Source organism: Hevea brasiliensis, chromosome 2 (genome assembly GCF_030052815.1).
Source record: "Hevea brasiliensis isolate MT/VB/25A 57/8 chromosome 2, ASM3005281v1, whole genome shotgun sequence".
Lineage (NCBI taxonomy): Eukaryota > Viridiplantae > Streptophyta > Magnoliopsida > Malpighiales > Euphorbiaceae > Hevea > Hevea brasiliensis.
This window is the reverse complement of record NC_079494.1, coordinates 106,343,425-106,415,513: the sequence shown is the minus strand read 5'-3', so window position 1 is coordinate 106,415,513 and position 72,089 is coordinate 106,343,425. Positions and strand designations below refer to the sequence as shown.

At 32.3% G+C, this 72,089-nt stretch overlaps 5 protein-coding genes, 1 long non-coding RNA gene and 1 pseudogene across 8 annotated transcripts; 2 read left to right on the top strand and 5 right to left on the bottom strand.

Annotated features, from left to right (window-relative positions):
• The first annotated feature begins 4,201 nt into the window (after window positions 1-4,201).
• LOC110643716 (UDP-galactose/UDP-glucose transporter 3) lies at window positions 4,202-7,651 on the top strand. The gene is made up of 7 exons (XM_021796186.2): window positions 4,202-4,502; window positions 5,025-5,122; window positions 5,208-5,338; window positions 5,521-5,551; window positions 6,306-6,409; window positions 6,514-6,635; window positions 6,911-7,651. The coding sequence occupies exons 1-7, from the start codon at window positions 4,399-4,401 to the stop codon at window positions 7,317-7,319; spliced, it is 999 nt and encodes a 332-aa protein (XP_021651878.2). The 5' UTR covers window positions 4,202-4,398; the 3' UTR covers window positions 7,320-7,651.
• A 2,849-nt stretch (window positions 7,652-10,500) lies between these two features.
• LOC131174429 (uncharacterized) lies at window positions 10,501-14,824 on the top strand. Its single transcript, XR_009144733.1, has 2 exons — window positions 10,501-10,713; window positions 14,386-14,824. It is a non-coding gene; the product is annotated as an uncharacterized LOC131174429 (long non-coding RNA).
• On the bottom strand, window positions 11,056-17,944 carry LOC110643715 (transcription factor MYB88). Of its 2 annotated transcripts, XM_021796184.2 has the most exons (12): window positions 17,004-17,939; window positions 16,850-16,896; window positions 16,676-16,732; window positions 16,432-16,504; window positions 15,963-16,018; window positions 15,694-15,873; window positions 15,449-15,621; window positions 15,104-15,252; window positions 14,549-14,688; window positions 14,242-14,462; window positions 13,670-13,818; window positions 11,056-11,774 (listed from the first exon to the last, which is right to left on the bottom strand). In XM_021796184.2, exons 1-12 carry the CDS (start codon window positions 17,085-17,087, stop codon window positions 11,664-11,666), a joined length of 1,440 nt encoding a protein of 479 aa, XP_021651876.1. In that variant the 5' UTR covers window positions 17,088-17,939; the 3' UTR covers window positions 11,056-11,663. The 2 variants fall into 2 exon arrangements, with proteins under 2 accessions (XP_021651876.1, XP_021651877.1); XM_021796185.2 differs by lacking the exons at window positions 11,056-11,774; window positions 13,670-13,818; window positions 14,242-14,462 and having other exon boundaries at window positions 14,545-14,688; window positions 17,004-17,944.
• An 11,296-nt stretch (window positions 17,945-29,240) lies between these two features.
• Window positions 29,241-30,042, bottom strand: LOC110643714 (uncharacterized). Its single transcript, XM_021796183.2, has one exon. The coding sequence runs from the start codon at window positions 29,975-29,977 to the stop codon at window positions 29,375-29,377; it is 603 nt and encodes a 200-aa protein (XP_021651875.2). The 5' UTR covers window positions 29,978-30,042; the 3' UTR covers window positions 29,241-29,374.
• A 6,387-nt stretch (window positions 30,043-36,429) lies between these two features.
• Window positions 36,430-39,062, bottom strand: LOC110643711 (homeobox-leucine zipper protein ATHB-13). The gene is made up of 3 exons (XM_058137679.1): window positions 38,446-39,062; window positions 37,947-38,329; window positions 36,430-37,272 (listed from the first exon to the last, which is right to left on the bottom strand). Exons 1-3 carry the CDS (start codon window positions 38,573-38,575, stop codon window positions 36,913-36,915), a joined length of 873 nt encoding a protein of 290 aa, XP_057993662.1. The 5' UTR covers window positions 38,576-39,062; the 3' UTR covers window positions 36,430-36,912.
• Window positions 39,063-49,161: 10,099 nt separating this feature from the next.
• Window positions 49,162-62,328, bottom strand: LOC110643709 (sucrose transport protein SUC3). 2 transcript variants are annotated; one of them, XR_009144732.1, is made up of 16 exons: window positions 61,662-62,328; window positions 56,192-56,257; window positions 55,113-55,211; window positions 54,948-55,012; window positions 54,783-54,867; window positions 54,616-54,649; window positions 54,394-54,493; window positions 54,077-54,152; window positions 52,612-52,968; window positions 51,920-52,063; window positions 51,125-51,358; window positions 50,978-51,041; window positions 50,838-50,881; window positions 50,264-50,538; window positions 49,663-49,800; window positions 49,162-49,397 (listed from the first exon to the last, which is right to left on the bottom strand). XR_009144732.1 is itself a non-coding variant. In XM_021796170.2 (14 exons), exons 1-14 carry the CDS (start codon window positions 61,956-61,958, stop codon window positions 50,368-50,370), a joined length of 1,836 nt encoding a protein of 611 aa, XP_021651862.1. In that variant the 5' UTR covers window positions 61,959-62,327; the 3' UTR covers window positions 49,162-50,367. The 2 variants fall into 2 exon arrangements, 1 of the variants encoding a protein (XP_021651862.1); XM_021796170.2 differs by having other exon boundaries at window positions 49,162-50,538; window positions 61,662-62,327.
• Window positions 62,329-63,088: 760 nt separating this feature from the next.
• LOC110643706 (uncharacterized) lies at window positions 63,089-63,958 on the bottom strand (annotated as a pseudogene).
• Window positions 63,959-72,089: the final 8,131 nt, after the last annotated feature.

Here is a 72,089-nt window from a genome sequence, read left to right as displayed (position 1 = left end):
GTCTATGATTTACATGATTAAACCACCTTAATCACTATTCTCTCAACTTATCCTCAATTGGCACAACTTCTACGTTTTCTCTAATGTTCTCATTACAGACTTTATATAGTATAGTATGACCACTCATCCACCTTAACATTCTCATCTCTGCAACTCTTATCTTCGACACATACGACTCCTTCATTGCCCAATATTCACTACTATATAATATAACCGATCGTATGACTGTACGGTAAAATTTTTCTTTTAACTTATTGGGAATCTTGTGATCATATAAAACTCCCATGGCACGTCCCTACTTTAACCATCCGGCTTTAATCCTATGACTAACATTCTCCTCATATCCCTCATCTACTTGAAGGATTGAGCTGAGATATTTAAAGTGATTACTTTGGGGCAATACTATTCCATCAAAACTAACCCCTTCCCTATCACCAGTTTGGCATTCACTGAAATTGCAATGCATGTATTATGTCTTTGTTCTACTTAACTTAAAACCATTTAATTCTAGAATACTTTTTCAAAACTTTAGCTTTCTATTGACTAATTCTTACGTCTCATCTATCAAAATTATATCATCCACAAAATATTATGTACCAAGGGATACTCTCTTGTATGTGTTTCGTCAGTTCATCTAGAACTAATGTAAAAAGATAAGGACTTATAGTTGAATCTTGGTGTAATCCAACTGAGATAGAAAAATCTCTTCTATCCCCTACCACTTCACTTTTGTTTCCCATTATTTCATAAGGAAAGAGAAAATAAATAAATAAATAAATAAATAAATAAATACTTTAGGTCAATAGCATGTAGACAACATTTAACAAATAAAACACAAAAGCACATACAAGAGAAATGCAAGTTTTAGTGCAAAAATGTGGCAACATTTATTTTCAAAAATAAAATTGCAAGAACTCGATAATAAAATTACAAGAATTACTGAAATTTCTATCTAAACAGACATAATATGACATCATTAATATACAAAAAAAATACAAATCAAAACTTTAAATAAAAAAGAAAACATTTAGCAATCAAAATAATTTAGTATGACTTGGTCTAATAATTAAAAACATATAATTCACTTAATAGACATAGATTAATCACAATTTCACATAACACATTAGGACCCCGAGGATGAAGAGCCGCAATCACTGAACATAGAAGATTGTGAGTGAGACTGCAAGACTAGAGGCAACCATTTAGATGATTTGTGGTAGCCAAGATCGAGAGTTAAGCATTAAGAGGCGATCACCGATGAAATTAGTGGCGGTGACAATGAGTGGGTTCATAGGGAAAAGATTTGTGTTACTGATTTAGAGCAGGGACAAGGGCCCCAAAAAAAAATAAAAGAAGAGCAAGGGCAAGTGAGATTTGAGAAGCCTTGCAAAGATGGACAGAGTTGTAGAAGGTGCAATGTAAATTGAGAGGACTAGAACCCATTGAATAAGGAAATGCATGGTTTAGGAAAAAGAATTCAATTAGGGACTTACTCTTTGAATGGATTGATGGAATAGGGGAATAGAAAATAAAAGAAATTTATTTTTTTTTAATTTTTTATTTGAAAATTAAATAAGAAAGAGAAATGAGAAAAATATAAGAGAAATTTTATTTTTCAAATCATTCTAATTGATTCAAAATATTTTCCTTTAAATTGAAATGAAATAAAGGGAATGTGATAATAAATGTGCTACTTATATTAAAATTTTTTCAATGAAAAAATCATATTTTTTCAATGAAAAAATCATATTTTTTCAATGAAAAAATCATTTTTTTTCAATATTCTAATAATCTATTTAAATAATATAAAGAAAATTAAATTTATTTTATTTTTCTTTTCATTTATTTTTCTCTTTATTTTTCCTATTTAAGCTTTATTTTTTTTATGAAAAATTACTTGTATATAAAAAATATTTTTTTATAAAAATTATTTTTAAATAAAATATTTTTTTATAAAAATATTTTTTATTATTTGATTGTAATATTAAATTAATAGCATATGTTTATGTATATATAAGTGTTTTAATATTTTAATAAGATTAAAATGACTTCACAAGAAAAATAATTTTTTTTTTTTAAAAAGAAATCACTTTTTCTTAAAAGAAAAATTAATTTTTTTATTAGAAAAATATTTTTTATTAACTAATTTTTTAAATGACTTAAATACTAAAAAAATAGAAAATATTTTTTAAAAAAATTTTCTCAAAACAAATGAAGAATTAATTATTCTACAATTAAGAATCCTAATAAAGTGTTAGGATTATTGATATAGAGTTTAAGCTTTTTAGTGAATATGGACCGGACTAAAGGGGAAAGGATGATGGCCATTGAACCTCAGTTAGAAACAAAAAAAGAAAGCCCATTTATTGAAACATCAGGCCTCTATAATAAGTCCCCAAAAAAAAAATATATATATGCCGAATCAAAAATCAAAATTTCTATAGAATAATAATTGGATTTTTAAACTGTTTAAATTAAAAATTAAAAAATGATTCAATTTAATTTTTTGATTATAATAAAAGATTTTAAGAATACATATATTTAATAAAGGCACAAGATTGTCCAATATACAACAAGCATTTGACCTTTTCCAAATAATAATAATAATAATAATGAGCTTTAGAATTAAAAATCAATCCAATTAAATAAATAGGTAGATTTTTGGAGTGGAACAGAACCTTACTGGGCCCCAAACAAAGCCCTAAAGAATTGGACTTGTTTAACTTGGCAAGTTCGGTCTTAAATTTAAGGATTAACAATAAAAAAATATAAATATTTTCTCAAATTCTATTGTATCTAAGTTTTTAAATATTATGAATTAATCCTTTAATGTATATCTATTCATATTATTTCATTAAAATTAAATAATTTATGTTATTTCATCCATCTCACAAAAATATAATTAATTTTATTTTTATATAATATAAAAAATATAATTAATATAGTTAAAATAATAAATTTTATTTAATCTTTTCTTAATATACCATTCATTCAAATTATTTCATTCAAAATTAAATAATTCATGTTATTAATTTTTTTAAATTAATAAATTTTATTTTCTCAATACATATTAAATAGGGAAATATTAAAAAAAATAACACAATTGCAAAATAGAAAGTGGTTTATAATATATGATAGATGAAAAAGAAAAAGAAAAGTGAATTTATTTTCGTGGGATTAAAGTAGCATTAAATTATTCCTAAAACTAATGAATTTTATTTTTTAATGTATATTAAATGTGGATATGTTAATTAATAAATAAATTATTTAATATTTTAAAATAAAAAGTAAGGGATAAATAAAAAAGAAAGTAAGTATATTTTTATAGAATGAAGCGGGTAATTTTTTTTAAAAAATGTATTAGTAATATGATATATATATATTTAATATTAATTATATTAAATATATTTAAATTAATAGAAAAGGATAGGAAAAAAAAAGGGATAAATAATTTAAAAAAAACACTAATAAGATAAATGTCTACCAGTTTAATATATTTTTGCTAAAATTTAACTATAAAAGGTTCAAACTTTTCATTTATTAATCTACTAACTTTGTTAATTTAATGGCAACGAGGCAGGATCCCTCATCCCACCATTTTGCTTCATAGGAATTTTTTTTTCTTATTTTAATTTATTAGTATATAATATAAATTTATTTATTAAAAAGTAAAATATAGTTTGAAATATAAATTTTAGACATCATTTTAATAATATATTAATATATATATTTTTAATTATAATATTTAAATATATAAATATATAAAAATAAATTAATTTTTAATAAAAATAACAATATATTATTATACAAGATAAATTTCAAGAATTTAAATATTATTATTAGTATTAATAAAAAATAATAATATGTTATTGAATTAAAGAACTTTTCTAATTTACTTGAAGGTCAAAGATAAAAATGTTTTACTATTCTAAAAAAAAATAAAAATATTTTACTATCTATTTATTAAAAAAAAAAAAGTCTACTTCTGAGTTCTGAAAATGGAGGATCCACTACAGTTGCATCGAAGGGGCCCATGTTACGAAAGAAGAAGCCCGGAAGAAGTTTCCACGTTTCAACAGCCAATTAGAAACGCGAGGTGAAGTCATTGATCCAATAACGAACATCCACGTGGAAAAACCACGTTGCTTCGCGCTGGTAGCATTTCCTACCGCTTTATAGCACGAAGAAAATCGTAGCTTGGCCGTTATAACTTGAAAACACACTATTACTTTCCGAGTTTCCATTTCATCGCATTTCGGTCCTAGCTGCTATCGCCCTTTGGATCTATTTCTTTTTTACTTTGTTTTTCTTGTTCCCGTTATTTTTTAAAAAAAAAAAACAGAGAGAGAGAGAGAAAACCCCGCCAAAAATTTTGTAATCGGGACTTCCGGCGGCGAAATGGAAGCACACGGCGCCGGTCTCCGGCGAGTGTTAGTGTTGGCCTTTTGCGTTGCCGGAATCTGGTCGGCTTACATTTACCAAGGCGTTCTCCAAGAAACTCTGTATGTAACCTCTCTCTCTCTCTCTCTACCTTTTTGTCTGTTTTCGATATATTATTTGATGATGCTTCTTTTAAGCTATTGGTGTCGGTTTGATTTCTTATTTGGAAATAAAGCTGCATTTATTGTAAACGGATAGATTAATCGGGCGTTTTGTGAAGGGATGGATCTGAGAATCGGATTTTAGTCGAGAATTTGAATTTGGTGAAAAAAAATTAGGGTATGGAAAATGAGCAATGTAGCGGGTTATATTAGGGATCCAAGTTGATAGTTTATTAGTCTTCTAATTTTAGGGTTCCAGTTTTGGATTTTAATGGCAAATGGACGCTTGGTTTTCAATTGAGTACCTGGAGGGATGACTTTTGCAATTGAAATGAATACTGCGAACATCGTATGCTTTTTTGTTTTTGAAAAACATCGTATGTATTTAATTCCATTCAGGTGCATTTAAGCAATCACTCGTCTTTAAACTAGTGCACTTTGTGAGGTTGGATTGGTTTAATGGATAGTCATTTTTCTCTTTAGATCAACAAAACGATTTGGTCCGGATGGGAAGAGGTTTGAGCATCTGGCATTCCTAAATCTGGCGCAAAATGTTGTCTGCTTAGTTTGGTCTTATATGAGTGAGTTCCTTTATACCCTTTCTTATATATTCATTGCTGTGGGTAAATGTGTTAATTGATGCTAAAATTACTTGTTATTCAACAGTGATAAAGATTTGGTCCAGAAGCAGTGCAGGTGGCGCCCCCTGGTGGACATACTGGAGCGCAGGCATTACAAACACAATTGGCCCCGCCATGGGGATCGAAGCATTAAAATATATTAGCTATCCTGCCCAGGTATGTTGAGTTTTCTTTGTACCTTATAAATATTCTCTGTTGTTATCACCAGTTTGCCCCTGTATTATTAAGGTACGATAGTGAAGAGTGAGTTCATAATGATATTATCTTAAAAATGTGTGTTATTGATGATGAGTTGTTGTTAATTTCATTTGATAATAATGATGTTCTGGTGTGTGCAGGTCCTGGCAAAATCCTCAAAAATGATTCCTGGTATAATATTTGTGTTTTTGTAGTTTCTTAATTACTTGGCTTAAAGAATCTTACTTTCTATTTTGCACGATTGATTAATCTTCTGAATCTTTATCGACTTTGGTCTTAAATCAGTAGTTTTGTTGTTAAATTTGCATGTTCTGTTGCCTTTAAGGCCTTTGCAATATTATGAGAAGGAAAAATTCTTGCTTCTTAATTGTGTTTGTTAGAATATCTTTGCTGCAGCTGGTGCATTCTGATGCAAGAAGTTTCTTTAGTTAATATTCTAGTTATGTTATTTTGTCATAGTGGATTTGTGCCTTTTTATTGCTAAGTCTATTTGAAGAACGATCAAATGGAAATTTGGTGATGGTTATCACGGAGATATTATTAGAGGAATGTCTTCATACGTTAAATGTTTCATAGCTAATAAATAATAGTGCGTCAAGTCTAGAACAATTTGGGTATCTGAGTATGTTACTATGGCTGAACTTAGCAAGTTTTTTTTTTAATTATTATTATTATTATTATTTGTTTTTCTGTTGGTCTTAAATAGATATTTAGTACAAGTAGCAGAATAATGATCAAGTCATGAGAGCTAAACATGTGGGGTAATGGTGGATTTATTGCGGGAAGTTGCAGGAAGATGCATGCACTTATTTGAAAGATATGGGAAATTGCTTGTAGCTGAATTTATTTATATATCTTGATTAAGCATTGTCTATTCTAATAGTTGTTATTAATAACTAATGGACTGTGTTATCTTCTTCTGCAGTTATGTTGATGGGCACTTTAGTTTATGGTATCAGATACACCTTTCCAGAGTATATATGTACTTTCCTTGTTGCTGGAGGGGTATCTATTTTTGCATTATTGAAGGTCAGGAATGCATTTTAAGAATTTCTTCAGAAAACTTATCTTGAATCAATAAAATCTTAATATTGACTCTTTACTTTTTCTCTGATTGCTGTCACTGATTTCAGACTAGCTCAAAGACCATTAGCAAGCTGGCGCATCCAAATGCGCCCCTTGGATACGGCCTTTGCTTTTTGAACCTTGCATTTGATGGATTTACAAATGCAACTCAGGATTCACTGACTGCAAGGTATATGCTTGAAAATTTTTATTCTATTTGCATTTATATCTGTTTTAATTCAAAGCTGACTGTATAACATTATGATATTATAGTATTTTTTTTCTTTTCTTGGTTCTATGATGAAAGTTAACTGAATTTGTCAGTTATTCTCAGTTGGCAGTGAATGGATAATTCAGTAGGTTTTTTTTTCAGTTATTATTATTATTATTATTAGAGATTAATGCACTTGTACTCTCTTTCATTTGCATCTCCATTTCTCATTCATATCAATCTGTCTTTTTCAGGTATCCGAAGACAACTGCCTGGGACATAATGCTGGGAATGAATTTATGGGGTACTATATATAATATGCTCTACATGTTTGGGTGGCCACAGGGCATTGGATTTGAGGCAGTTCGATTCTGTAAGCAGCACCCTGAGGCAGCTTGGGACATTTTTCTCTATTGCCTCTGTGGTGCAGTGGGGCAGAATTTCATATTTTTAACTATAAGCCGATTTGGCTCTCTCGCTAACACGACCATCACTACGACCCGCAAATTTGTAAGCATCGTGGTGTCTTCACTGTTGAGCGGCAATCCTTTGTCAACTAAACAATGGGGCTGTGTAGTCATGGTCTTTTCAGGGTTGTCATACCAAATCTATCTCAAGTGGAAGAAGTTGCAGAAACTGCAAAAGAAGAGAAAGGCTGCATGAAGAGGGTTTTCTAACAATTTTGAACTTCATATTCATATTTTCTCATATTTTCTCCCCCTCTTCGCTCTCCCCCCTCTTCTCTCTCTCTCTCTCTCTCTCTCTCTCTCTCTCTCTCTCTCTTATTATAATCTTTTTATATGGTCATTGTAGCCAGAAGGTGCAATGGTTTCAAATTTAGACAACGGTACGAATCGGTAAATGTAAACTAAATTCGAAATAGATCCTATATTGAAATAGCAAGTTCGGATGGCCTTTACATCATAATATGTTCGATGTATGGATGGTTTAACAAATAGGAGTAAATAGATTTCTGGGTTCTAGTTTTCCTCCAATTTGGCTGTGATCATGGTGTTAAAGCTTGGAAATTTCATTCTATTCGGTATTTTTGAATTGACTCTTAATGTCTTCGTAGAAAATCAAGCAATTGATAACCTGTACTATAGGATAGTATATGATGAGGCAATCTCACAATCATACGGACTCAATAAGGTGGGACTCACTGGTTAGCCATGATCCATGTGAGAGACGTTGACTTGAATAATTTTCACCGTCCGATGTTTAGTATTGGCTGGCCACGACACCGTTGCAGTTAGGATATCTAATCAATAGCCACCCTGCCTATCAATTGCTGTAGTCTGCTTGGTGATGAAATAATGATAACTTTTTTTCTTTTTGGCCAAATGTTGACTTTTTAGACTAATCAATTGAATTCTTAAAATTTTTAAAATGAAAATATGAAGACTTTATATTATTAAAATAAAATAGAATGGAAGTGACCATTAACCTCCGTTTGGTGGGCCTCTGCTTAATTCCTTTGATTTCTCTCACTCATCTTCATGACCATCATTTGACCTGCCCCATATTGAACCAAGATTAGTTACAACAACCAAATTCTTTTATAGAGTCATCGCAAGAACCCACATGAATGATACATTAGAGAACACGCAGAGAGCCCATTCTATTAGAAGGCTGAAACAATCAACTTCAAAGACACTTTAACCAAAGTTTCAAGAGTATTTAACTGAATACGTCTATAGAATCATCCCATTTTTTTTTTTTTTTGAATCTTTAATCTTCTTTCTGCAAGGCTTTAGTGAAACCCAGTCAAGTTTTTTTGGATTTGAGTATAGCACATGATATAATACGTGGCAAAATTCGAATCAATTCTCAAAAGAGTCGAATCCTTTTAAGTCTGATCCAAATTATAAGGGATTTGAATTCATAACTTATATGGACAAAAAATAAGGAATTCAGACAAGATTAAGTATAAGAAAGTTGAAAAAGAGAGCTCAATTTAAGTACGAATAAATAAATCTTATAAATCGAATAAAAGCTGTTGAAATATATTAAATTACAAACGAAAATATCACTCAAATAATATGTTACATTTTTGTAATATATAAAGGAATATAGCTAAATATGAATTATCAAAATCCCAAAAATTGTACAAATACACTATCTCGTACCTTATAAATAAGTTATTAACATCTGTCAAAGCATGCAATTCATTACTCTCATTTTTCGTCGACCTTTTATTCTCAGTTTTTTACAATTCATTACTCTTATTTTTCATACTTTCATTTTTTATTGAAACATTTACTGACTGCCTTTATTTTTTGTTAAAACATATTGATTTGAGCATGTCCGTATTAAGCCACTGACCTCACATCTCTTTCTTTTCCTTACTTGCAAGCATCTGAAATCCGTTCACTAACCTGATAATCACATACAGCATCAGCACACAAGGCCAACTAATTTCCTCCATTTGGCTATGGATAGACCAGACCAAAAAGATTTAGCAGTCATGAACAAATTGGCATTGCTGCGCAGGAAAGAATACAAAATGCATACTCCATTTTGTTGCAACTAGGGCATGCAACTTCATTGCTGATAATCCCAGCATGAACATTCCTCATATGCTGTAGGGGCCGAGGAACTTGCTTGCCTTTTTGGCTAAGTTGAAGGGTTCTTGAGTCAAATGGTTCATCTCTTCACTTGAAGAGGTATCTATCTTTCTTTGAATGGTCCTTCATTTTCACAGGTTTTTTTGGAGCTCCTCCCACTACCCAGAGCTTTAGATTCATCTGCATCTTGATCCTCAGGGGCTAGGTGAGGTTCAGAGCCAGAATTTTAGTTTAAGGGTGCAATTAAAATACATGATTTATTAATAAATTACTTACTTGGGTGTTGATTGAATGATTGATTAACTAATGATGATAACTATTTCATAATTGTAAAATAAAATTTATATAAAATTACTATTAAACTTACTTAAAACTTTTAAAACCTTCATGTTTCCATACTCATCAAAATTTAATATAAAAATAGAATTATTTTTTAAATTATCATTAAATCTTTAAAAATTTTCAAAATTTCAGGGGGCATTGCCCACACCCCTGGCTCCGTCCTTGGTGAGGTCATTTCAATTGATTCAGGTAAAATGGTAAGTGGACTCGCGTAGGTCAAGTTAACAGGAGTTTATGTTCTGTAACTAATTGGTTCTATTTTAAAGATTTTAAGGGTTCAATTGAGTATTCTAAAAAGTCATGGCTCAATTGATTATCAAACTAAAATTTAAGAGCTTATTTGGGGGCTTTTTCTTTTTGAATTGTGTATAGTTGTAGGTTTGCTCCTATAGAAACTTGCATGGTTAGTGGGATAGCGTGTCAGAAAAGAGTTGTATCAGAAAGGGACTGTGGATCTATTTAGGGAATTGTCTAGACACCACTTTTTTGAGGACGGTGGGATTTGAATTTCACACCTCTCTACCATTTGATCTTATTTAGTCTTAAGATTAAGGTGTAGTCACTGGGCTACCCTTGTTAGTGTTATGGTTTCACTGAAGAGGTAGCCCTTGTCTTTGATTAATGCTTAGCTAAAATGCATTACTGAGTAGAATAAAAGCAGTTTAATTTCCTCCCATTCATTATAAGAATGAGTTCTATTACAACAGGTCGATTTGTGAGCCACTGAAAACATGCTTTCATCCCTCGTAATAATTTTTTAAAAAATATTTCATAATTTTACACTTAATTTAGAAGCTTCATTTGCATTTCTTTAAAAAAAAATGTTATTTTGCATTTGAATTTAGATGGTCAAAATAGTCAACTATAACTTCTCTCGAGAAAGTTGTGTCCAGTGATAGTGAATGCACTTTATTTTGTATGAGGTTCCCTTTACCCTTAACTTTTGCTTTGGTCGTTATTATGCTTGTCCCCCACTAGCATTCTACTAATATGAGTCCACCATCCTAAGCAACAGAGAGTTCCCAGGACCCTTCTTCCCCCACAACATTTTCCACAGAAGCAAACAAACTCTGAAAGAGGGAGCAAGGAGAGTTGGATGGTTTCTTGGATGCCACATCAAGACAAGTAGTAGTTTTTCCCTTCCGTAGGTAAGCCCATTTCTACCTCTCTTTTATTTTCTTTAATTTTTTTTACAGCAGATAAGCAGAATTCTGGTTCTTGAAAGCAATGAGAGAGAATGGAAGAAAATGCAGCAATATAGTCACAATGGGTTTCCTGATTCCCTTACAAGCAATCCTTGGAGGAATTTCCTTTTCATTTTCCCTCTTGTTTCCAAGAACCGCAGAGCAAGTGAGAAGAACAATTTCATTTTCAAGCTTGTCTCTGCATCTCCAATGTTGCACTTTCTGCTGCAGAATTCTTATATTATCTTAGTAGTATAAATATAAATGAGGTAAATGCATGAGCTGCAATAGATAAAATGAAGTATATGCACACCAACACCAAAACACATTTTCATTCCAATCACAAGAGTTCTATTACATTAGAAATCTGAAAAGGAAAAGGGGAGAAACTTATTCTATGCCCTATGCACACTCAAAAACACCAAAAAGGAATCCAATCAGCTGGTTAATCCTCTAATTTTTTTTTTCCTTTTTCCTCTGCTTCTTTAATTATATATAGGCGAGTTGCCAAAGTATAATTACATTCTAAATACTAAATCATATAGTAGGTTCTGTACAGATGACGAATCAAAGGCCAAAAACTGGATCGGAAGATGGAACACCCGAAACCAAATCAAGACAAACAAAAGAATGACACACATTAACAAGCACACTGGTTTTAAATGTGAGTATTAGGGTCTTACTTTCTAATAAGGGAAAAGAAAAATGAACTCAGATCACATCGTTAGATGTGTCTCAGATGCTAGAATGCACCATTGCATTCTAGACAATGAGTCTTGGAATGCAGATCTAATATGCCTCCTAATAAAACTTTGGGCCATGATGGCTGCAATCCTAGGAAACTGACATTAAACAAGAGAAGAAAAGAAAGGGCTAGACCATTTTCTGTAGGTGAGATGGTTCAGAGAGGTTTGTTATAGACTTTGGAGGAGGGCTCTTCTGCAAAGGGGCGGTTGAGAAGGATTGATGCTTGGATTGGGACAAGGAGACTCCACTCCAAGTGTTTTTAATAGGAAGTTCCTTTCCTGAAAAAAGGCCAAAGAAAAATAAAAGGAGAGGTTAGTCTGGCATCAAAATGTCAGAAATATTTGGTGTCATGTACGTATATATGCGTGTGTGTGCGTGTGTGTGTGTGTGTGTGTGTGTGTGTAAGAAGCCCACAAAAACACTAATGCAGCGACTTATGAAAGACAGCCATTATTGGAGTTGGCTTTTAGCTCCATGTGATCTGTAATTCTGTATGTTAATGGCAGAACTTTATTAACATTGAAAACTGAGAGACATTACATCAAGAAGGGCAGCACATCCAGATACCTTATTAGGATTTGAGACAGAACATTGTTTTTATTTTTTTCAAAATTTAATTCAATCTAGATTCACTAGCAGAAGGAATTAAATTAACGCAATCAAGTAATCTTTAGTATCCATCATTAACAATTTGATAGGGAACATATAGAAACTAGATTTCACTTGAGCTACCTAGAAGGTTTAAATAGAGCTAGACAGATAGGCTATTCTTGTGAATGGTTGCTTTTGATGGCAGTTATGACTTATGACACAGAAGAACCAATTCTTAAGGTGGTTTGCTGGTTGTTCACGTATAACACCTTAAAAAAAGTTTGGCAAACTCTTGACTTTGTTGATCTTGATCCACTTCTTACAAGCAATGTCATATTCTTATTCTATGTGGATAAGTGTTTGTTTAATTGCTTGGTTAATTAAAAGTAAGAATTGGATGATTGGGCTTAAAGAAAAGAAAAATTGAATGAAAGATACAAAAAACGAGTTAATGGCAAAATTGAATATAAGATCCAAAAAATGAGTTAATGGCTACAAATGGTGTGTTATGTAATTATCTAAAAATTTGTATCAGCCATGCTTGTTCTTTGCCTCCTATCTGGTCTACATGAAGTGTTGAGATTTGGATCACAAAATTATTCAGCTTCCTAAGTTGAATATTTGCATACATACATATGGAGTATAATTATAGCTTCTTTTGCCCTTGGCTCTGATAACATTTTTGGCCACTTTGATTTGAGTTAATCTTGGCAAGTTTATAGGGGATGACAGATGTAGACATGGAACACAAATTTATTCTGTAACTTCTTAGAGTTTGACTTCAGGTTGAAGTTAGGTGACTTCAAAAGTGGAATTGATAACCATATATTGTAGGTTAGTAATGTTTAGGATAAAGTTTATAGATTACAATGTAACTTGAATTTAATTCTTTTAGACCGAAATGGCTGTAAAAGCAGCAGCTAATGCTGTTACGTTTCAACTGCACGATAAAAAATGTAGACTACATATGTAGCTCTACTAACACAACTCCTAATGGCTTAATTACAACTAATTCAAAGTCATGATGATGGCTTGATTATCAGTACAAAAAGCCATCTAATGGATTGACAGGTAGCAGACTTAACTACTATTTTCCTTATCACCATTACTGTATCATCTATGCCACTCATCAATGGAGCAAATTCAGAAGTCTGTCAATGCAGTTGATTGTTAACATTCCTACATACTTAGTGAGACGATTGTTAACCTAATAAAGGCCTGATAATAAGCAAGTACTAATACTGCTGATGACTTGATAATCAATGGTTCACTTCCTGGTACTGTAATCATTACAGTTATGACCCAGGAAGGAGCAAGTAGTAGTATTTCTATGACTTTCTTCTACTGGTGAAATGGCATTTAATAAGCACAGCACTGCTATATATTTCAAAGTTGCTTACTTGATGTGGAAAGTCCAGAAATTCTACTAGTATAATTAAGAGCTTTACTACTACCACCAATGCTGCTGCTACTACTGCTACCATTATGACCACTAATACTAATAAGGTGAAAGTTCACAAGCCTTATCAACTATGGCCAATGTTTTTGTATCTAGTATGATAAATGGTTTGAGTGAACTTACACTTTCTGAAAATTTTGGGCTGGGAATCCCTGCTGCTAATGATCTGAAAAGTGGAGTAACTTGAATGGGTGAACTGAACTCTGTACTTGATGAGGCAGAAACAACTGTGTCATCGTGGGCTTGCTGATCAAAAGATGGAAATATCACCCCTGCAATGCATTTAGAGTCATCAGCTAATTGATGCAGTATTGGAAGTTTAGGAATTATAGAATTAAGAAGTTTAAGATTTTTTTTAGGAATCTAATTATTATTAGGCTGTTATTATTTACCTAGTTTAAGTTTGTTTAGAATTCTTAATTAGTATTGGCTTAGTATTTTATTGTTTTAGGGTTTCTAATCCTAACGTAATTCAGGTTACAAAACTCTATAAATAAAATTCAGTAATTCTGATTATTACTGAGAATTAACAAGAATTATTGAGAATTTGTTTTTACTTAAATCTTGAGAATTTGTTTCTCTTGATTTTTGTTCTTCTTGTTTTATATCAGTAATTTTATGGGAATACCTTCTATTCTACATGGTAAGAAAACTGTCCAGTTTAGGCCATTGTTTGAGATAAGAAAATTTATTACCTTGAGTTATGTTTGCACACGAAATAGATTCTTTCTCGCATTCATCCACATCTCTTTGCTCTTTCACATGAACTGATTGTAATTCAATTGGAAAGTCCTCATGCAGTGCACCAATCTCAACCTGAGTTTGTTCTGTTTTGTCAGGAGCTGTGCAAGGCATTAGAGTTGATCCTGTACTGTATTCGGAGCTGGCTGGAGACTCCTCATATAGATCAGGTTGCCTACAATGTTTTAACCAGCAATTAGACACTCTATGATGTGCAGAACTTGCTTAAACCAGAATATCAAACCACGCAGTTTTTATTACCTCCAAGATGGTCGACTCCCATCATTACTACTCCTTAAATCCTCTATAAAGTCTTTAAAGTCTTCAAGTTGAAAATCGATGTCAGTGAATCTGTATCTGAGGATATCATTTTCTTTCTGATTCAAGAAGTCTTGAAGGACCTGAAATCATATATATTGAAAAATATGAGGACATACTAAATCTGCATGCACAGCATCCATTCCACTCAAATAAGAAGTTTAGGGTCCTCTTCTTAAGTTTGTGAGGAACAGTGTAATCAATTCAACCTTTTCTTAATGCCTGAGCATACTTGGTCTGACAAGAAGGCAAAACTAATTTAGAAAACGATTAAATCTATTGTCTGTAAGAATGAATATGCATTTAGGGCATTCAATCCACTTGAATTCCCATTTTGCACCACGCATGTGCTTTGCTCACGTCTGGACCCCATAACTCTAAAGACCTTGCCCATGCCCTCTTCCGCCAAAACCTCTGTTCTCCAGGGTAGAGATTCAGCTCTGTACTGAATATGCTAGTTAAAGACTGTTCCTATACAAATGCATTAGATGGACTCACCTTCCATGCATTTTCTAGACTCTGGTCTGTATTCTCTGTGTTAATTTTCAATGCAAGTGAACTGAGAAGTTCTGCTTGTTGCATCAAAACTGTTATCTTTGGGTCATCCTTTCTGAGATACGTTCCTTGAATCTTACTGTTTTGAGATGCTGAACAAACAGGAAGAAAGAAAAATATTAAGTTTCTAAGAGTTTAGATTAAGATTAAAACAAACTAAATTGATCAAGACGAAAATTCGTGGAACTTGTTTTTGTCTTTTGCGAAACTCCAAATGTGTTTCACAGTTTTTGTAGGGCAATTTAATCACATCATAATTCAGAAATCCTTTTTTTTAAGGTTATTTACCATCAATGGAGACCTCCTTGGTATTTATGGCATGATGCTGCCCAGTCACATTAACATTGTGTAAATTTTGAGCCAACACTGAAAATGGAGGCCTAGACTGCTGATTTCCACATTGCAGGTGTGATCTATCCGCCAATTTTCTATGCTCTGAATGAACAGGGATGTGGGACCTCCTGAATAACATCAAAAATGAGTTTTACTGTGTGAAGTCCTTTGGTATTGAACACTAAACCCATCCATTGTACCTCGTTTTCTTAGCAGGTGCTGCATTTTCTGGTGTTCCATCTGCATTGAACCCATTATGGAAAAGGATTCTTTTGTTGTTGGAGTTGATAGATGCGTTTTTATTCTCTTTTGCTAAAGCCTCATATTTCGCTCTCTTTTTGCACAGAGTGGAGAACCGATTCTTCACAGCGTTATCCGTTCTGCATGAGCAGCACATTTAAACAAAGATAGGATAAGCATAAAAGCAAAAAGAAATTTCTGATTACATTGGGCCAAAGATATTTTATACCTGCCAGAAACAACTTTGGCTATTTCCGTCCATCTGTTACCGAATATTTTCTGGGCCTGCAGATCATCTCAAGTTATCAGATAGAGCAACCACATCGAATGGGATAAACCCAATCTAGACTGAAGTGTAATAGCTGTTTCTGCTCAACCTTTTGAACTGGAAGAACAGCAATCATTTCTCAGTCCAGCCCACTTTCAAATAGTTTTTGCCATTTCATAAACTTGAGATCTAATTATAGCAGCTACAGATAGAGGAACCAAATACATAACGAAAGAAAATGAAAAAAAAAAAAAAAAGGATAACACATGCTCAAAAAGAGCATGGTTGGGGGACAGATAGCTTGTACAAGTTATGAAAGGTTAAGTTTCTATAGAATGAACCTTGTGCCATCACTATGAAACCATTAGAGAACAAATCAACGGTACAGGTTTATGAAGTCTACAAAATGCACAAAAAATGCATTGATTACCTCACACAAGAGCATGTCTTCCTCTGGCGACCATCCCCCCTTCTTGAAATCAGAATTCAAATATGTGTACCATCTACAATAATCACATTACCAACATTAAATATCAAATGATGCTGATAATTAAAGTAAAAAAAAATAAAAGTTCTTTTCTTTCTTTCACTGGTTAAATAAGCATCTACATCCACCAAACAAAGGATCATTGGATGACTTTTCGATTTCAACACCGCCATGATCGTTAACTAACCTTCTTCTACATTGTCTTGTTGTTTTGTCCTTGAATTTAGAAGCAATGATCGCCCAACTGCAATGGAAAAGTTAACAAACTCCTCAAATTTTATCGTGCTAAACTCTAAATAATACAGGTAAAACCCAGATAACCAGAAAATAGAAGAAAAGCAAAACAAAGTAATATTCTCACTTTTCAGTTCCATGCAAGCTAATTTGCTGGCGGAGAATATCATCCTCCTGCACGCACGCGATTCAGGTCAAAAAAAAAAAAAAACCCTTCAACTCTCCAATGCAGAAGAAACAGAATAGAAACAGAGAAGAAACGCAGAAGAGAAAGAGAGAACCTGTTGAGTCCAGGTAACTATATGCCTTTCCTTCTTCTTGGAATCTTCATTACCACCATTGCTCTTGGTCTTTGGTTCTTGCATTTTTTATTCACTCACTTACTGACTATTGTCTCCTCTCCTTCACTATCCCGATCCCTCTCTCTGTTCCCCCTTGACGCTCCCTCCTTTATTAAAAACAACTCGCATGCTATAAAGCCAACCCTTTATCCAACCCAGCTAGAACCCAAAAAAAAAAAAAAAAAAAGAGTAAAAAAATGTAGCCTCCCCCAAAAAGGACCCAACTCTTCCCTCTCCCTTTTCAATCTTTACGCAGATACTGTTGGGTTCAAACGGAGCTCTCAATCAATACCCAGTTCTCCCTTTCGGTTTATACCCGATAGATTAGAGCAATTACGAATTTGCCTCGGATTCTAACTATCTGTAGTTGTAATCCAATACACAACAAAAAAGGAAACGCGAAACCGAAACTCTAATAGCAGCCAGCAAAATGGAAAGGATGGCTTGAATCGGTTAAGTGGTGTGCTCGAGAATCGAGGATTAGGATATTGAAATTAAGAGTATGTATGTATGTATGCGTTAGATCAACAAGGCGTATAATGGATCAAAAAGAAAATGGAAAGGAAGGATTAATATGATATTGAAGATGGAGAGAAGGAGAAAATGAAACCAATGAGAGAAATTGCGGAGATTGGAACTTGTGGAGATGGTGACTGAATAATCATCTCTCTGATTATTTTCATTCCCTCTCTCTCTACTACCTTTTTTTGAAATGTATTCATTCTCTCTCTCCTACAAGTTACAATAGAATAGACAATATGGAGTAGAGAGAGGAATTTTTCCTTTTTAAATTGATATTTAAAAGTGGACCAGAAATATAGTATTAATTTAGATCAACGGATTCTTGCTTTAGTGCGCGGACTTGAAGGTGAGTTTGAAAATAAATAAAAATACTGAAATTCAAGATATTAAAGACCACAATGGTCATTTTAAAGGAGTGGAGGTTTGAATATAATTATAATTATTAAATTAAATAAAATGTGTAAATTTTTATAATTAATTTAAAATTAGATTGTTCATATTAAAATGTAAAATTTATAAATAAAAGAAGTTGACAAGTTTTATATAGATTATAAATCAATTATTTCAATACAATTAAAAATTAAAACAATTCTAATAAAATTAAAAAATTATAAATAAGTTATTTATGATTTATTTAAAATTTTGACGTGTTTAAAATGGGCATGAGCATGTTCGTGACCTACCCACGCACAAATCACAGCTCCGTATTTCCGTTTCAATTCAATGCTATGCTCGTTTTCTTCCATTTTCTTTTGATCTTCATTTTTTTCCTCCAAATCATGGAAATTCAGCAACTCCCATTTTTCTCATTTTCCACCCTGTTAATTTGTGGTTTTCCACGCGCCTCTTCAATCCGTGAGTAGAACTTTGAACTCCATTGGATGGAAACTCGGCCACTCATTTGATCTCAATGGATCGTGCTATGTACGAGTGATTTGTGAGGTAGTTAGGGTTCTGGCGTACTGACATTTCTAACGAATTCATGTGGGTAGCGGTACGGTTGCCGGGAACAATTTGTGAGAGGGAGAAATTGATTTTTGAAAATTGAAAATTTCTTTTTTTTTTTTTTTTATTATTTGTTGGGGAGTGGATGGTCTCACCTCTACGGTGGCATCGAAGAATTCAACCCAATTATAGAGATTGGTTTGAAAATGAAATCGTTTTTGTTTGATTCATATTGAAATAACTCAATTATTGAAGTTTTCTTTATAAAAAAAAAAAAAAAAAAACTGGATTAGACTTGTCAAATCCAACCGTCTATTCTCATGTAATTTGATTTATTATTTCAAAGGAGGAAAATTAAATCTGATTTTCAGTTGGTTTAAAATTATGAACCCATGAATAATCTTACATCTGAATTTAATTAATCTAATTTCAGTTTATAATTGATTTTACATGAATTATTAACCGTATGTTTCTACCAATATCTTATGGATTGTAAAAAGCTTTACTCTTAGGGATAATAACGGATCAAATATTTAATGGTATTTGAAATATTTGACCTAATTAAATTTTAATAAATAAATTTGAGTTTAAAAAAAAATACTTGATAAATTTAGATTTTATACGTTGAATATTCATTACTTGAAATCATTTATAGAAATAATTTTTTAAAATGATTTATATAAGGAATAAATTAAATTAAAATATATTTTTTATATAATATATTTTAAGTAAATAATATTTAAATATTTTATAAAATTATTAAAATTTTAAAATATAAATTATTAATTAAAAATATTTTTTTAGAAAAATTTAATAAATGTTTTTATATTCATATAAAGATAAGAGATGACGTGGTTGATTGTCATATATTAATTTATTTAGGGAAAACGTTTTCATACCTGATAATCTCTATCTACTTGTGAATTTTCAATGTAAAACCCAACATTCACAACTATTTGTGCCATTTCACACACACAAAAAATATAAAAAATTGATAATGCATACAATATATCCTTTTATAGGTCAAAAAAAAGATTTAATTCTATAAAAATGATTTAAACTTGCATATTCATGAAAAATAATTTTCTTTCTGTAATAGCTGACTTGAAAAATCAAATTATTTAATTTGATTTCAAAATGTTTTCGTTTTCCCTACTTTGAAAATTTTAATTTTATAAAAATTCAATTCAATTAATTTCTTTTTTTCACATTTTCATGTTTGAAAACTCATTTGGAATAGATCATTTGTAAGAAAATAATTCATTAAATTCTCATGCAATCATATTTAATTTTTATTTTTTTGAAAATTATATTTTTTAAGGTAAGAAATAATTGAAATTTTCTTTTATTCCAAATATGAAAAATTAGTGAAAAAGAAATTAATTAAATTGAATTATTGTAAAATTTTATATTCTAAACAGGAGGAATAAATGAAATTAAGAATGCAATTCTTTTTTAACTTAAAATAAAATTCATTTTAAAAGAAATAGAAATCACACACAAAAAATATGATTGTGTGAGAATTGATTTGAATTTTTTTCACAAGTATTTTTTTTTTCCAAATAAAGCTTTTAAGGGTTTAATGAATTTTACTCCTACTTTACAAAATAGGTTTCAATTTTAGAATAATGTCACAATAAGAGTATTAACTTTAATTTCATTGATTCCTTGTTTTTTTTTTAAAAAATTTAATTATGAATGAAATTTCTAAACTCATGATATTATTTTATTGAAATATTTAAAAAAAAATTATAATAGTAGAGAGTTTCTAAAGAAAGAAATTATAATAGTAAACATTCAAATTCAATCCTTTTTCTAGAAGTCAATTTTTCTGCCTAGGAGAGATTGGGTGTAAACCATAGTAGAAATTAATATCAATATTTTGAAGTCTGATTGCTCAGTGAACCTAACTAATCTGACTAATTAAATCAATTTAATTTGATTTAAAAATTTTATATATTTTTTAAAAAAGTATGATTTTAAATTAAATTAAAAATTCAATTGAAAACTAATTGTTATTTTTTTTTTAATTTTAACCATCTGAGTTTTAAAAATTGAAATTAATTAGAGATCCCTTCATAAAAATGTCTTTATTTCAAGATGCGTTTACCTATCATTTTGATTTTTTTTTATTTATATTTGATTAAAGATAAATTCAAAATTCAATATGTATAATAAGATTTATTTATTAAATATATAAATTTTATATATTTATATTTTAGATCAATAATAAATTAAATCGAGGCAAAAATTTTTCTTATCATTTATAAATATTTTTTTTTATCAAATAGACATTTATTATGGTAAAAAAAATTAAAAAAAGGAAAAAAATTTAAAATTTTCCAAAATTCTTTCAATGCATGAAATGACCCAAACCTAACTCACTGGTACATATTATGTCCAATTTGAACTTTAGTTGAATTGAAATTAGAAATTCAAGTGGGCCTCAAATAGCCGGCCACCCAATGCTATAGTTTTAAAAATTCAAAGCAATGAATATAATTAATTAAAATAAAATAATTAAACAGTTTTTCTTCTCTTTAGCACTAATGTCATTATCCTATGAAATAAAAGGTCTTAGTAGAAAATAATTAACCTCTCTTACCTAAACTTAGTGCTTCGTGGGCTTCACAACCTATCTTCTACTACAAGTATTTACAGTATATGACTTTCACTTTGTGTGATACATTAGGCAAACGGTTTTACCTACCAAAGTGCAATTCCACGTGGACAAGACAGTTGTTTGCCACGTGGATGGGGAAAAGAGAAATGGGTTTTCTCTTTTTATCCTCTTGGCTTGAGCAATAGTGATTTTAAAATTTGGCAATGGTGGAGGCCTACCAATGCTAGAAAACTTCAAATGGCCATCTCATGCATTAGTCTCTTTCTTGACAATGAAATCTCCCGCCAAAAAAAAAGAGTAGTAGAATGAAGTTGATTCTTTATTTTTTTTTATAAGAGAAAAAAGGAAGCTGATTCTTGATTTATGATTATGGTGATGGTGATGATGAAACAGAGGAATTACAAATTACATTACATAAGAAAGCGTCCAAGAAAAAGAAAGAAAGAAAATGAAATGATAAAATGGGAGATGGAGAATAATATGGGAAATGAGATGTAGAAAGACATGCTTTTTGAAGAAGGGAATCTTACAAGAAAAATGTTCATGTAAAAGTGGGAAATGGCAAACACACATTAGCTAAGAGGGGGGTCGGTGGATATTTGTCCCACAAGCAGCCATCAAAGAGCAAGAAAACCCCTCAAAAGACCGACCCAGTGGAACCCTATGTAAAAGCTCCATTTCTCTCGCTACTATATTTCAAAAAAAAAAAAAAAGAACCCTAATTTTCAAAAAGAGAAAAAAAAAAAAAAAAAACCTCCCCCCATTGTGCCTTAATTTTGTAATATTTCGGCTTTTGATTGATGAACATGAACCTATAAGGTCATTTTCTGTTTGTCTTGGCTTTACCCTAGATATAGGCACTAGCTCATCAACTTTCTTTTGCTATTGCTTATTGCTGTTGCTGAGAGTGATATATGCATATATATATACAAAGGATAATGCTAAATTGCTATTCTTCAAGATCTTATTATTTTTATCATAAGCTTTGACAAAATGGTATATATGTAACGCGGAATTGGCCTAGGGTCCCATTGTTTGAAATTGATACAATTTTTTACTAGCTAGAGACCCTCATCATGAACTTGAAGGAGGATGGATGGATCATATATGGTTCTCTCTCTCTCTCTCTCTCTCTCTCTCTCTCTTTATATATATATATATATATACGGCATCCCTAGATTTTGTACCCCAGCTTATAATTTTTGTTCATGGCAACATATGGGTTTCTACAGAGGTGACGGAAATGATATGGTTATGGTTGGTACTTATTACTGTGAGCAAAATGGTTGCACAAAAGGAACTTTTGAGAGGGTTTCATAATATGAGGCGCATTGATTTGAATAGAATGATAAGAAAGAAACTTAGTCAGGAGGAAACTATTGTGAGAGACCCATCCAAAGCCACAGCACAAGGGGTCCCTAACAATGGAGATCTAGAGCTAGACTGCCTGCCTCATATCTTGATATCCACAATGAAATTAAAAATAAAAGGAAAACCCATCATTAATTAATCCTTATTAATTAATTACTTGGTATAATTAAGATGTAGAAGCATGGCCAAATTGCTAGTTAATTGATTGATTTTTGGTGAGAAAAGCTACAACAGTAAGTTGTGTGGCCACCCAAAACCATGCAATATTATTATGTCCATGACCATTAGCAATAATGAAAAATAATCCAAACTAAAAATACAAGGCATGATTTTGTTAGTGGAGCTTTGGTATGGAGAGGCCCAAGTTCCCAAAGAGATTGATATTTGATTAGATGGGGTGGGGCTTAATGCATCAATCTTTTTTTTGTGAACTCCTCATCAAAACAGGAAGAGCGGCCAATTCTCCAATCACATCATGCCAAGTGTGACCACTCTCTCAGGCTTTATTTCCTATCAAAAAAATAAATTACAGGGAAAATTAAAGAAAATAACACGTGGGCCTTTTTAGGGCTCCCATTCTCAGCAAAAAAGGAAAATGGAAATGATTAGGTACTAAATATTCAATAAGCTTATCATAACTTACGTTAACTTTGGTTTATGATTAGACTGCTTAAAACGGGGCTCTAGGCCATTCCACTCCAACCATCCAAGCTTATTAAGCTTTTCCTGTAATTTAGCTCCGTTTATTAATCTTGAAATTATTGCTCTTTGTTTTTAAATCATCTTTAAATGATGATGTTTGATCATGATCATGTACAATCCTTATTATAATCTTATGAGTATGATCAAGAAAATGAAGAAAGAACCAACATGAACCCACTTTTAATTAATAGCTTAATTTGTGAATTAATTTAATTTGAATTCTCTCCTAATGAATTCTTTTTTTGGGTCCTTATGTGGGTGCAAAAGTTTTATTTTTGATTGGAATTTCCATTGTCTTGTTCTTGTAAAGGGCCCGTGATCGATCCCTTTAGTCCTTAACTTTCAAAGAGCCATCGGTGACAAGCAATATAAAGATCAAAGAAAAAGAAGTGTCAAGAAAAGAAAGAAAAAGATTGTCTAGAAATATAAAGAATTCAATTGAATTTCTCCTTAATCTTTGAATTAGAAAATAATAAATCATTCTTTAACAATGCAATACACATTTCATTGTCAAACCATAGGCAAAGGTATATATTCAAACTCACTCTCTCTATGTTTCTCACTATTTTTGGGAAAGGTAAAACCATTTGTGGAGGATCACTTTATTCTGGTGAACTGCCTTTTCAATAGAATACAATGCAAATCCATGTTTAAAGACATTTTTGGCCCATGTACGTGTTAATTTGTCTTGTTGTTTGTGCATTATCCCATAATATTCCAATTGATAAGTTGCTTAGCAAAGATTACATTTACTTTTCTTTTCAAGGGTCCCAATTTGGGATTTGTTTGGGCTCTTCCTAATTGTTTTCTTTTTCACTAAATCAAGTTGAGCTTATCACAAAAGGAAGAAAAGAAAGTCGAAAATGAAGGCTGAAAAAGTGTGTATTTTAACCTAAATAAAGCTTCATTGTTTTATGATTAATCAACATAACTTAAACCAAGAATACAATATAATTACTTTATACACTCTTTCTTAAAGATTTTCCATGGTATACTTATAAGTATAATTACTCTATCAAGATATACATTTTTCTTCCTAACTAAACATGAAGCATGAGACAAGTGGAAAAAAAATTTATATAGAGAAAATGAATCAGACCTAACTTCACTCCACTTCACTCCAATAGTTAGCTAAAGAGGAAAATGTTTGCTCAAATCTTATACGTAGTATAAAGTCTTTATCCCAAATCAATGTGAGACAATAGTTCAAGTAAGTGGAGGTTTTTCTAGTTTAGGGTCAGAGCATACTATCAATTTTATTAAAAGATTACAGTGAAATTTACAGATCATCTATAAAAAGAACGATTTATAGAATTCAAACTTACAGCCTAATGAAAGCACTAATTGAATATTGCCAACAACTCTCGTTGGCAGAGAGGTATTTGTTGTTTTTGTTTTTTCTACTTTACTTTATATCCGAAATGACAAAGCTTGTTTTTAGTAGAGTATTGTTAATTCACGAGTTGCAAAAATATTGTTCCTTGATCCCATGTAAGAAAAAAAAGAAGAATAGAGGAGTAGTAAAAGGCCCCATGTGTGGAACCAAAAAATTTGTTGCACTTGCACATATGCAAAAGCTTTATTACTATTACTATTATTATTATTATTATTATTATTATTATTATTATTATTTTCTTTTAATCCATATTTAGCTTTATGTGAATGTTGGGGTTGAATTGCTTGGGATTCCTACATCTATGTGGGCACCATCTTTTGATATTAGAGCCCCCTTTTCAAGGGCTGGGTTTTGGATCTTCCCCTGCGCTCACTTTCTCTCCTCTTTCTTTTCCACAAAGGACGCTCTTGTTAAAGAGAATAGCTTGGGAATCCTATGCCTCTCTTCGTACTTATATACATTCCAATAACTTGGCTCTCTCATAGCCCATTTTATAGTTTCAAAATCTTAGTGTTGGAGATGATGATACTTTTAGTGGGTTTAATTAAAAGTATGGAAGCTTCTCTGTAGCTTAGTAATGGGACAATGTTAGTGACTTAGTGGCATCTTTGCCTAAATTAAGGGTGGTCAAATCTACCTAGTTGACTTAATTAATTACGGATTAACACTTAATTAAAAAAAAAGATGAAATGCTAAGAATTTGAACACTAGATTTCTTGCATCAATCACTACACTCTATCAATTTGATTAATTTGTTTAAATTTGTTCAAAGACCAGAATTTTTTTTGCACATTATAATATGTACCCACTATACTTAATGGTAGGATTTATCATAAATATAAGGTCCTATAGGGCCATAGAAATATAGTCATTAAGGCAGGGGGGGTCCTTGTAATTTTGTCATGACAGGATGATACAAAAGATATGTCCTATTATAGCTGCACCTTGCTCCACCTCTCTTTTCTTTCCCGCCATTTTAACAATAGAGTATAATCTAATTAAAACAAAGGCGTGCTTATAGGCTCCTCTACAATGATGAAGATTGCAATATTAATTTGTTTCTCTAATCCTAACAATTTAATTAAGATTTTGGGTTTCATAATATCCAGTTTCTTTTTAATATATTAAAATATTTAAAAATAATGAATTTGTTGACTTGAGTCTTTAATTATTGTATTACAAGACATGCATTTGATTATTAAATTTTAATCTCGAAATTAAAACCAGATTAAGCAAGGATTGAATACACAAATTGTAATTCTGTAATATTGGGTACTGTTACATTCATGTATTGGCAAGTAGCAAAAAGGGAAAATTTTTATAGAGGGTAGAAGTCCTTTTAAAGCAGAATCTGCAAAGTGGCATCTGGCAAAAGGGGGTGTTGAGGATGAATTTACATTCTGGCATTCCAAAATGTGTCCACCTCTTTACCTTCTTTCAATAAAGATGCGTTCATAGAAGACCTCACACTCATACACTCTCACCTAATTTACCAGGCAGTCAGTCTCTGTTCTCTGCCAAAACCATGACTTGACACCACCACCACCTCAACTACCTCCATCTCCTCTTCCTCTTCTTTCTTGCTCTGCTTTTTCTGTGAGCCAGGAAATCATATAATTATAAAAAAAGAATTTAGTAACTGAAAAAAGAAGAGAATTAATGAACATGTGTCAGAAGTCTTGGTGAATTTGCGCAACCCCAGCTTCAGTTGGTCCATTTTTCCCCTTTTCTTTTTTTACAATGCTCGAGTCCTTTGAGATGATGACGTTTGATTAGCAAAGCATGGGACTGGCATGGGACATAGAGAATGTGTCAGCTCCTCTGTAGACTGCGCCCTTACCATACTAAGCAGTAGCACCAAATCCAGCAAATGCTCCGTCTACTATCTATCTATCTATCCATCTGATATTTTCATCTGCAATTTCATCTTTTCCTTGATTAATATTCCTACTTTACGTCACATCAGCCGTGCATTGTTGATTTCACATTTCGTACTTATTGCAGTTTAAACAATCAAATCTTTATTGAATGGATGAAAATCTTTTTTATATATATTTAATCCCAATTACTTTGCAACTAACATAAATTTAGTTCATTTGAGTTAGAGCTTGAAGATATCAAAATGAAATTGTTCCTCCTATCAATAAAAAAGCAAATTGGGTCAGTTTTGAAAAATACTACGAGTATATTAATTGTAATTTATTAAGAACAATCAGGTACTATTCGACAGTATCAATTTCCATGTTTTTATCATGTCTCAATTCCAGTAGAAAGTTACAAAAAATTTATAAAAGTGTATTGAGAAACTTCAATGAAGGTCTCCCCAAGCACAAGGTGATGAAAATTTAGTGACCCCACTGGAAGTAAATCCAGACATCCTCTACAGGGAGAGGGAATGTGAAAGTGAGAGTGAAATAACAATTTGAATTGAAATGCAGAGGAGCAGGGCAGGCATGCTAGAGTAGAAATGAATGAAGCTTCACTGGCAAGAGAAACTTAGCTGTGTAAAAATGATTGCTTACTTTTTAGGTTTTAACTTTTCTTCACATTTTTTTTGTCAGATTCAATCTCCAACTTCCATACACTTGTTTATCATTGAAGCAGCAAGCTGGTTTGATTAGTCTTTTTCTTTTCAGAGGAGAGTTGGGTGTTTTTTATTTTTATTTTTTAACTGAAGTTTATGCCTGTCAAGCAAATGATTCTATTTCAAAGCCTTATGTTATGGGACCCTATATGTAGCAATCAATGGCAGAACCAAGCTGGGAGCTTATGTTGTTGTACTTTTTGGGTTTCTGCAAAATTCACTTATTGAAACTTTTAATATAAAAATTTCTCATTTGGCTTCTAGGCTATAACTTCAATGGAGCCAAGGGTTTGTCACTTCTCATCATACTGTCCCAAACCTCTTGAGATGGAACTATTTTTTTATAGACAATTTTCTTCTTTTTTTTTTTTTTAGAAAAAAAAATTCCCCTGTGAAGAGATAGCTTGAAATATATATATATAGAATTAATCCATCTTAACTCACCAGTGCCTTGGCATCAAATCCTAACAGTCAATTACAAAGTTGAGGTCATCAACCAGTCCTTATCTAGCCCTGCCTAACTTATACTCTTCATTGATTTTTTTTTCTTAAAAAGGAAAAAAAAAAAAAAAACCTTTGAAGCAAAGGTGTGGCCTATTTAGCATATATCAGTAGGGCACAGATCAGGCAGAAGTGCCTATATAGCATAGTCAGGCTAGTTGGTCTGATGGGGAATTGTAGGGTAGCTCATATCAATAGAACAGCTAATAAGGCAGCAAATTGGCTGGCCCAGAATGGCAATTTGCTTTGTTCTTCCTCCTACTGGGCAACTAACCTTACAAAATGTCTAGAGGATTTGAAATGCAAGGTTGCCTCGGTGCTTTTCTAGTAATAAATTCACTAAAAAGGGGTAGATACTAGATAACACTCTGGTACAAACAATCTAAGCTCAGAATTGTTCATCAAGCAACTTGAACTGTTTCCTTGAGGGTCACAGGTGAGGCCCAAAGTGTCAAGACCATCACATGGAGAAGAGTGAGGACATTATAGATCTTGATAATCTTTGATGAAGATTGAAAATTAGTCATTGTCCCTACAAAATTTGAAAGCTTTGGAATAGTGATTATGCACACTACTACTACTACTGCCCATAAGTCATGACAGGCAAAAATCAAACAACTGAGAAGGACAGAAAACAACCCTCCCTATTTGAATTTACAAGGAATTAGAAATCTAAATAATCAATGGTCCAAAAGCAAAAGAAGGGAATGCTGTGTGTCCAAATCTCATTGTTTGATGGCCCCTTTAAGATGCCAAAACTTTCTTTACAGGGAGAACGCTGCGGTCATTGTTTGAAAAGCAGCAAACGACATGTCGTGTAACCAAGATGCGACGTAGATGGTCTCCAGGCGGGCATTAAGGGCCCCGGTATTGGCCATTGCTTTTGTTTTTTTGGGCGTGATGTGTGGCCACATTCCACAAATCAGCTACAGTATGTGAGCTTTATTAATTGGGCCATTCTCAAAGGCTAAGCCCTTCAAAAAAAGTGTCCTTCTGAACCATGTTTGACATTTGCAGTCCCACATCCGTCGTCAATCTCAGGAACACTGGAATATAATTTATGTTCCTTTCTGATATATGAACATATAAAGCCCATACATGTGTGAGTTGTACAAGTGTAGATCCAGGATCTTCCTGCCTTCAGAAAAGAAGTTGCCCAAATCATCTAGATGAGGTAAATACCCCCAAATTTACATGGCAATGAGAAGAGTTCTGAGTTCAAACAACGACTCCACTGAAAAAAGACAGTTGTATGTACTCGCTATTTATGATCTGCATCAGATTCTGCTGAATGGGGTGGGAAGTTTATATATAGGATAGCGCTACTCATCTAACTAATCAGTTTAATGGTGAGAAATTATCTCTAGAATTGTAACTTTTCAAATTTAAGTCTTGATCTGAGCCAGCCATTTGCAGGTACTCCCGGTTTTTAAAATTTCTATGGCTACTCATAATGTAACTATAAGCAAAAAATTGATCTTAGTTCATGATTTCTACAATAATACACATTAGCAAGCAACTGAATTAACTAAATTTAGAACAACGTAACCATATTTACTCTTCAATTATCTTCACAACGAGTACTACATATAATTTGTAATTGCAACATTCAACAGAAATTAGATATCGTCCAAAGAAAAGAGATAAAAACCTCTTAAAACTTAAAATCAAAATCCTTTAGGCGCAGTCTCCTTCAAAACCACCGGTTCTTCAGCCATAGACAAGCAATACTTAGCAATCTCTCTGAACTTAGGCACACTCCTAAGATCAACCTTAGTACCATCTTTCAAGGTAATCACAATATCACCCCATTCGCCTATAAAACGCGGCACGACTTGCACATCCTTAATCACCTTGTAAGAGAAATCACTCCTGTCTTGACCTGTCAACCCTGAAATCACCGTCACACGTAGGTTCGTGAACCTGTATCTCAGATAAAAGGCCCTCGACACTGCAGCTAGAGTCAATGGTAGCCAAAGCAGAGTGAAACCCAGTAGCAGATTGGCTACGAGGTCCCCGTAGTGTGCTCCACCGTCGAAAAAGATTGTTTCTTCCTTAGGTTTTTTTGAGGTGGTGGTGGTAATGGGTTTGTTGGTCGGGGAGGAGACGTGAAGCTTGGTAATTGGCCTGTGATTTTTAGAGGGAAAGGTAGGGAAGAGGATTTTGGAGGAGAGATAGAGAGATTGGTGGGTGACGGAGGTTGTTGCGGTGGTGGTGGTGGTGGTGGTGGTTATAGTTGGCCTGAGGAGAGGAGCAGAAGCAGTGGCCATGAGGATTATTATCCGTTTTCGGAAAGAAGAGGAACGGGTGGTGGTTAGTGCCTAAGTGGAAGTGAAAACAGAAAAGTGGGATTCTGTGACTATTCTGTGTTTCTATTGGCTGAACGACGAAGGGAATCAACGGCTGAACAGTTTCCACGTGGCACATAAGTGCTCTATTAGGTTTGTCTGGGCTCCAAGAATGGAAACCAGAATGCTTAGTCCAATGGGCCACCTTTTTGGGTCGTATTTTCCCCAGAAATTGAATCCCACCACCAGAACTTATATTACAACTATGTTTATTAAAGATATCCATTGGGCTCACTCTATATTTATCGAATTTATACATATATATATATATATATATAATTATTATTCTTAAAATTACATTTTAATTTTTTATAAATAATAACAGTCCACTATATTCTATTATTATCTAATAATTCTAATCAAATTTAGATTTTTTTTTTTACTTAATTTATATATAGACAATACATAACGAAAAAATTTCAAAGAAATTTTATGTTTTAAAATAGGCCTAAAATTTTGTTAATTCCTTAATCCGTTTCATCTTTAAATGTGAACGAACTTTGATTTAATTTTTTTTAAAAGAATAATAAGCCATTTTTCAAATTAAACAAGGTATATGAGTTTCCCTAAATAGGAGAATTGTTTTTATTTTTTTAATTATTAATAGTTTGAAGAGAGATTATAATGGGTGAAATTAAAATCTTCTTAACACATACAGGCACTTAGTTCAAACTCATCACCCATACTTTAGATGAATTAATTGATATATTTAAATATCCATACTTTATCCAAATCAACCTCGAAGTTAGATTAAAGAAAATTAAAAGTTATAATAGAAACTCAAAAGCTTGATCCAATTTAAATAATATGTTAGTCGTTGACGGAATCTGTAATAAAAATTTGAAAAAAAAAATAAAAATCAAATAATGCAAACGTAATTAATTAGCTATATATTAGTGCTTGTCACATGTTCTCTTAATATTTTTTGGTTGTAACAACAGCAAACATGCTGGGATATATCTCTGATTTTCTAGTATTATCATAATCCAAATCGTACTCTGCTAATTAAGTGGTTAATTAAGTAATTAATTGATACCCACTATTCACGTGGCCACTTAAACCTGCTCTCCTTAATTAATTAACCAAATTTTGATTTGCCCATTAGAAATTTGCCATCAAATGCCAAAGTTTCCAGCCATGTTTCCAAAGATTTTTATCAACTCCATCACATGATCCCATAAAGATTTTTTAAAAAAATTTTTTTATTATCAATTTGTGTGCTTGATCTTTGTTTATCAAGATTTTGGAGATTTTATGACATTTTTTTTAATCCGATTGGATAAATGGGTAATAAAATCTAGTTAATTCTGTTATGACAGTTGGAACCAAGTAGCTTCAAATCTATAAAAGATAGTGCTCCAAGGATTTAACTAGCCCGAGCTGACTTTGTTGCTTTAAAAACATTGATCTACGGCTTGTTTGATTTTAAATAGGTCTAATTAGCAGTCTGTTCATGCCATGATTAATTAATTATTATGTTCCCTTATATTGCATATATTTAGCAAAACAGTCCTATTGAGTTGAGTATTTATCTTTTAAATATAACCCTATTCTGCCTTTTTTCATGAAAAAAATTAATGATAAATGCAATAAAATAAGTAAATTAAATATGTCAATAATGGATAACAATTGATTAATTATAAGAAGTGATTGGAAACAAGAATTGTACACATAGTTGAATAGTGCAAATATGTATTATAATGTTTGACCAATGAAATAGTACAAAAAATAAGAAAAAGAAAGCTCAAAAGATGGGGGACAAATTGATTCAAGTTGAAGGTGAAGGGACCATTGGATGCATATTCATGAGACTATGTATATATATATATATATATATATATATGGTATAGGAGTGACTATACTTGCATTAGATAAGCATCGAAATCAAATGGGGTATTGGGGACCTACAGCATCTGACTAAGATGCATACCAGCTGTGGCTGTGTGTGCAAGTGTGAATTTATGTACTGTAGATAACTTTTGAACTCAGATTTATATCTTTCCAAGAAGTTTTGTTTGTGTCTCTCACACATAGTAAAAGTGTTGAAGAAGTAGCAGGCACAATGTGTGGAAAAGAAGATCACATTCAAAGAAAGGAGATATTATGAAAAGGAGATGTGTGAAAGTGGGGATAGAGAAAAAGAGAGAAAGAGGAGTGTGTTGTATGCTAGGGAGTGGGTGAAGGTGGGTCACATGATAGATAAATTTTACTAATCATCCCTGAACTTTGGACATTTTTAAATTCTAATTTGTAGAATAAAATCCCTAACATTAATTTAGTGAATGATAAAATTCCTTTTACCTGGGGTAATCAATTTGCAAGTAATATATTGACATGGTGTGTACACAGTGACAAATTGCACTCCTATCTCATCTCTCCTCGATGCATAGTGATCCATCCCTTACTCTACATATTTCTCTTTCTAACATTATCTCTATCTATCTTTCTCTCTTAACTCCTCCTTCATCAATGCAATTTTTGTTGGCCATATATGGTGGGAGGAAAATCAGCAAGTGAAAAATTTGGTGGCATTATAACCTTCCATTTCTCTTGGCTTAAAAAATTGCTCCTTGACTCATAAAAGAAATCCTTTTCTATAAAGTTAGGGTTCTATGCTTGATTGCACTAAATTTGAGTATTTAAGCTAAGTTTTTCCTGATCCATTTTAATTTAATAAAAAAAAAAACAAAAGAGTCTGCGTTAATTTAATAATAAAAAAATTAGGGTTTATGTGATTTTGGAAATATTCAAATGGTGAATATGTGAACCATGAAATTCTTTTTACTACTGAACATATATTTGATTAACACAATGTATTTTATTATTTATATTAAAAGGTAAAAAGTGCATTTGATAATAGCCTAAATTATGTATTGATTATGATAAGATTGGGTTAAGTTTCATTTAGTAGATGGTGTTGAATGAAGTCGAATTAAAAGCTAAACTGTTTCACTTCCCATATAGGACCTGATGATAGGAATTGGTTTAGTGTAGCTTTACGTCACAATGGTTTGCTTGGTGAGTGGAGGTATTACGATGGTAAGGTCTGCACAATGCATGACTTAAAATGGAAATTAGTGTCTCTAATAAGGTTAGAAAGGATATGTAAAAGTTTAATTAAGGACTTGTTAAGGTATTTTTGGGGAGAGATTGGGCAGGACTATACATGGGAATTTAAAACCCTTAGCTAATGACAATAATATTAATGAAATGTACAGACAAGCAGAGGATGTTGGGATAATTGATGTATTTGTATAGCATTTGAAAGTTAAAGGTCTAAAAGGAAATTTAATTAAGCATGTTGAGGTAATTGCGAAGAATAAGTTATTATTAAAGAGATTGAAGAAGTGCCTGAGGCTATTAGGGAGAAGCTAATTAGGGAAAAGAGGAAGGGAAAATAATCTTATGCTGGTATGGGTGAGTCAAGTAGAGCTCCAAAGTTACCACTACTTTTAGAAAGGAATAATAATGATGTAAGCAATAGTGTTGGGAATTAACTCGATGATCATGTATTGTATATAGGTGATGGGGATAATGAGGCAGTTGTGCATGGTACATTTTTTGGTTTATGGTCTTTAAACAATGAGAGAACGAATGCAAATGATGGAAACTTTGAGTAAAGGGTAATTTTAGTGCTTTTATTGATTACTTCTATATGATGGATAGGACATTGCTAGGATAATGTGGATAGAAAGAGCAACTGAAATGGCTTGAGAAATGAGTGTGGAATTACTGGTGCATTTGAATAGAGAGCTATTGGTCATGGCAGTGTTGTTCCAATTCTTAATGGTGTCAATTCAAAGAATGCAGGTGGCACTGGGATAGATGATGAAGGTGACATTCCAAATTCAGGTGTAAGGTAGGATGATGTTAATGAAAGTGACTTGGTAGATGATGAATATGACATAGAGAATGGGGATGAAGATGTTGAGATAGTTTTAAATGAGATTCAAGAAAGTAATGTTAGTGGCATATCAATAGGCAGTGGCTAGAGGTTGCAAAGGATCAGGGGTTAGATGTAGGTGTAAATGTGCATGTAAGTGATGAATATTCAAAGTATGCCCATTAATTTGATAAGCTAATCATATGTTAAAATTATAACTCAAAATCTTAATGAGATTTGGAGAGACCTTATCTTAATTTGAGTGAGAGAAATATTTCTCAATAGGAGGGAAGATTATTTCTCATATTAGAGTAGAATTTCTATTTTCGTATTATTGCTAAATTGAGTGGGATTCCTAATTAGATTAGGATTGAGAAAATTAACATTATAAATAAGAGAATGGTGAAAATGTTATTTGGTTTTTAGTTTATGGAGTGAAGGGCTTTGCCCACTGTTCAGAGGTAGCTTTCGCATATTATGAAGAAAAGGCTTTTGCTCATTGAGAAGAGTGGCACTTGTCTATTGCAGTCCCATGGAGGCTTTAACCTAAGGTGGAGAAGGGCATAATCCAACAGGAAGAGATTATTGTCCATTATAGTTGAAGACACCCTTTGTGGTTTAGTAGTTAAAGCAGTAAACATATTGAGTTATGTCTAGAGAAAATTAAGAGGGACTAAAATGTATTTACTATGAGCAATTTTATATGAGGGTTCTTTTGAGTATAATTGGAATTATGGTCAGCATAGCTTGAAACTTATAATTAATGATTATATTTGATTATTGTGAAAGATGGCATAGCCATATATTAGCCATATGTAGAGAAAGTAAACTACGTAAATATTGTTATTTTATATGTTTACTTTATTTTTTTACTTTATTTTTTATAGTTTAAATGCTTTTATGGTGCACAATATTATAAAATCTTATTCAGATGATGAGTGTATAATAAGCCATCTAGATTTCAATGCAACCTAATTTTTCACATCTCTCACTCATCCCCTCAAATCCTCAACTCCCCCTCAAATCCTCAATTCCCCTTCTTTGGTTCTCAAATCCTTTAATCTATGATGTAGGCATAGAGATTAACATGCAAATCTCCATGGAAAGAACTCTTTATCCTCATAGTCACAAATGTTGCTTCTTCACCGTAACAATCATAGATGTGAATCTCCATCCATGCTTTCAAAAGCTTTTTAAGACTCATTCCTAGAGATCTTCTCAATAAAAGGCTAGATGCAATTTTTATCAATAATAATCAATTTTCTGCTCAAATTCCGCAAAGTTTGTTCTTTTGTGGGTTGTGGCCTTAATTTGATCTTTTGATATGGGTACTTGTAATTTTTTGTTGGTTGCTTGAGTTTGTAAGATATTTTCATTTGTGATTTTTTGGGTTACTTGAATATGTGGCCTATTTTGTGCTATTGATTATGGGTTGTTTGCATATGTGATCTTTTAAAGAGAAAATTTAGGAAACTGAAAAATACTGCAAGAAAAGAAAAAAAATAAAAGCCAAAATTGAACTAAACCAATCTTATATTATTGATTCGGTTTGATTGGTTCTGCTCATAACTCTAATGTAATTCTTAGATTTTTTACATTTTGATTAATCGATTAATTTAAGATTCAATTCAAAATTGAGTCAACGATTTAATTTCACCCACTAAGGGTTGTTTTATCATCATTTTTCAACTTTAATTTATATCATCAAAATATTAAAACTTCCATATAATGCCACCTAAAGTCACTCTAAACATATTTCATTGGATAATGAGACTAGAAACTGATTTAGACATGCCTAAGTTGATAGACTAATATTTTCCATTGTTTCTAATCTACCTAGGCATGTAGCTTCTAGCTGCAGTACTGAATGAAATTTGGCCAAAGAGATTTTAGGTGATATTAAATTAAAATTTGAGTATTTTTTAATATAAATTGAAGTTAGAGGACAATATTGAAATATTTTAGAAGTTAAGGGATGGTGACTGAAATTAAACTTTGAATCAACCCATTGCACAACAATAGAGAGACTACTATTACACTGTCAGTGCCAGAAGGTGGGTTTTTCACAGTAGCTTTTTTATGCCATTCGCTTCTTTGTCAGCTTAACATTGCTAACGTCCCCTTCACGAGAATGACCATTTCCAACTCTCCTTGTTCTCTTCTCCTCTCCCATCTGTTTGTCATCTTTCTTTATTGGAATGTGCGCTTGATACTCTCTCTCTCTCCTCATATGTCTTTCCATGTTTTTATTCTTGAATGACATAAGGTTTATATAGAATATGGTTGAATGCACATCTTGTAATCCTATTAAACGTAAGAATTAATTAGAATCTAGCTGCCTTCTTCTCGCCGTTTCTGGAATAAAACTTTTACATAGTATAAATTATTAATTTTTACCACTTCATAAACTTTTACCACTTCATGACCATTGGGTCAAATACCATATTTTGTACAGAATGATGAAATATGCAGGAAAAATTGTTGAGGAGACTTTGAAGAAAGCAACTGCAAGTATTTTTTTTTCTTTGGTAGTACAAAGACATGATTCCAACGCAAGAAAAACTAAAAATATGCAAGGAAGAGAGAATCCCTTTTTATTTCATGGCCCATGCTAGTGCTAGCTCCAACCAGTCGCTAGCAAATATAATTCATCACTTGGATTCCATGATCCAACCTAGCAAACATCTCTCTCTAACTCTTTAGGAAAAACATGGTATATAACCCAAAGACACAAACTCCTTTATTCCTCATAAAGATGATATTCAGCCAGCGCCCCCCCCCTACCCACCTCCACCAACCTGAAATTTCAGCTTCGATATAAATCCTATTTTATACACCAACCTGAGTACCAAAACATGGACTTATAAAATAAGGTAGTTGCCCTCTTGATGATGATTCGAAAAACTTTGCCAAACTGCATATAGTGGTGTATATTAATTAATTTCAATATGGTAGTAGAAGTATCCGTTGTGTTTCAATTGAAATGTTGTTGCTCAAGCCATGGCCAAAACCCAGATTGATCATCAATTCCACAGAACATGTTGCTAAGGCTTTCTTCCTTCACCATTTGTTCTATATTCTTCTGGCAATGGATGTGATCAGACCTTGAAGAGTTGTTTTGGAACAGCTGTGCCACACCTGTAGGCCTTATAGATGAAGATGGAAAAAGGGGTCTGTTTGCTGGGTGATTAGATAGGGGGCTATCAATAGCTGGTGTCCTTGAGATATCCAATTTGATATCAGAGCTGTTTTCACTTCTATTACTGCAAGAACCTTCAGTTTCTTTATTGAGGTTAATAGACTCAGTTGGTTCCCTGCTTTTCAGTGCCAATATCTGCACCATCAATTAACCAATCAAGATCATTACTCTTGTATGCACAGCACGGCACAAAATATTCCAATCTATTAATTCCAAAAATTTAAAAGGAAAAAAAAAAAAGAAACTACTTGGAAAAGGAAAAGAGAGGTAGCCTAACTAGAGGAAGATTAGATATGCAAGAGAGATCTATCTTTCAGGTCATGATTGCCTTTGGTTTCAGACCATCAAAAATCAAGCAATCAATTAAAAAGTTTCTCTTTTCTTCTTTTATTTATTTATTTTTGGGATCAATTAAAAAGTTTCTCTTTTCTTCTTTTATTTATTTATTTTTGGGTTCAAGCAACCTCTCAAAAAGTTTGCACTAATGATAAGAAAAGAACCTTTGCTAAAAAGCCATGATTGGCTCTAGAAGTTAACAGAAATAAAGTTGATAAAATCATTACAGAAGAAAAAGTCAAAAAGCAAAACCCGCCGAAGAAATTTTGATCATGATTATTGATCTCCAACTCTAAATATATTCTTCATAATTATTGTAGTTCCAAGCAAAATCTATTCTACTTTTCTTCAAGCCATAATTCCCTTGAAGAACAATACAGGAAAACGGTGTAGAGAGAAAATTTTGCGAAAGTTCAATTAGATCTTTATATATATGTGCGTGTGTCAATAACTTGCTGAAAGTTGAAACTAACCTCTGCATGAAGCTTCTGGTTCTGAGCTTTGAGTGCATCGTTATCAGCTTTGATAGCTTCAAACTGTCTCTTGAGGAGATCATAATCTTTCTCAAGCTGTTTAGTCTTCCATCTAGCCCTCCTGTTTTGGAACCATATAGCAATCTGTCTTGGTTGCAAGCCCAGAGCCCTAGCTAGCTGCATTTTTCTCTCAGGTTCAAGCTTGTTACCTAATTCAAAGTTCTTCTCAAGTGTCTTCACTTGTTCCATGTTAAGCCTCCTTTTTTTCTCTCCTGCCTGTGAGCCATCATCGGACAACTCATCCTCTCCATTACCTTCTTCATGACACGAGGCATCAATCCCCGAAAATGACATTGACCTCTTCCCTAGAAATGATGCCACCCCTGCACCCAAAACAACCAAATGAAGAAAAAGAAACTAAAACATTCAGAACTAAGTAGTTTTCTCACAGAAAGAGAGAGAGAGAGAGAGAGAGAGAGAGAGAGAGAGAGAGAGGCACCATGGAAGTCTTGGGATGTACATGAGGGTAGAATTGGATTGAGAGAAGTGGGAGGTTGATGATGATCTTCTTCATGCGGAGTTTGAAGCATGAAATTAGCTGGGAAGAACGCCATCCCATTGCAAGTCATGACCTATGCTAGTGAAACCAATCTCAAAAACTGTGGTGATGATAATCTGGCTGTCATATTGTTGGAAGAAAGAAAAGAAAGAAAGATGCGCAGATGCAGATGCTAAGAGTGGGCAGAACTTAATCAGCGTGGAAGAACTTGATCTAATATCACAACACCAAAAAAGGAAAAAAGCCTTTGCCAAAATAATAAAAGAAAATAAGAAAAAAATTTTCAAACTGAAGGATATGAAAATTTTGGTTTGATGAATTGCTTATATACCTTATCAGTTCCTAGGAAGAATTATTTCTCTTTTATAGTTTATATTTTCAGAGAAAGAGAAGAGGATGGGGAGAGATAGTGTGAGAGAGAGAGAAGTGTATATATGGTGATGATTCTATAGTTCTTCTCTTTATATGAAGAGGGAATTCTCATTTTTTTTAAGTGAATTTCACTGCTAAAACAAAAGAAAAGAAATTTATTGACTGGCAATAAAAACATATGGGGTAATTCTTATGGGAACAGATTAATTTTTTACAAAAAAAAAAAAAGAAAAAAAAAAGACACGGCAGTGATATCTTCCCTATAAAAATTCAAAGAAAGTGATGATGATTAGATATGAAATGGAAAGGCAACTTGCTGAACTAGTTATCTGTAATTCTCAGAAAAATTTTCATGGGAAGAGTGAGTCTTCTTCCCATGAACTAGTTTGATAATCTTGAGTCATTTTCACAGGTATTAATCTTTTTCCATACTCAAGGGGCAAATAATTTACTGGTGTTACTCTTAACAAAGACAGTTGTCTTCAAATATAAATTTAAAAAAAATTGCAAATTATCAGCACTTTTCATCAAGTTGATAGCTTTGATTCCAAATAGTGAAATTAAAAGGAAAGAGGAAATGGGATTTTTCATTCCTAATACCCTGCATAAAAGTTAGTAAGTGGATGACTTGAGAGAGAGGGAGAGAGAGAGAGGGGTCGGGGTGGAGGGGTCTCCTTATGATCTCTCTAAACTTTACAATGGGGGTGGCTGTTTTTAATTTTTAGATAGAGGAATAGTAGAGAGTTCCTTAAAAGAGAGAAGCTTTACAAGGAGTGATATTTTATGTTGTTTGTTGTCTTAAGTATAGTGAAGAGAAAGGTTAGGTTACTTGAGAGAAAAGAGAGAGAAAGGGCAGGAATCTAGGAATGGGTCCAAGAAGGGGGGCAGGGGTTGCTACCTAACCTACCAACAGGTATCGTGCATTAGGACGAAGCTCTTTCCCATCCATTATCCCTTTCTCTCTGTGCAATGGCTTTGTGTGTGTGCGAGTGAAAGAGAGAGAGATGGGTTTGAAAAGCCCAAGCATAAATCCCTCTGGCTATAACCCCACAAGAGCTGGTCTTTTTTGTCTTTGTACCCTCACTTCTGTCCATCTCTATCCCACTACTTCTCTTCTCATCTCTTCTCTTCTCACGCTCTCAATTTTTTTTTAGTTGTACATTTTATTTAATTAGCTTTGCTTTATCAATATGCATAAGCATATTAAATTTGTAAGTTTTTTAATTAATATTTTTTACATAGTACTTTCCTCATTAACAATTCAACTATTAATGTTAAATAGAATGTTATTTTGCTGTGCTATTCATACAATATCTATATATATATATTATTTGAATAAAAAATATAAATTTAATATATTGCATAAAAATTGTCCTACAATATCATCTAATCTCAATAAAAATATTAATAATTAGGTAAATTAATACTAGAACATAATAATTACCGTATTTATTTTTTATTAATTAATTTGTTTCGAACAGTACAGTAATATTCTTCATGAGTGTACTCAGTCCATAGTTACATTGAAACATTAAAAACTTAAAATAATATATCATAAGCCATTATATCAATAATTCAATATTTGAATACTTATTTCATAATCTAACAAATAAAAAATTTAAATTATTTATCTCTAGAAGAAAAAGAGAGTGATACCTCTCGCTGTATAATCTGGAATTGTTATCTGATTTAACTATGTTTTTATTGAATTTAAAAATAAATAAAAAATATATAAATGAACACCTCAATCGATTTTTTTTTCAACTTTAAATCCTTGTGGAGACCCAAGTAGATAGGTGAGAAAAAGCATATTAATGTGTATGCATGCTTTTTTTAAAAAAAAAAACAGAATGTGTATGCATGCTTGTGTTCATGGGAAAAGACATCCACAAAGAAATAAAAAATGGAATCATATATGGTGCGAGAAGTTAATTGATTCTTCTATCGTACAGAAAATGGTCTGTGTGTGTGTACAGCCTGAGCCTGCAGAAGATAAAAAAGCAACAATTTTTTACTTGAATGAGGACCTAATTAAATAAAGAGAGGCACACCATTTTATTTTTTGCTATCACCTTGGAAATCTATTGAAATAGGTAAAGATCTTTCATCAATCAAACAAAAGGACTTAGTGCAATCTTCCTTATAATAGAATTTTTATGATATTGTATTCAAGAATTCATTTTTCATTCTTGTACAAATTATGATCAATTCCCCCTTTTTCCCATTTATAATATGTGAAAGTAGCATGCAAAGCATAGAGAGACACATTGGAACCATGAAAAAGAATTTAGTTTCCAACATATCCACTCAAAGTAGTTTATTTAACCATAAACATACAATACCCACAAATTCGTAGATGATGTAATTGGATTAGGATTCCCCAATTTCTTTTCTGTTTAGTCTTTCAAGTGATTGAATGTTAGACTTGAAGGTTCGGATTTTGACATGGGGACATAACATCATTTAATTTTATTTAATTTATATCGATTCTATTTTTCTTGAAAACATTGTGTGCGCACGAGCTTCCATCTGATGTCTTATCAATATTCAGACTACAAGGTAGAGATTTCGATCAAATGGTTGATGCATTCATGGGCTTATAATTTTCCTTCTTCTTTATTAATAAATTAATTGTAGCAACCCATACGTAGTACATAGCATCTCTTAGAGCCTATAGGCAGCCAATGCGTCACATTTATGTATACAAATGGGAATGGGATGATTGCTGGGAGCGGACTTGATTTAATGATCATCTGGTAGATATATTATAGTCGTGAAAAGGTATTATTTACTATTTATACTGTATCTATCAGGAATGGGCAGGACCCACTAATTCTGGGTATTTGGACCCACAAAACACCTGTTTAAAAATGGGGAAGAAGACAAACTACTCTCACAGCATCACATGACTTTCTTAGTTGGAGGCTGAAGGGTGCCCCATTGGAATGGGGTGGATCCATGTTCTTTGCCAGTTAGCCAGCCAGCCCTATTTCTTTTTTTTTTTTTTTAAATTGATATTTCCCTCCCTTTTATTATTAATTAAATTAAATAAGTTTACTAAAAATATAATATTCTATTTTCTGTAAAATAAAAAAGGGAGAGACCTTGATATGAATCTTGTCTCCACAAATCACATGCCCTCATGCCTCTGGAGTGCCACTGACCCCATGTGCCCTCTTTCTCACTCAAAGCTTATTTTATTTTTATTTAATATTTTTTAGAAAAAAAAATATATATTTATGGCCAAAGAAAATAAGAAATAGAAATGAATTGATAGTGATTTGTCAACTACTGGATCTGTTATGTTTTTATTATTTAAAATTTTTGTTATGGCCATCTTTAACTTTTCTCAAAGAGAGGTGGCCCATTGATCGGAACCGTTGGTTCAGCATGACATTTCTCAGATTGGCCACAACTGGATATTTTATTATTTTATTGGGATCATTTTGTTTTTATAATTTAAAATTAGGGCACACCACACCAATTTAGTGCAATTTTTCATTTTTCCATACCAATTGCAGTAATTGTTGTTTGGACCTATATACCCAGATGATGATATTCATGTCAGTGCAGTTATGCATGATGTTCAATATTTTTTTTTAATTTTTATTCATTATTTTCAACATCTGCATTTTCCCATCTTAATATGTGTTCATAGCTAAATGAAGTATTAATTGATGTAGAAGTATAATTCAGGAACCACCATAGTTAGTCAAGAAAAGGGTTTTATTTAATCATCCCCAGTGATAGCTAAAAATTTGTAGCATAATTATCTCTGATCATTTTTAGGGTTGTGAGATTTTAAATTCAAATTTTGATCAAAGTTAATTATAAAAAAAATGGTATTTTTCTATTTGAATAAAGAAGTGAGTTAGATTAAACAAAGAGAGGGCAAAGGGAAATGGGTGAGAATGAGCACCACCTTCCAAAATGCCATTACAAGGAAAGAAGGTGCTTTTACAGGTGAGGCTCTCCAGAAGAAGTATAGGGTAACCTCGACTAGCACAACCCAACTAACGCCTATTGATAAAGATATTGTATCTTTTTTCGTTTTTTTCTTTTTTCTAATCGATTCTTTCCCTACCTGTCATAGTAATAAACATCACATTTCTTACATACAAGAATAGAAATAGGAAATGACCTTAAAACCTTGCCAAATGATATGCCTTCTTCACTTTTTCAATCCCTTTTCGTCATGTCAAATATGATTTTAAGATGGATAAATGTAGCTAATTTTGTACTAATCAAGAAGTATAATGATTGATCTTTCTTCTCTTTTAAAGTGTAGGAAATGAAAATATAGTTTAGGTCTATTTATTTACCTATTCGTATATTATTCACTTTTATGTTAAAAAAATATATATATTATTTCTAACCCATTAATTATTATTCAATTTATTGTGTTTCTATTTATATAGAAAAAAAAAATGTAGCCTATTTTGTCTAACTATTCAAAGGTGAGAATTGAGATACTCTGCAGAAATGACTCTCACTTCGACTTGGATGAAATTTGAAACTCTTAATAATGATTTTGAGATTTAAGTAATGAACTGTAGAATGACGAAAAGCAAAGACTTATACCTTCCTTATGCTTTAAGCAGATGATGTCGAGGGGAAGCTCCGAAATGAATGAAAGGGAGACGACATTCTTCTCCTCTCTTCATTGTGAAGGTTGGTTACTATAATAATAATAATAATTCATTTCTTTGTCTTTCTCTACGCTGCCACAAAGAACACCTCCAATCAGTGCAATGGAACGCCTCCATCAATTTTAGACTCACTAAATAAATCTTTTTATTATTATTATTATTATTATTATTATTAAGATCAGGCATGCACCGGACACTTTCACATTGTTGGACAGTCCCACTTGGATAAAGTTTTAACCATTTTTATAATGTTCTCCTCTAAAGAAGGGGAGAAAGATATTTATAAATTAGTAAGGAAGAGAGAAAGGAAATATCAAGATCTCAATCAAGTTAGGTGCATTAAGAATAAAGAAGAAAAAATGTTGGTGAAAGATGATGACATTAAAGAAAGATGAAGAAATTATTTTAATGATCTCTTTAATAATAGTCAAAATAGTAATAGCGTGAATATAGACTATAGAACAATAGAAAAGAATATGAATTATACTAGAAGGATTAGATCTTTAGAAGTAAAGGAAGCACTTAAGAGAATGAAAGTGGGTAAAGCCTATGAACCCGATGGAATACCAATTGAAGTGTGGAAGTGTTTGGGAGATATGAGAGTGGCATGGTTAACTAAATTATTTAATAAGATTCTAAACTCAAATAAAATGTTTGATGAATGGAAGAGGAGTATTTTAGTACCTATTTTTAAAAATAAGTGAGACATACAGAGTTGTTCAAACTATAGAGGAATTAAACTCATGAGCCATACTATGAAGTTGTGGGAGAGAGAGTTGTGGAGCATCGACTATATCATGATACTTCTATCTCTCTCAATCAATTTGGCTTCATACTCGGTCGTTCAACTATGGAAGTGATCTTTCTCATTAGAAGTTTGATGGAGAAATATAGAGATGTGAAGAAAGATCTACACATGGTTTTTATTGATTTGGAGAAGGCTTATGATAGTGTTCTAAGAGATGTCTTATGGAGTGTGTTAGAACATAAGAGGGCATTTATTAGGTACATACAAGTGTTGAAAGATATGTATGAAAGAGCAACTACTATTGTGCACACAGTGGGAGGGGACACAAGAGATTTTCCGATCTCAATTGGATTACACCAAGGATCAGCTATAAGCCCTTACCTTTTTACATTAGTTTTAGATGAATTGACGAAACATATACAATAGAGTATTTCTTGGTGCATGATGTTTGTGGATGATATTGTTCTGATAGATGAGACGCGAGAAGGAGTCAATAAAAAACTAAAGTTTTGGAGAAGTAATCTAGAGTCAAAGGATTTTAAGTTAAGCAGAGCGAAAACAGAATATATGCATTGCAAGTTCAGTGAAGGTCAAACTGGTGATAGGGAAGGAATTAGTTTGGATAGAGTGGTATTGTCCCAAAGTAATCACTTTAAGTATTTCGGCTCAGTCCTTCAAGTAGATAGGGGATGTGAGGAGAATGTTAGTCATAGGATTAAAGCCGGATGGTTTAAGTGGAGACGTGCCACTGGAGTTTTATGTGATCACAAGATTCCCAATAATCTTGAAAGGAAAATTTTACCGTATAGTCATACGACCGGCTATGTGATATGGTAGTGAGTGTTGGGCACTGAAGGAGTCGTATGCGTCTAAGATAAGAGTTGCAGAGATGAGAATATTAAGGTGGATGAGTAGCCATACTAGACTAGATAAAGTCTGTAATGAGAGTATTAGAGAAAAGGTAGGAGTGGTGACAATTGAGTATAAGTTGAGAGAAGAGAGATTGAGGTGGTTTGGTCATGTGAAGCGTAAACATACGGAGACTTTATGTAACACCCCTAATTTTTAAATATATTATTTTTGGGCAAATATTGATGTTTTAATTTTATTTAAATTTTAGGAAATTATTTAAAATTTTTCAGATTTTCGAAATCAGGTTTGATTTCCTGAAAATATAAACTTTGGTGATTTTTAAAAATTAATTTAAAGACCACGTGGCAAAACTAAAAATATATTTGGAGTCTACGAATTTTTCTGAGTTTTCTGAAATTTTTTCGAAATTTTTGGACCTCGTTTTCTGTCCCAAGGCAGAGTAAAAATTTAAAATTTTATATTTCGAATCGAACCAGTCGAATCGAACCGGAACGGAATCGGACCGGCCCCTTCTTCTTCTTCTCTTTTTTCTTCCGCGCGTCCCGACCTTCCTCTCGTTTTCTCTCTCCTCCCTCCTCGAACGCTAGAAAAAGGCCCCCGAAGAGATGCGACGTGCAAGCGCGCCGCTTCGTCTTCCCGGCTGAAATCCGGCCTATCCGGCCACCAATCGGACCGGGTCTTGTGTCTAAATCCATCTACTCGTCGAGAGCTTTCTATAGACACCAAGAACACCGAAATCCATCAAGCAATTTGTCCAATTTTTGTCCGGGAAATTTTAGCCCATTTTGACTTTTGGGCTAGATTTCTCGCAAACTGTGAACCCCACGAGAAAATCGAGAGTACCAGAGTGCTCCACTTGTCGAGACCTTCGCGGCAATATAAATTTCAAAATTTTCTGACACCATTTTTCGGTGGGTCCCACGGAACTTCGCAGTATTTTTCCGAGCATTAAATGAGCTTAGAAAATTTCAAAAAATTTATGTACTAACCTCCATGTTGTGGGCTTCGTGTAGGTATCTTCAATTCGCGGAAATTCGACAGTTGTTCAGATCTATGAATTTCCGGCCAGACAGACCGGTTACCGAAAAAGTCTCCGGATTGAATCGAGATTTTGGCTACCCCACCATTGTCAGACATCCCGAGCGTGTCCCCGAAGTCGGAATCGGCATAGGTAAACCCGAACCTTACTTTTTCACAATTTTCTAATGCTTAAATGAGATTAAAAATCCGTAAAATATTCGTGGTAGCTCAGAAAATTATGATTCTTTTTGCAATAGCCTAGTAATATTGTTAAGGACCGCGGGGCAAAGTTTTAGAATTTTTAGAGCTTATTTGGGCATTTTTTGCAAAATAATCAAATATAAGGACTAAACTGTAAATTTACATATTGTAATTGATGACTGTTTGGATGGGCCCAGGAGGGGCTGTGTGATGTGATTGAGTTGTGGATACATGGATTGTGAATATAGAAGTGCGTTTTGAGCCCTTTTGCAGGTTGGGTAGGTCCTAGGTATAGGGAAGACTCACGATTTTACGACTTAAGACGTATTTGGTCTTTTCTTGATTTGTATTCATCAATTGTATTAAATAATTGTAATGTAATTGTCGTGAGCCTTCTTCCTCCGCAAGTTTGTGAGTAAAATATTAATTTTAATTGTAATTTCACTATTATTATATATTCAAGCATGCCAATGCATCACTTATATGTATGTATTTATGTAGTTAAACTCTAGGCACGTTTTATGTTGCATTCATAACTGTTAAAGTGCCATGGATGTTGTTGTGGTAATTTGGAGCAGTGTGTGTGCGTTGGCGTACATGTGATGTGGTGTTGACTATGGATAGGACAGGTAGACACGGCTTGAGATCTTCGCGGGGACCCCGTCCTTCGGGGTAGACACGGCTTGAGTTCTTCGCTAGGACCCCGATTTGGTTTATTAAGCGAAAGTCTAGCTTGAGTTCTTCGCTGGCACAGGTTGGATTTAAGAGAGCTGTATAGGGGATCAGCTCTCATATATTATGATTGATATTACTGGGTGTGTGAGTGCTCCAAATTATCTTTTTGCTGTTATGATGTGAATTTATTGCTGATGTTGCATTTCACTCTACAGGGTGCATTAGTTTTAGATAGTAATAGAGATTATGGTTAAAATTGATATTTTACTCTCTGAGTCGAACGCTCACTCCTGTTCAATATTTTTCCAAGCCACAGGAGGATATTTTTGAGGTTAACCTGCTTTTCTCCCTCGCAGGTTGTTTATTAATATTTGTATAAACCTGTTAACTCTTAGAATTTCCGCATGTGTTAGAATCATTTATTTAAATTGGGTCTATAATATATATTGTTATTTTGGACCTGTAAACTTATTATTTTATGTATGTTGATGGACTGGATGAGGGAGCTGAGCTCCCATTTATTTTATGTTGTATGAGTATGTAGAGGGTGAGCTAAGCTCCCCAATTGATTATTTATTGTGTTTATAGGTCGGGTGAGTCAGAAACTCCTCGTTGAAAGGTCCATTTTATGGCCGGACTCTGTCCGGTTGATTTCTTAAAATTGGGCCTAAATGGGCCTTAGAGTTGGGTTAATGAATAGTTAGGCTTACTACGGGCCTCGGGGGCTTTAGGCTAGCCCAGGTCCTAGTGTCGGTCCGGCCCATAGGTTGGGTCGTGACACTTCAGTTAGACAAGTAGAGCACATTAGGTTAGAGGATAGAAAGAAAAAAATGGGTAAACCTAAATATACTTGGAGGAGAGTAGTACAATATGACCTAGAAGCATTACACATTTCTGAGGATTTAACCCAAAATCGTTTAGAGTGGAGAAAGCGAATCCATATAGCTAATCCCAAATTTTTGAGATAAAGGCTTAGTTGAATTGAGTTGAGTTGTATAATATTTAGGCCAAGTTCGTTTAATTACTAGTTATTTCTTTAGACCGATAATTCGAATATAATTATGAACTTGCATCTAGGAGTGAGCACTATTCAATTTGAATCGAATAAACTGAATTGAACCATCTTAATTTAATAATTCAATTCAATTTTCAACATAATTCAATTTGATTCGATTTTACATTTTAAGAATTTTGATTATTTTGATTTGATTTGATTCTAAAGAAAAAAATCAATAAACCAAATCGAACCAAACTAAATTGCTTATTGATTTTTAAATTGATTTATTTTTGTAAAGAATTTATGAATTATATGTAATTATATATATATAAATTGTTAAATTCCATTGATTAATGATTATTAAGTTTAAATCAAGGACAAAATTATATTAAATAACTTGAAAATCAAGTCTAAATTAAAAAACCCATCAAAATTCAAAAACCGATCGATTCAAACCGAACCCAAATAAAGTGGTTCAATTCATTTTGGTTTTTAAAATATAATAATTCAATTAATTCAATTTTAATAGTTTAATTTAATTCAATTCGGTTTGAACTGAATGCTCAACCCTACTTGTATCTATTCCATTAACACCACCTTAACATAAAATTTGACCAATTTTGTGCATGGCTTTTAACAATCTATTTTATTGTCTTCATTTTTATATGATAATTTAGGATATAATTTGTCTTCTAATTAGCTTTTTCTTTTATTAAACGATTTAGAAAGAATAATTAAGAGTGAGGAAAACGAACCATCAAGAACTAAGTGAGAAAAATCTGCTAAAAGAAACCAAGGAGTGGAGGAGGATGATCCCAATTCTCACACACATAATTAAATCAATATAATTTAAATAAAAGTTTATGATTCAGGTGATGCGAAAGTACTCAATTCAAATCATAGTTACCTATCAAAAATTGGGTGGTGTTAAGTTATACCATTCCCATGTCTTTTTCATGTCTTTGTCCAGAGTCGATGAGGTATCAAGCTTGTGTTCCTCAATCCATACTAGAGAGTCATAAATCATAGCTGGCTATGGTGCCCCAATTAGCACAACAGGACCGACATGAATAAAATGGCCCAACTACCCAATTTCACAAGCGTTCACTTGGAACTCAACAAGCAAGCAATCAACTTAACTTAAATTCAACAACTGCATAATCATTAAGAATCTGTTTGCTCAACTTACTTTTTTCTCCCTCTTGTTATTGTAAAACAAGTAATCATTAGAAACACTCCAGAAAATAAATTAACCACAAGGAAGTAAATTGGCTCAGCTCGAAATTACAAGTTACTTAGAATTCCAAATCACACCCAGTACCACGCTTCGAAGGAAATTGTGCAACAGTAGTCTGAACTACATGAAGAATTGATTGAAAGTTCTATAATATCACGTTCCAATTGTCGAATATCAAAATGAAGCTCAACTATTGAAATATCACTTTTCATAAAAGTAAAAAGAAACGCATGACTTGTATACAACATGAAGCATAATTTGATGAAGAGGAGTATTTAGAAGTCTATAAGACCTAAATCATTTAGGCGAGGTTATCAAAATTGTCAAATTCTGGACAAAACCAGATAATAACATGGGCAACTGTCAAAGGAGGGATCTAGCTCACCGTATTTGCATTCATGGGAGACAGCATCGCCATGGCATACAGAATCAGTTGGAACCTATCCACTATTTCACTCATGCATTCCATTCAGCCGGGCCCCAAAAAAAGCTGTGCACAGTGCACCACACCTCAAGTGATAACCTACATCTAAGCTACAAATAAATAGCTTACAAGATGAGGTAACAAAACAATATTATTAACATTATTATTGATACAGGGATGTGTGTTTTACAGGCACTGGACAAACATGGAAACTGGAAAGTTGTAATCAAGCAATTAAGAGATCAGAAAATAGCAACAAAATAATAAGATACAAATCTTAATTTAACAACTCCATGCTACTTTTCTAATAACTACATGAATATTATACCATTACCTCCCTAGCACTGAATTTGGAAACAAAAAGAGGCAGAACACAATATATGGTGATTAGACTTCTAAACTACAATGCATGATAAAGCACTTATCTTCATGTGCATGTATAGGCTTTTCAACTCAAAATGGCAATTTACGCCACATAAAATACAGACCCACAATGTGGGGAAAAAATGAATGAATTGGAATTTGTATTTCATAGTCCTTTTAATAAGGAGATTATACGTACACATGATGGAAGAACCATCTCTCTGAAAGTAGATGAATGAGCATATCTTGTGCTTGAGGGTCAAATGCAGATTCAATCTCAACTCAGTTAGTGTGTTTTCGGTGTTAGCCAAAATGAAAACCAGACGACTTGAAAGAACTGCTTGAAAGATTCGGCAGCTTAAGAGTTGCAATGACACCAGCTGCAAGAGCACATACAGAAGCCAAGGCAAAGGCAGGTATATTGCCACCACCAAACAAAGCATCCCATGGACCCGCACCAAGGGATATAACCATCTGAACATACCAAGAATACAAGTGAAATCAACTTTCATTGAATTATATAGAACAAAGGGAAAAAAAATAAATGACACGAAGCAAATGAGTTGAACTGACTATCACCAACAACTAAAGATGTACAGGAACCCTAAACTGTAAAAGACATGAAAATTTCCAACAAAACTGATCCAGAAAAGGCTATTTCAAAACAAAATGATCATTGGATAAAAAAAATATTCATATAAGGAATGCCTTCATTCCAAATATGAATAAAAGGCTAAAAAAACACACATAAGGATCACAAAGTAATCGTCTACCTGTGGAATAACTATTGCAAGATTTAGAACTCCTATCGCCAATCCTGTAGAGCAGTAAAACAAAAATCTGGATTGATTTGCTTAACTCAATAACCATATGAATGGAAAGGGATCCTAAATAAATTTACTGCCATACAAACCTTGGCCACCTCCTGAATCAGCAGTCAACTCTGCTGTGACGGAAAATGGAACACTATAGGTAATCTGTAACACATAACAATTAGCGCATGCTTTCAAAGGAAGAAATTGTAGAACATTGCTGTTATTCTGATAAAACATATACGTACAGCAAGAGGAAAGCCAAGAAAAGCAAACACAATCAAGGCAGCTATCCTGATCGACAGACTGGCTCCAATTACATGTTCGATTCCTCCAGAATATTCACCAATAGATATCAAACTAATAATAGCAGTGACTGCCATGGAAGCAAATACAATAAAATTGCTCATTGCCCATACAAGTCTTGGCCCCATCCTCTGACACATTGGTTCAATTAAGAAGGAACTAATGCCAAGAACAACCTACAGCAAAGTGAAGCAGATATAAATAACAATAGAAAAGAAAATGTAACTAGTGAGATAATATCCTCAATTTAATTTGAACAAGCACCATAAAAAGTTGCAACACATTTTAATATGCTTTATTTTTTAATTCCCCCATTTTTTCTTATCCCTTTTCTTTTACCTTTCTCAACTTCTCCATTGTTTAGTTACATTTTCTTTTTCTTCCCCTATTTTTTTTCCCTTTAAAATTCAATCTTCCAATATTGTTTTAACTTCATATTTCCTCTGGTATCTGACTAGGCTCCCCCCATTCTCTTTCTCTAAAAGGGACTCGCATCTCAATTACTCATTTTTCTCTTCAAGTTTTATTTTTTTTTTTTTTTTAGACAGACTTCTCTATCTCTCTCATCCCTATTTCAAACCCTTTCATATTTTCGCATCAATTCCATATTGGAATTTGCAACTGAGTCAGTATCTCCAGTGGAGGGTAACTCAAGGAATGGCTCATAGAATAGAATAGCTAAGTATGACAGTATCTAAGAAAAATCAAACAATTGATGCTCAATTTTGAGTTCTTACTGAATTCAATAGCAAACCAAATGCACCTTCTCTGACGCCTTGATCATACAACTTCACTTCATCAGAATTTCCTTTTGGATCTCCATGATAAACTTCTCTTCCCATCCAATCAGTATCAAACAGAAAGAAAGGGAACCAAGACAACTGCATGACACATCAGAATTGCAAGGAAAATTAAGAAACAGATAAACAAATTCAAAGTAAAAAAAAGTTCACAGCATTAACCTTTATTGGAGAGGGTACAAAATGGAAGGAAAGAAAATAGGGAATATTTCATAATATTCCTTGTTTGGAAGATGAAAGAAATTGGGGGGAGGGAAACTATGAGTAGAAAAATATGTGGGACCTACAAAAAGTTCTCTCTCCAAACTATAGAGAGAAACTGAGAGGAAATGCTGAAACTTACTAATATACCCCTATAATAAATTTATTTAAAAAAGTGGATGGATAAACATATAATTTTATCTTCCATAAAACAATTTCATTTCTTCCCTTTTCTCCTTTTATTCAAACAAGACGCGGAGAAGTTATTTTCTTATTTTTCTCATCCTCTACATTTTTCTTTCTATTTTCTTTCCTCCCTCAACTTTCTTCCCAAAGAAAGTTAATGCCTTACTAAAAAGTTGATCACTCTAAGACTAATCAGGGACCGCAAGATTCTTGAAATAATAGTAGTTAAGTGAAATGCTTACCCAAGTAAGAGCCATAACAACAAGCACAGAATGCATTCCAGGGGGTAAATGCCTTAAACTTGTCAACAAATTAACCAATACTGCTCCAGGTCCATCACCTAAACTTTCATTTTGATCCTCTATGGAGTTAGCAATGCCAGGCTTTGGATTCACATTCTGTTCAATGCCTTTGTTGATGTTCCCATTAGAATTACTAAGAATTGACACTTCAGACTTCGATTTTGAAAGTTCAAGGCCATTTTGTTGAGGATCGTCCAACAATGGAGCTGAATCTGATAAACGGTGGGACTGATTTGTAATAAGTGGAACCTCCTTTGCAAAATATAGAGTCACAAGAGTGCAAAGAGTGAGAAATACCTGCACATATGCCAAACAAATTGTTGGACACGTGTAAAATAATAGAAATATTGGTGCCAGCATGCAATAGAACACTCCCAAACTATTAAAGATACAGTCTCACTTGATATCAGTCCCAAACTATTAAAGATACAGTCTCACTTGATATCCAAATGAGCATGAAACAAAATGAAATTTGATTCAAAAAGAATAAAAGAAACCTTCTGGATCCATCTTCACTTCACAACCACAAGAAATAAATGAGCATAAAACAAACTAATGGTCACTTGTCATTGGAAGGCAAATAGTAATTTAAAATGAACCATACCTTGGAAAATTATAATTCTAATCATGTTTCTCATTAACAAAAATGAATCCTCCAGCACATGCTCCTTGCATTTAAGCTGGCTTATCTCCATTATTTTTTGTGTAGTTCTTTAATTCAATCAGTTTTGTTTTTTATTTCCCACTTCCAACAGCAAGTGTCTCCAACTTCATTATTTTCCTTTTCTGCCAAAATTTGTTATATATCCAGTTTTAAGCAATATTTTCATCTGACATTCTCATCCTCATCTACATTTATTTTATAAACTTATATCCTTTCACTAGGTTGTGTACGTCATTTTGCAACCAAGATGAAAAGGGCCCAACTTCAATTAGACGAACTCAAAACATCAAATCATACATTAGATGATATATTAATATATTAGATGATTCTAAGGAGGTCTTCAGAAAACCCAAGACCTAGGCAACTACATAAGGAAGTTGCATTTGAATTACAAAGCTTCATATTCCTTTTCTTCAACAAGAGCTAGTACTGAACTTTAATATCATGCATCCAACAATGAGGAGTAAAATCCCCACCAGAACTGGTTTTTGAATTTGTGCTTTCTTTTGCTCTAAAAGATGTTGGAGAGTGCAGTCCCACAAGTGCTCTCCACATCCAACTCACTGAAATCACATACACATTTCTTCAAAACAAAACTCAACCAATTTAAATGTTCCCAAAACCCTTGGTAGAATATCTAAACCAAGGAAGCCATCACTTAAGCCACCTTATTGCAAATTCAAATAAGAAAATAACGGCCTATGGGAGCATTTAGCCAAACCCAAGTGTGATGGAACTCACCACTGCAACAAGAAACGCCGCTTTCAGATTTCCACAAGCTTCACAACAGGCTCTACTCATCAAGAAAGGAAACCACCTGCTTAGAAATAGTAACATCAGCTGAACCAATCAAACAAATATCTTTGTATAGAAATTAAATAATGACAACATTAGAATGACAGCATGTGTTTGAAAAAAGTAGTGCTCAGGTCCTGCAAGATACAATGTTTCTTCAGGTTTAGATAGATAATGATGAGAAACAGTTCAGATGAAGTAAAGAACATAAAAAGTTAAGTACAAACACATTCGCTACCACAAAACTGTTACAAAAGTTTCACCTGTTCCAACTCCCACTAGCACCAGCAGAAAATCCTAAAATATTTCCAACAGCCATCCATGAGCAAAACACAGCATTTGCAGAATTGCGTTGATCAGGACCTACAATACAGTAATAACACACATAATTATGGAGTACTAAAAACCCATAATTAAGAGATAACATCCAGAATTCCAGGTATCATAATGATGTCAATTCTATTATTAGCTGGAAAAAAAGGCACCTGATAAATCAGCAAGAAGGGCACGTGCTGGTCCCTACAAATATTAAAAGCCTCATCATTTGCTTAAATATACGGGTAATGCCATTGCAATTACTATCGCTGCTTTCCATACAACCTTTACAAAAACAAACAAAAAACAAAAAAACTAGATACTACAACATACTTACCTGCACTGTATTGTTGGCAAGATCTAGCAACCAGAACCCAATAACAAAAACAAATGCTGCCCTTGTTCGAGTGCCTTTGAATGTACTGCATGTCCATACACAAGATAGTAAGTAAACCCATGTTTTTGGAATGAAAAACAATGAATTCAGAAAGGGAACATGAACCTGCAATGCTCCTTTGTATCCCCTAATATATATCCAATGTCTGCAGAAAATCCGATTATTATCACCTAAATTACAACACTTAGTTTAGCTGATATAAAGCATGATATAAAGCAAAGTATGTAAAGATAGATGTTAAAATCAAACTTGAGGTTCATCAATACTTACAGCAACAGAAATCATTACAGACCCAGCAAGAATAAATGGCCGTCTTCTTCCAAATTTTGAAGTGCTCTTATCACTCCAAATACCAACACAAGGTTGAACCTAAAAGTTAATTTTAACTAATAATCAATGCACCTCCAACTTTAAATCAAGATATAGTAAAGGAGGAAGAAGAAACTAATTCAATCAACTAGTGGTAAAGTTATTTAAACTATATTCCATAATCACATCAATCACCAGCCAAAAATTCATCAAGAAGAAAAACACGTTGTGTCATGAGTAGGGTATAATTAATATCATTTAAGTTAGGTCAAGATGTGAAATGCAAGAAAACTTAAATGAGGTTACAGCACAAAAAGTACCATTAACTTAATTCTCTTAAAATTCCAAGCGTTGCCAAACTGCCTGCTTACCGGAGCTAGAGGCCAAAAGTGCATATGCAGCAAAGTTGCAAAATCATTATGGTTACCATTTGATTTCTCATTGCAAAATGCAAAGGAAAGCACAAGTAATATAGTGTAATTCTGAAAATGAAGGAACAAGCAACTAATCAAATTGTCTTTGTTTTATGATAATCGAGAAAGACCATTATCTAGTACAATACATCAATAAATGTCCAGGACTTGCAAACAATAGGATGCAGGTTCAAGCTGAAAGTGATCACTTCAAGCAAAGATATAAACGGATAGGAGCTGGAGATGTCTGCAGTGTTCCTCCCCAAGGACTCGCTTCTACCATAACTGGGTAATAGCTTCTTTGTTTTACGATGATGATAATAAGAAAAAAAAAAATGAAAATGAATGTAGATGTGTATCTGCTTCTGACCCAATTTATTAACTTAATTCTGTAAAGGTATATCCAGTAGCCCAGCAATAAAGTTCAACCAATTAAAGCAACAATAAATCATATCATCTTTACATGCCATATAGTTATAAATTCCAAGAAGATGTAAGTTAGTACAGTGTAAGATAGGCACTCAATACATCATTATAGATCTCAATTTCATTAGGAAACTTAAAGCATTAAAATTCAGCAAAATTAGAAAAAAGTAGAGAAATAAAAGATTAATTGCCATAACCTACCACAAGACCTGTTATAGGGCCACAAAGCCAAATAAATGAGGAAAAGGCATGTTCAATGCCAAGTGTCTGTAAAAATCAGTTAAAGTGAAGAAGAGTTAACCAAATGAAAAGATGTATAAACACATGAAAAATTAATATTGAACAGATCACATAAATAGATAACGCTAAGTAAAATAAACAATGATGAAAGTTGATTGCAACTACATAAACAGACCAAAATTAAAGAAACTTCAATAAATTTTCTTCAATTGAAAAAGAAAATCCATAAAACATTCCTTCAAAATATGTCTATTTACAATCAGCAGTTCATTATTAATTACTTTTTCCCCTTTTTTTCTTCTGAGAGTTGCAGTTCATTGCTACCTCAGAAAAAAGACAACACATCGTTTAATTGAGGCTGCTTAACCAGCAGAAACTATTAGCTGGACTTACATAGTGTTTGGTTAAATTCTACCATAAATTTTGGAATTCATTTGAAATGAATTTCATTATTTAGTATGACACAATTTAAAATGCAAAATTTAGTTAATTCCATATAATTCATATTCAGTACAATTTCAGAATTGAAATTCATTTAACCTCATTTCCAAAACTACCATCAAGAGTAAAATTAAAAAATTATAATTTTCTACATAATTCAAAAAAAATCTTATACCTAATAAATTTATAACAATTAACAAAAATATAAATCAACTAACAAAATAGTAATAAATACAAAATAAATTTATAACTCAACTCAATTAAACCTTTATCCCAAAAATTTGGGGTCGGCTATACGGATTATCTTTCTCCACTGTAAACGATTTTGGGTTAAATCCTCCTCGGAAGTGTATAATGCTTCCAGGACATATTGTACTACTTTCCTCCAAGTCAGTTTAGATCTACCCCTTCTTTTCTTTCTATTCTCTAACCTAATGTTCTCTACTTGTCTAACTGGAGCCTCCGTATGTCTACGCTTCACATGACCAAACCACCTCAATCTCCTTTCTCTCAACTTATCCTCAATTGGCACCACTCTTATATTTTCTCTAATACTCTCATTATGGACTTTATCTAATCTAGTATATCCACTCATCCACCTTAACATTCTCATTTTCGCAACTCTTATCTTAGACACATATGATTCCTTCAGTGCCCAACACTCACTACCATATAACATGGCCGGTGGTATGATTGTACGATAAATTTTTCCTTTTAACTTATTGGGAATCTTGCGATCACATAAAACTCCCGTAGTACGTCTCCACTTCAACCATCCGGCTTTAATCCTATGACTAACATCCTCCTCACATCTCCCATCTACTTGAAGGATTGAGCCGAGATATTTAAAGTAATTACTTTGGGGTAGTACCGCTCCATCCAAACTAACTCCTTCTCACCAGTTCTGCCTTCACAAAACTTACAGTGCATGTATTCTGTCTTCGTTCTACTTAACTTAAAACCCTTTGACTCTAGAGTACTTCTCCAAAACTCTAGCTTTTTATTGACTCCTTCTCGCGTCTCATCTATCAAAACTATATCATCCGCAAATATCATGCATCAAGGGATATTATTTCGTATATGTTTTGTCAATTCATCTAAAACTAATATAAAAAGGTAAGGGCTTACAGCTGAACCTTGGCGTAATCCAATTGAGATAGGAAAATCTCTTGTGTCCCCTCTAACTGTGCGCACAATAGTAGTTGATCCTTCATACGTATCTTTCAACACTTGTATATACCTAATAAATACACTCTTTTGTTCTAACACTTTCCATAAGACATATATTGGAACACTATCATAAGCTTTCTCTAAATCAATAAAAATCATGTGTAGATCTTTCTTCACATCTCTACATTTCTCCATTAAGCTTCTAATGAGAAAGATCGCTTCCATAGTTGAATGACCGAGCATGAAAGCCAAATTGATTGGGAGAGATAGAAGTTTCATGACAGAGTCGATATTCCACAACTCTCTCCCACAATTTCATAGTATGGCTTATGAGTTTAATTCCCCTATAGTTTGAGCAACTCTGTATATCTCCCTTATTTTTAAAAATAGGTAGTAAAACACTCCTTCTCCATTCATCAGGCATTTTCTTTGAATTTAGAATCTTATTAAACAATTTAGTTAACCATGTCACTCTCATATCTCCCAAATACTTTCACACTTCAATTAGTATTCCATCGGGTCCACAAACTTTACCCACTTTCATTCTCTTAAGTGCTTCCTTTACTTTTAAAAATCTAATCCTTCTGGTATAATTCACATTCTTTTCTATTGCTCTGTAGTCTATATTCACGCTATTACCACTTTGACCATTATTAAAAAGATCATCAAAATAATTTCTCCATCTTTCTTTAATGTCCTCATCTTTCACCAACACTTTTCCTTCTTTATCCTTAATGCACCTAACTTGATTGAGATCTAAACATTTTTTTTCTCTCCTCCTTGCTAATATATAAATATCGTTCTCTCCTTCTTTAGTTTCAAGTTTCTCATATAACTTTTCAAAGGCATGCACTCTTGCTTGACTAACTGCCTTTTTTACCTCTTTCTTTGCTATCTTGTACTGTTTATGTGCCTCATTATTATCACACTTAGGTAATTTCTTATACCATTCCCTCTTTCTCTTCACTGCCTTTTGTACTTCCTCATGTCACCGCCATCTCTCTTTTGAGGGTGGTCCATGTCCTCTAGACTCTCCAAGTATTTTTCTAGCTACTTCTATAATCTTTGATGCCATCTGTATACACATTCCATTGGCCTCCAAATCTAGCTTCCATGACCAGAGAAGTTCATTTTTGAACTTCATTTGCTTTACTCCTTTGAACTCCCACCACTTTGTTCGAGCTATACTATTTCTTCTAACCTTACTTGAATTGTTCCTAAACTTGACATCCAAGACCACTAACCGATGTTGACTTATTAAAACCTCTCCCGAAATGACCTTGCAATCCTTGCATAGAGCTCTATTTGTCTTCCAGGTTAAGAGGAAGTCAATTTGACTTCTATGTTGCCCATTTTTTAAAGTCACTAAATGTGACTCTCTTTTTATAAAGTAGGTATTTGCTAGTATTAGATCGTATGCTATAGCAAAATCCAGGATGTTTTTTTCCTCCTCATTTCGGCTACCAAAATCAAAACCTCTATGAATATTCTCATAACCTTACCTATCACTTCCTATATGTCCATTCAAATATCCACCGATGAAAACATTCTCTTTATTCGGTATGCTTTGCATTAGATCATCCATATCTTCCCAAAACTTTTATTTACACTCACTATCTAGTCCTATTTGTGGGGCATAAGCTCTAACTACATTTATTGTTTCTCCTTCTAGTACTAGCTTTAATAGAATAATTCTATCTCCTACTTTTTTCACAGCTATTACAGCATCTTTCAATGTCTTGTCTATGATTATGCCCACTCCGTTCTTGTTCCTCTCATTTCCGGTAAACCACAGTTTGCACCCTGAATTACCCACTTCCTTACTTTTCTCTCCTACCCATTTAGGGGGTGTTTGGTTTACCTGTTGGGCGCAGCTGATAGCTGATAGACACCCAAACAGGTAAATTATAGTGTTTGGCAATCTTAAAAAAATAGAGCTGATAGCTGATGGGCAACTGATGTAATACCCAACAGCTGCAGTTTGTATCAGCTCTATTTTTAGAGCTGTTTCTCATCAGCTGATAGCTGATTTGATTTTATTTTTTATTTTGACCATATTATCCTTTTTTATTTAACTTGAAAATTAATATTATTAATATTTTTATTTCTTTATTTGTAATTTTAACATATTAATAAACGTATTTCAACTTTGTTAAAAATTTTTTTTTGTTAATAACATAAAATATAAAATATTTATTTATATCTAAAAACTTAAAATTAATTATAAATTTTTCTATTAACAATAATAACTATTTTATTATTTTATTTATATTTTTAAAATTATTTAATTATCTTAAAAAATAATTATTTTCTTATTTCAATAATAAAATAAATGATATAATATAAAAGATTAATAATTACATATTTATTTAAATAATATAATATATTAATTTAATAATTATATATTTAATTTAATAATAAAATAAATAATATAATGTAATAAATTTATAATTTTATATTTATTTAAATAATAAAATAAATTATATGATATATATCCTTATTATTCATTTCACATATCAACAGCAACAGCTAAATATAATTTTACCAAACACTTAACATAAAACAGCTATCATCAGTTATCAGTTATCAGCTAACAGTAACTGCTAACAGCTATCAGTTGTATTCAACAGTTAAACCAAACAGGCCCTTAGTCTCCTAAATGCAAGCAATATTCATCCTTCTTCTTTCCAAGGTATCTACAAACTCCATTAATTTTCCTATAAGTGATCCAAAATTTCAAGTACCAACTCTGATTCTTCTCCTATCCTGTTCCTTCCTAATTGATCTACTTCTATGATATTTCTATTATTCTCTATGCCTATCTTGTATTTTGTTTTACTATTTGTTCTACTATCTGTCCTATGGACTAACTTCTTTACCCACACCCGTCCATAATGTGGGAACACTTACTCATTTAATAACACACCCGGGTGCCGGCATGGATCGTCACTTTCGGTGAACGCTCTACACCCTTACATATTTCTCACTACACCTGGGCTCTAATGTAAAGCGTCGTAAGTAGAGGACATCCCAATGTTTATATCACTTGAATTCACAAAATAAATTTACATGTCTCATAAAAATTTAAGAATGATATTAATGTTACTTGGTTATTTTTCCTTGAAGATTCAAACCACTTTTAAATTTTTTTAATTAATTAATTATTGGGTGTAGTAAATTGATGATCAAAGTTTCAAAGTGAATAATTTCAGCATGTGATAATATAAAAAGATGAATAATTGAGAGGAAAATTTTAGATATAAGGGGCTTTTAGTCCAAAAAATGTTCTTATATAATTTTTGTGGAATTCAAATCAATTACTATCAAATTTAATAGGAATTGATTTTAGTTATAATCAACACTCAGAATTGAATTCCTAGATTTTTTTTTTTTTAAACCAAATAAACAAAACATGAAATGAATCTCACAAAATTGAACCAAACAAGCTCTTAAAGACTGCATCAAGCATATCATGCATATCATCCACTTAAGAAGGCTATAACGTTTCTTCTTCTATCACTGATGATGCTAGGATCACCAACAATTAATTTACGGCCACTAGAAAGAAAACTACTACACAATCCCCGAAGTACAATTCCTGAAATGTATACCAAACAATTGTAAAATCAAACAGTTCTGGCGCACCTATGATTCATCTTTTTAAGAAATCAATTCACAAAATCCATCGGGAACCCTATTTCAACTAGCATGAATTATTATGCACGCATGTTCATCACTTCAATATGTAACATAATCAAACGACTAATTGTTTATACACTAAAAGACCTGCCAAACACGGATTGGAACCAATTTTACTTGCCTGTATGTAAGGAGTAAGAAGAGAGAGCTGCAAGGCCCAACCGAATTGAACGCCGGCGGCGACCGTACAACTGAGAATGAGAGTGATCAAGCTATAATGTTTGGCGGTTTTAGATCTGACCGAGAAACCGGAGTCACCATTGGGGATCTGCGAAGCAGAATTCGGTGAAGAAGCAGAAGAAGGAGATGAATTATCCAATTGGATCGAATGGTGATTCTGCTCTTCCACACCCACCATTTCAACCTCCACCTCCTTCTTCAAGTTCCTGTACGGAACCCGAATCGACAACGAGTCCATCCGCCAAGCAAATGCCTCTCAACTCGCTCAATCAACGATCTCAACAACTGCCTTTTTTATTTAGAAATGGAGAAGATGTCAATTTTCCAAGTGGAGAGACAGATATGGAGAGGTAAGAGATATTTTTTCAGGGAAAAAGAAACCTCGTCGGACTTGGGCGCGTACCGGCGGTCTGAGATGTGAGTCTAAGATTAAGACTCCGACGTAGCATAGGATTATCCGGTGCACTGCAGCTGTATCATTTGTTCTGTTACGTATTTTTATAGGATCTGGGACCTATTTGGGTGATTTATTTTCCTTTTTTTTTAATTCAACTTAAAAGGTTTCTTGCGAATTGGGTAATCAGGACCGTTTATGATAAATGGATCCGGGATCTTTCAAATCGTGCAGATGCAAAAAGTCCATATTCGTTAATTTTCCACAAAGGGATGGTGACACGGAATTGGGAGGTCAAACACTGGGCTATACTTTTATAATTACATATGCACTTACTAAACTGAACTAACAAGTGATCTTAGGACACTTGTCAAACTGAAATCATATAAATAGACTAGGAAACTGCTTCGCTACGTTCATCTGCACATATAAATTTTAACAATTGTTCATGTAAATATAATATTATAATTTTTTAATTTTAAATTATAATATAAAATTCTTTAAATACTTAAATTTTACATAATAAAAGTTTTTTAATTATTAATTACTAATTATTTAACTAAATACTAATATGAATAGATCAAATACAGCATTTAATTAATTTTTTTTATGTATAATATAAAATTATTTCTTTTTACATTTAAAAAATTATTTTTTTTACAAAAAATAGAAAAATTTAATTTTTTCATACTTCAAAAATAAAAGAAAAATGATAATTAAACATTATATTAAAATTATCTAGATCAATGGCTAATTAAAAAATTAATTATTAAAAATTAAAAAAATTTTAATATATAAAATTTAAAAATTAAAAAAATTTTATATTATATTTTTAAATTAAAAAATTATAATATTATAACTATATAAATTTAAAAATAACTATTAAAATTTATCCGTCTTTGCACCGCTACTCAACGTCACCATTTGGCCGCCAGGAAGCTTGGACTTATCCGGCGGAATGGTCCACCTTTAACAGTAAAGAATGAAATAAATGCATGATCTTCAATTGCAAGGCCCGGCCTGATATTTAAATTCATAGCCTAAAAACATCTTTAGAGGTGACATTGAGCTCAAAACACAACCCAGAACAGTAATGCTATACTGGCAAAGGAAGAAACCACATTATACCACAAAGGGCTATCAAAGAATACAGAATTATGGTGTGCACTATTTTCTATTTCCCTCCTTGAATAAACCAGCAAGTGCTATACAAAAGTAGAAAAACTATCAACTAGTTACACACTACATATGATATACAGTATCAAACGCTGTATCTAAGTTGGAGAAGTAGCTACTGTTTACCACAGTGTTTGCTGCTGCTGCTGCTGCTGCTGCTGCAGCTGTTCTTCCTGTTGCTGATGCAGCTGATTTGGTCAGACCAGAGGCATGGTACTTCTGACCCAAAGCTTTGACAGCTCCCATGCCCGCGAAAATTTTATCAGCAAGGCCAACTCTATCAGTCAGCTCAGCAACCTTAGCTGCTCAGTTGCAGTAACTTGATGAGATTCACCATGCACTTTTGCCTTGCTTACTGCTTCTTTTCCCGACACATATCCCGTGGCCAGCATAGCTTTGATCAGTTACTGCTCCTCCAGCACTAGGAACATACCTTCTTTGTGAGGGCTGCTTCAGAATGAAAGATTAATCAACTTAAGAATAATATAGAACAAATAAATCTACTTGTTCATGTGGATCATATTATAACAACAACATAGACATAGCAGGCATACAGTTGATTCAGTTCCATTTTCTACCCTTGATGAAGGCCCTTTTCAAAAATTAAATTCATCTACATAGTGCTCCCAGTGGGTTATGCATTCGTGTTGATCCATGATTGTAGCACCCTAAGATATAATAAGAATAGGAAGAGTACACAGGCAAACAAATCATTAGTTAGTCACAACTATCAGCAAAGGGGCAAAATAAAATTAAAGACCACTTGGTTATCTAATGCAGTCATCACAAGGATAAACGGGACAAATGAAAATCAAACTAGAATTGGACCTCCACATTTTGATGAAAAAACTAATCTAGAGAATCCTCTATGATAGTAAATCCATATTAGATGACAACAAATACTAAAGGAAAAAACCAAGAAACTCTGATGCTTTAACAAAATGACCTATTACGATGTTGACAAGAGAGAAAGTGCCAGATCAAAAGATCCATACATGAAACAGCAACTCCATTTTATTAGTTAAGTTGCATAAAATTAACAGATAGCACTAAATTCTGACAAATTGGAGAACAATAATGCTAAAACTGTTTATATCATTTAAAAAAAATTTGGTAACCAGCAATGATTATTGAGCCAATACTCACACTAAGACAACAGTCTCTTAACCATAGTCATATTAGAATGTCACGTAACATGACAGGTAAATTCACTGGATTTGTTTCATCTACACAGCCGAATTTTCCTATATCGGCAAATGCAAGCTACTAATTGATTGATTAAAAAAAAATGACATACTTGACAATCTCAACATGTTCAATTGTACCTGAGAAGGAGAAAAAGAATTGTAGAGATCCTTCTCAGTAACTTTGAGAGAGAGGCCTGTAACTTTTACAGTATACCCACCTTCTTAGTAACTATCTACATATACCCACCTTCATTTATGATCCTAAAACCTGAAGAAATTAAAACTAGAATTCACAACCTCAACTATAGTTTCAGGGATTACAACACCAATCCTCTTTATCTGTACAATTAATTTCAAGCTCACAATAAGAACAATCATATGAGAAGTTCATATATCTGTTTATTTAACATGAAAAGAACAGAGAACAAGGTATAAAGCGGAGAGCATGGTTTTAAATCACGGTTGCGGCCACGTTCGCGATCACGGTTGCAAGTAATGCAAATGAGCCTAAAATGGTTGTTACGGTTACTATCTGTCACTACACAAATCTTTTTGAAAAATTTGAAAAAATCATGAAATAAATAAAATATTCAAAAATATAATAAAAACTAAGATATACAACTAAATAATAAACACAAATATATCAAACAAAGACATTAGATCCATCATCCACCATTCTTATATATCATTAGTATAAATCAATTTAAAGCTAAAATAACTAAGAAGATAGTAAATAACTAACATTATTACCACCAAAATGAGTGTTTAGGAGATTCTTGATTATCTTGACTTTGATGATAGAACTGGGACTGGGAGCTTCGATTATTAGCTTAGGTTGTAAACCTACTTTGTAATTAGGAATTAGGTTATTTAACTTACTATGTAATTATGTTGTAAACTTACTATTTAATTTAAAAAATCAATTTCAAGAGTTAATTTCATGATTATTTATTTTTCTTATATTTTATCTAGTCAAAGTCTAAATTTATACTTAGCAAATACTATTAAAACTCAAAACTTTCTTTGATATTATTTATGTATTTACCTAAAAATACTCAAAAATGCTAAAAATTAAAAAAAATTAAAATAAATTAACACACCCTTCAATCTCCTTTACTTCAAAACTACCTTGTCTATTTGATGATCCATACTCTTGAGCTAAAAAATTTATAGAGAAATGAATGATTTCACTTGAGTTGGCTGTGGGGAAAATTGAGAGAAAGTTGAGAGAAAATGGCTTAGTTCCCTAGAGAGAATGAAAAGGTACTAAAATAAAATAGTCAAAATAGTTTTTTAGCATTTCACATGAAAGAGGTCAAAAAAAGTTAAGAAATAGTTTTTTAGCATTTCACGTGAAAGAGGCCAAAAATATTGAAGAATTCTTAGTTGGAAAGGTAACAGCCATTACGACCGTTCCAGAACGGTTAGTAACAGCCATTACCTTTAAATAACGGCCATAACGGCCTTTACAGTTACAAATTTAAAAATCCGTTAAATAACAGTAGTAACGATAACGGTAAGCCAAAAAAAACTTTTAAATAACGGTTTAACACCATGGCAGAGAGAGAAAGGAGATAATTTGAGAGAGAATCAAGAAGAGAAGTTACAATACACATTCACATGGAAGGATCTTTTCTTCCATCTCAGAACTCAATTTATCCTCAGCAGCATTGCATTCATTTAGGGCAATTTGCTTCAGTTCCCTTAATTCTACTATGAGGTCACTATAACTACAATCATAAAATCTAAAGCTTAAGGCACAACCATAATCATCTGATACGAATGATGAGCTAAGCCCACCTGCCCAAATACTTTTCTGGTTTATTCTAAAAGGGGAAAAAGAGCACTAGAAGACTCAAGATAAAGTTTTTTCTGATCAACGGATAATTATGCAATATATGAAGATGAAGATTCTCATACAACTTAGGAATTATATTCATTATAAAATCATGAAGTTTAGAGTTCTATTGTGTAGGGTTCCTATTATTATTATTATTATTATTATTATTATTATTATTATTATTATTATTATTATTTAAGAATATTAAGTTTATTATTTTATACTTTGGGTTTGTTCAGTATTCCCAATTAATATAGGATTGAGAACTCCTATTCCTAATGTTAGTAGGATTATAAATACTCTATATATAGGTATAGGTTCTCTACGCATTTTAGTAGATTTTATTATGATTAAAGTTACTTTGGGCTAATAAATTGAGAATGTGTTTTTCTTTCAATTGAGAATTTGTTACTAAACCCTTGAGAATTTATTTCTCATCCGCTTTGTTCTTTTGACTTCTTGTTCTACATCTCCTACTCTTGAAAGTTTGGTTAAAATCAGATAGGTTGCAGGATCCTTACCAAGATTTGAAGGATGGCATTCTTCCAAATCATCAAGGCACCCTTGAGTTTCTAGCTTCTCATCATAGAACAAATGCTTTTCTTCAACATCAACCACCTCTTCATTTGTATCTTGAATCTATAGCCACTCAATGTTCCGTTTATCCTCTTCGTTATTAATGATGGTCACAAATAATGGTGCATTGTCACATTTGTAGCTCAATAAATAGGCCTCTTTAAACCATAAACACAGACCTTGCTCTCCTATCATTAAATTCTGATAAGGTTTTGAGACTGAGAGGAATATAATCCATGGTTGTGGAGGGAATATCAGCTAATCAAAGGATGAGATCAAGAAAATTGAGAATTGGGTAAAAAAGGAAGAATTCAAGCATCAAGAATGGAAATTTTCAAGTCTTGGCAGCTTGTAATCTCATATGCACCTATAATGCTTGAGGAAATTCTTCAAAGAATTTATGGGATTGAAGATGTGAATTTAAAATGGATTATGAAGAACTTATGAAAATAGGATCTTGAATTTGAGGGTTTGGAAAAAAAAAAATTAGGGGAAAATTTTTAGATGCTACAGAGAGTGTAGAGATGGATTAGAATTGCTGTTCCTTTATCAGGAAAACAACAGACAAAGGGGGTTAGAAGGCAGAGAGAGAAAGAAGAGCTCATTTGAGAGAGAACCAAGAAGAAGTCACTGAATGTATTATTGAATATTGATACCGATGCCTACATCACAAGCTTAGATTCCCTTTCCTTTTACTTAGCTAATAAAGCTAGAATAGAACTACAACACTTCAATTTCCAATAAATCATAGTACTACCACAGACCCAAATATAAAAACATTTAACAATTCTAATTTCTACATACGTTACCAGTAATTAAATTGAATGAAAACTAGAAGTTCCTATGAACCAATGACGAAACTTCAATACACCTTAATTCATCTAAAACTAACCCTAAACTCAGGTGCTATATCACTTAATTAAAATGATACGAAGATAAAAATTTAAGCAGAAGCAATGTTGGGAAATTAGTAGAATTCAATCACCTGTTTTGGGTCAGAGGAAAGACAAACTGAAAATAATCTGAGCACTCTGGATTGTGAGAGAGAAAGAGAGGCTTCATATGAACCCATCATACAAAACCAGATTAATCCCGCTGCACTGTGTCCGGAAGCACGTGCAAATGGCATGACGTAGCTGACTCATGAGTCATGACTGGCTAGGGGTCGAAAAATAAAATCAAAATCAATGAATCAAACCAAAACGGTTAAATGAATTGATTTTTTTAACAGTTTTTAGTTTGGTTTAATTTTTCAATTTTTTAACTTAATAATTATTTGAACGAACCGATATTAGTTAATTCATATATTTATATAGTTGTCTTAAGACACTATAGAAAAAATAATTTATATGATATGTATGAATGAATGTTATTAAATTATGTTTGTTATTTATATTATTACTAAATTTCTTATTAGTTTATTTACTTAAGCAATATTATTTACATAATTTTTTAAATTTATTTACGATTTATGAGATTAATTTAATAAAAAATTATGATTATATATTATATATTTATTGTTAATTTTAATATTTATATGGTTTTTTGGAAAATAATTAAGATTTTTAATTTTTAAACAAAATTTGTATCATGAGTTAAGTTTTTATATTTAATGGGAACTTGTCTTGTTTGCTCAACTAATCCTCCACTGATGAATTAAGTGACACTCTGCTCTTTTAAAAATGATAAATTTCATCTAGAAACCTGTAATAAATGGTGTGTTATATGTAAGTTCTCTATACAATTGTCCTCCTCCTACTTCTCTTTCTGTAGTCCTTGCATATTTGAATAGAAATTTATGAAGGTTTTTAAAGTAAAGTAAAATAGGGTAATGAAAGTTAAGGGCTTGTTGATTTGTGAAAAATTAGAGTAGTTTTTTTAGAAAAAATTTTTTTAAGAAAATTAGAAAATAAAGTTTTATGTTTACATATGCCCAATTTTTCAAATGAAGAACTAGAAAATTAATTTCTAAAATTTAACTAAGATTTAAAAAAATAGTTGTAAGTTGTTTTTCACTGTTCTCTTTTATAATAAATATTCTGTTTTCCAAATAAAACATTGTTTCTTTTTTTATAATTAAATTATATTAAAATTTTTTAATTTTTAAAATTGAATAATTATTTAAAAAATATTTATTTACAATGATAAAAGATATTAATTATATTATTATAAAATAAACGAATAATTCATATTAAATTTTTTTAAAAAAAAATAAGTTTTAAAATATATTTTCTCAATAATTTATTTTTTTAATTTTAAAAGATATGAATAATTTTTTAATTTTTTAAATTAAAAAATCATTTTCTATTATTTGCAGGTGAATACATTTTCTATGTTTTTTTTTTTTTCATTTTTCATAAAAGAAATGAAAACTATAACTTTCTTAGAAAATTAAAAAAATAAAACCGTTTAAATAGGCCTGATATCTCGATATCAAAAACTTTTCGACCACCAATTTAATGGGTTAAAAAAGTAGGGTTTTTTTTAAGGTTTTCTTACCTTCAGAAAAGAATTCCTTCCAACAGAATTCTTTAGGAAAGCCTGTTGATCGGGTTTAGTTCAATGATTTATGCTAAACTCTTCTTTTCTTTCTTCTAACAAAATCATTTTCTTATAAAAAAAAATCTCTCCAAAACAAACCTAATACTTTAAAAACCTATACATTATCTTCAAAAAAATTACCTCCCAAGAATATATATTGTAATTTAGAGTGTTGAAAAGGTAAGGGTTTTAATTTAAACTTTTAAAAATCTTTAAAAATATATCTTTTTTATATAAAAAAAAATGCTCCTAACAACGGCCCATGTATTCATTACGTTCAAAACTTATACCTCATCTTCAAACACTCTCTTCCAAACAAAGTGTTACATGGCTAGGAATTATCCCTCCTATGGTTCCTTGTTGGCCTGGATGGCTTGTCATCCGAGGTTGTGTAACAATTGTTGGCTATTTTCGATGGCGAACCTATTCTTTACACTGGTTATGATTTATTTATCTCTTCATATTAAGTTATGGATTAATGCTGTCCCACATCATCCTTCATCTTCTTGGCAACCCCTGTCCCTAATTTTCTTGAAGCCGAACGTAAATGGCTCGTATTTGTATAAGCCTGGTTGTAGTGCCATTGGAGCGAGGAGTCTATTGTGCAACCATCTTGGAAGCTTTGTTTGTATTTTCTCTTGTCCCATTGGTTCAGTCGATTATAATGAAGTTGAGCTCAAAACTATTGCTAAAGCTTTATCAATTTTACTCTTGTTCTGTATTAATTAAAGACTATAAAATTAATTTTAAATTAAATTTAATGCATTTTAATTATGAGAACTTCTGAACAATTGAACTAACATTATCAACAATGATTTTGTGCAATATTTTACTTCATGTTGGTTGTTAGAATAAATACCCTATTTAATTTTTTTAAAGCATAATTTAATTTTGCCTTTTAAATGTTACTAAAACTGTTCCAAAATATTATTTAGCTGTTTAAAAGTTTCAAAAATTAGAATTGTCAATTTTAAGACCTACCACATGCATGATTTCTACTATAACTACTTTAAATTTGTCTTTGCATGCATATTACGTGTAAAAATTTCACGTATTCCCATCGTGTCAAATAGCATGATGTAATAAATAACGTAATGAATAATGCTATTTAGCATAATAGAAAGTGAATAAATGAATTTTATCATATATTTTATCTTTTAAAATTATGATAAATCAAGTTTAAATAAAAAAAATTTAATAAAATTAAGCGAATTTTTTACGCAAATGATGTAAGGACAAATTTAAAGTAGTTATTGAAGAAATTATGCATGTGTTTGGTATTAAAATTGACATATGTAATTTTTAAAACTTTTAAACGGCTAAATAATATGATTAAGTAACGCCGGGTACTCTTGGACCAACCATCTCTCCTCTCCCTAGCACCTTGGCGCTTAAACTCCATATATAGCTAATGAGATTGCTTTGGCACTTCTATCTTTGCCTTAGATTACGGTGACTCGTATCCCTAAAGAACTCAATGCCATAGCTGATTCTTTGGCTAAACCAAGGTTTCTGTATATCCATCTCAAGATTTTATCCCTTTTTTTGTGATTGTATGTGCTTCATACTCCACGTTGAGTTTTTAATATATTTTTTGACCTAGTTCTAAACGATATATTCAAAAAAAATCATATAATGATTTTATTTTAATCTTTTGATTATAATAAATCTCATTATATGAATAAGTTATTTGGTACAATTATTATTTGTACTATGAATAATTTTAATTATTGATTATGATGAAATTCACAAGACTCCCTATAACTAATAGTTATAATAAAACTATTATACATATAAAAATTATATCCTAAAATTCCTCCATGAATCATACTATTATCAATAGGAGTATTATAGAATACTCCCAGTGTATATAAAAGAATATTTACTCTCTTACAGAAAAATAAATCTCCTTACAATATGAAGAATTAGTCTCATATAATTATGAAAATTAGTACATGTGCACATAATAATAATAATAATAATAATAATATAGTTATTAATTACCTCTTATATATACTTCACAAATTAATTTGCATTAGTGTTTTCAATTAAGGTTACAACTTTGTAGTGCCTGGAGAACAAATTACCATTCTTCCACATGGCACAGTGTTGGACGTCACTATTTTTTAAAAAAAAATTTACTTATATTTGATTAATTATAAATTTAAAATATAATATTATAAACTTAGTAAAATTTACATATAAAATAAATAAAATTTATATATTTATATATTAAATGACATAAAATTTTTCCCATGTTTTTTTATAAACACTTTCAGTGAGCGCGTGTAACAAGTGCTTCTCTCAATTGACTTTGGGTGAGTCGTTATGCCAAGGATTTTCGAAAAAATATGCGTGAAATAATTAAAGTCACGTGTTAATCGGCTGTCAACTTCAAAGATATATAGGCCATTTTGGGTCCACTTCCAGAGATCATGATTCATGAGAGGTTTCTGCTCTAACTGAGATTTATTAAAGAATATCCATATTGATTTAACATGTAATTAAGATTAAAATATTAATGCTATAGCTAGCTAGTTAGCTAGCTACCAACCTACCTGCATGCCTATGCTTCCAAATTTTGATTGACCAAATACAGGTGAGCTTATGTGTGTTAGGAACTGGGCGCAATCATCAGAATAAGAGATAATCTTG

Bases quoted from the DNA above. Each gene is read 5' to 3' on its own strand.
- LOC110643716 (XM_021796186.2), top strand. From the start codon at position 4,399: ATGGAAGCACACGGCGCCGGTCTCCGGCGAGTGTTAGTGTTGGCCTTT. The intron at 5,339-5,520 runs GTATGTTGAGTT...TGGTGTGTGCAG, and splicing joins ATATTAGCTATCCTGCCCAG to GTCCTGGCAAAATCCTCAAA. The intron at 5,552-6,305 runs GTATAATATTTG...CTTCTTCTGCAG, and splicing joins ATCCTCAAAAATGATTCCTG to TTATGTTGATGGGCACTTTA.
- LOC110643715 (XM_021796184.2), bottom strand. From the start codon at position 17,087: ATGCAAGAACCAAAGACCAAGAGCAATGGTGGTAATGAAGATTCCAAG. The intron at 16,505-16,675 runs GTTAGTTAACGA...TGATTATTGTAG, and splicing joins ACAAGACAATGTAGAAGAAG to ATGGTACACATATTTGAATT. The intron at 16,019-16,431 runs GTAATCAATGCA...GATGATCTGCAG, and splicing joins AAGACATGCTCTTGTGTGAG to GCCCAGAAAATATTCGGTAA.
- LOC110643714 (XM_021796183.2), bottom strand. From the start codon at position 29,977: ATGGCCACTGCTTCTGCTCCTCTCCTCAGGCCAACTATAACCACCACC.
- LOC110643711 (XM_058137679.1), bottom strand. From the start codon at position 38,575: ATGACTTGCAATGGGATGGCGTTCTTCCCAGCTAATTTCATGCTTCAA. The intron at 38,330-38,445 runs GTGCCTCTCTCT...TTTTGGGTGCAG, and splicing joins TACATCCCAAGACTTCCATG to GGGTGGCATCATTTCTAGGG. The intron at 37,273-37,946 runs GTTAGTTTCAAC...TTGATGGTGCAG, and splicing joins ACCAGAAGCTTCATGCAGAG to ATATTGGCACTGAAAAGCAG.
- LOC110643709 (XM_021796170.2), bottom strand. From the start codon at position 61,958: ATGGACTCGTTGTCGATTCGGGTTCCGTACAGGAACTTGAAGAAGGAG. The intron at 52,969-54,076 runs GTGAGTTCCATC...GCATATGTGCAG, and splicing joins CGGCGTTTCTTGTTGCAGTG to GTATTTCTCACTCTTTGCAC. The intron at 52,064-52,611 runs GTAAGCATTTCA...TGTGTCATGCAG, and splicing joins TTGTTATGGCTCTTACTTGG to TTGTCTTGGTTCCCTTTCTT.